Source organism: Drosophila guanche, unplaced genomic scaffold, assembly GCF_900245975.1.
Source record: "Drosophila guanche unplaced genomic scaffold, DGUA_6, whole genome shotgun sequence".
NCBI classification, from domain to species: Eukaryota; Metazoa; Arthropoda; class Insecta; order Diptera; family Drosophilidae; genus Drosophila; species Drosophila guanche.
The window spans coordinates 12,215,837-12,284,433 of record NW_022995743.1 but is presented as its reverse complement, the minus strand read 5'-3'; the positions used below and the strand labels follow the sequence as shown (position 1 = coordinate 12,284,433).

Genomic DNA, 68,597 nt, shown 5'->3' with positions numbered 1-68,597 from the left:
CCTCACCGTTAACCGGAAGCCAGGGCCAGGGCCAAGTCCATGTCCAATGTCCTGTTTTCGTTCTTGTTTCTCTGGCGGGGNGGGGGGGGGGGGGGGGGAGGGCCAGCTTTTATTTAACGTGACGCAACAGAAAAGAAACACAGAGAAAGGACTCTCACAAATGTCCTGTCAGCCAGTCAGCCAGTCAGCCAGTCTGTCACCCCACACCTTTCACCTCTCGCCACGCCCTGAATGCGTTTTGGCCGCTGGCGATTTTCCGGGCCACGATTTGTCGCATGACTGGCAGAATTTCTCTCCACTGCCATTGTCGCCAATCCACAAGAAAATGTTCCGCCTCACTAGGGGTTCAAAGTCAGTGATGTCCGATGCAATTTTCGACCAAAGAATTTACCGAATAAAGTTTTCGCTTAGAGAGAGAGAGAGAGAGTTCCGGGGAATCAATCAGTCAGCTTTGGGCAATGTCCAGCAATGTCCGCCCTTACGCATGCGGATTTCATATTAATTTCGATTTCTCTCTGCAGATATCGGGGTTGCTCCCACACATTCCGCTGATAGGGACACATTCCTGGAATTGAATGGAAGGAAAAGCAGTGAAGCAATGAAATCACATTTCACACACTGGGAATCAAAATGTTGAACAATTTCCGAGGCCGGCTAATCAGTCAAACTACCTGTGGTATTTCCTTTCAGCGGAAACATTTGGCCAGCTTTTGTTTCGTTTTTTTGTTGTTAGCCAAAGCTTATCAGCATGATGAGCAGATTGCGGACATGAAATTCCAATCTAATGAGCACTTTCTCATCGGCGATCAATGATCACGGATCGAGTGCGGATGTTCGCACTCAATGCTCCGGCTATCTGGCCATCTCAGAGTCTGAACTAAAAACTTCTAAGTCTGAGAGCAGCAGGGCCCTGATATTTAGCAGTTGGCATAACCAATTATCGCCAGCGATAACCAGTTAGAGCCCACAACGAGAACCGTGACCTACTACAAAGAAAAAAAAAACAGAAGAAGAAATACAAATACACAAGCAAAAGCAAAAGCAAAAGCAAAGGCAATCGCAATGGTGCAATTGGTCAAGAGTGCGGTCTTTTTGTGGCATTTACTGGTGCGGGTTATTATCGGGAACAATACTCGGTATACCGAGGTCCGACCTAAGCCCCACCGCCGCATGCGAAGGCAAACAGTCTGTTAAAAAAAAAAAAACATTTCCAGCCAAGGTTTACATATCGAAGCGCTGGGCTCAGATATATCGGGAGAGAGTAAGCCCACTCCACACTCGCGGTGCATGTTAGGGGTCTCCGGGCTGTCAGCCGGGCATTACCGCGAGGTCTTATGTGGAAAACCCCAACACACGAAACCAACAAATAAGATAAAAGTTTCGTTTTATTTTTGGACAATTTTCGCCCTCCGCCAGTGCGAAATGTATCTGATTATTTTAAAGTCATAATGATGCGTTTATTTCCATCACAGAAATTCATTTGCAACTAATTATGGATGGCCCATAATGCCCGTAAGTGTTATTGTTGCGATCGGTCACGTTTTTGATCGGCAGAGTCATGCGAGACTTATGCCAAATCTCGCAATGATTTATGGATACGCCCAAGGAGCAGCTACTCCCGCATGGCGCATGTCCAAAATTGGCTCGATTCCGTCATCCCTCCCCCTGCCCTGCGATAACCCTGCGACGCCGAGAAGAATCCAGGAATTTTTCCAAATGCAAAAACAAAACAAAAATAGGAACTGGCCACCGGTTTCTGTGGAGTGGGCAATAATTGTAATCAGCATGGCGCTGACATCACTTTCTACGACCTCGTCATTAAGGCGCAATTTAACCAGCATAAATACCAACGACAGACTATCACAAGCCCGATTAGATGTGGCGGCCACCTTCTCCTCTGGGGGCGGCCACACGGCCTCCTCCTGGCCTACTCGGGCAGTAAATGCTCTTACCATTATCGCAGAGCCGGAGAGAGAGAGAGAAATGTACCCCTGTTGCTGTGGTCAAACGTGCGGATTGATTGGAATTTGTGGTGCTAGGTCAAGGCCAATGTATCGTATCGTATCCATATATCCATCCAGATAAAAAGACGTTCGTCAACGTTAGTCGACACTTTTCATATACCCATAAATATTTCACCAATGAGCAATTATCGAGGTTTAGAAAGGAAATGGAACATTTTGTAATTATTTTGCACCCACGACAAGCACGAATTTATTGCAAATATCTCATCGAAAAGGAAGTAAATCATTTCCGAATTGCCCAAAGACAATCCATACATATTTTGCCAATGAGCAAATGAGCAAAAATAAAGGCGTTTCCGACAGGTAATTGATTAGGCAATGGATTTGAATGTGAATCCCAAGCAAAAGTCACCCAAAAATCGATATGCAACAACGTAGTTGGGTCTCCATTTCTTATTTCAAGGGTGGATCGATTACTGGGGGATGCACTTGATAAGTTCAAGTTTTATGTGCGACAATTAAAAAGCTTCCGCTATTGCGTATTTGTCGTGCTAATCTGGCATTCCTTTTGGCCATGACCATAGCCTATGGGTATGGCTTCCAAGAACTTGCACACTAAAAATATTATTATCGCTGCTCGGTTCGAGTGATTCGGGAACTCGCAGAACTGATCATGGATTGGATAGGTTTACCACAGCAATTGGGACGGGGCACTGCACGTGGAAGGGATCTTCCGGGAGCGATAGGAAAGCAAGAGCCAGCTCTAACCGGTTTCTATCTACGATCACGGGTATTATCGTCTTACCAATTCCATTACTATGGCTATAAAGACACTCCAGATCGGTGCACTGCTGAAGAGGCATGTTTCCGTTTCCTCCGACTATGTCGCACATCTTTATTGTCAGACATCAATCTCCATCGTTTGCAATTGTTTGGCCCAGCTACAATTATCTGCAATTAGAGCAAATCCCTCGCATAGATCATGCCTGTCAGCGGTGTCCATTCCGGTTGCTGGTCTCTAGGTTTTAGTATCTGCCGAAAAACGGAAGTATCTGGCAGCTGTTAATTGACCAAGTCTATAAAAATGCGATTCCCTTGTCTATCAATGGGCCAATAAATCACTCGAAGCAGCGCTAAATGGCGCATTGATCCTTTGATATTCAACCGACTGCCACACGACGCAGCAAGGACATCAATGAAATTAAGTTTTACCAAGAAAAATTACATACCTATTAGAGCACCATGCAAGATGCGTGTACCTGGCAGTTCCTCGCCGCAGTTGCTGAATGCCAAAAGGCCTCAATTATGCACGGCCCAAGGCACGTCACATAAATTTTCAATTGGGCGCAGTGTCGGGCCCACACCTTTGACAGCACAAATCCTACCTGGATATCGATATACCAAATCGCAGTCAGCGCCATGGCATCTTGTGTGTGTTTTATTTGCAACAGTTTCCCGCGGGGACTAACTACTGAGCCACTGATAGAGAGGGTACCGAGAGTGTTTTATCTGGCACTTTACTTTTTTACTTGTAATTGGCCACGCTGATAAGACATTAAGGCCAGGTCCTGGGTGGCATTCCAGGAGAACTCCGCATGGATTCTGTAAAGGTTTCAGTCGCTCTCCCATTAAAGCTCATTAGATGGAAGAACATCGATGGGCAGCCCAAAGCCATGTCCAGCAACCAAAGACCATGACAACAACAGAAATGCATTTGGGAAATTTGTATAATTTACATATCCAGAAGTAGCCTGAAGAATTCACTCGTTAACGAACTTTTTTTTACTACTTTCTAACTGGATCGAGGGTAAAAGCGAGCACCCGCCCAGCAGTGGGTCGTGGGTGAGTCAAGGTTTATGCTAATTTGTGTACAGCCATAATTTATGGCTGCATAATTCAGGCAGTTTATGTTGGGGAAATGGAACATTTTCAGCACAACATTGTGACATTTTCCCAGGCTGGCTCCTCCGCTCCTTATGTTTGAAAATCCATAAAAACTCACAGCAAGTGGAAATTATTTAAAAATATTCTTTACTCATTCAAATGGGCATCTCCTAGCCTGAGCCATGAAGTCATCATCCGTGGCCTCAGCGGAGCTGATATGATCATCAGATTGACATGCCCGAAGCCAGCTCCATCAAGACCTGGGACGGGTACAAAACCAGCAAACGATCGCATCGAAATAGTGACACATAAACGAGTGCCAGAGACTAGATTTGAATACGTGTTCGTTGGCCATTGTTCGAGGGCGTCAATAGAACGGGATATTGACACCTAACTTGGACACAAAATTCTCAAGATTAAAAGATCAAAAGGTGTTTAATAATTCATAAAAGCAACACGATTGGAGCTACAGTTGGCAACTGCTGTGGGCATTGAAGCTCAAAAACTATATTTAAAGTACCGCTTAAGCCTGATTAATCTTCGAGGATGTGTCAACGATCGTTCGCACTTTCTTTCCATTGATTTGTGGCACATGCTAATCCCAATTGAGATCATCTTAAAGTCAGACAAACAATACGATCAAACTGGATTTCCGTTTTGGCAAAATAAAAACCAAAGAAAAAGCCTAGAACCTACCCTGGAACCAGACAAACACACACACACACACACACACATTCTAACGGTGAACATATAACTCAAACTGAAAGCTTTTTACTTTATCTGATTAGGTGGGGAAATAAATCAAAAATGCCTCACACCTAGCCCAGCCCTGGGTCCCTCAGCACTGCCCTGCTCTGTAGAACCCACGGCAGTTCCCCCTCCAGCTCCCAGTCCGAGGGTAAGCCGTCTCGACCCAATCAAAAACGCATTAAAATCAAAAGGCCGACAAATAAACAGCAACAATTTGTCAAAGTGGCAACAACAATCAACGCCATTTAATTAGATGCCATTGATTAGGAGCCCCCAGGCCCCACTCTGCCCCACTCTGCTGCACTCTGTGGCCGGGGACTGGGAATGCGCATCTTCGAATGCATTTTTGTAATTTTTTTGTGTCTTTTTTTTTTCCTGCCGGCCACTTGAAAACTCGTCGAGCTTGACAAATTTGACAGGCTTGATTGAAAATGAAAAGTTGAACACAAAAGGCTCTTCGACAATAGAAAGGGGAAGAATTTCCATCCGACTCTCATTGAAAGCCCCAAGCTTTCGGACCAAACAAAAGATGACCTGACCGGGGGGCGAGCGGCGAGAGAGGCAGGGACAGAGTTGAAGTTCGACGTTGGACATTTGAAAGTCTGGGAGTCGCGTCTGGGAAAGCAAATGTCAAGTAGTTGGCACTTTCAAAAATATAAAAATAAAATCGAAAAACAAATATCTCTAACCGTCTCTGCTCGTCTGCGTGTTTTTCCCATCGCCCTCGTAGGTGAGAATTTATGTCGATTTTTCTTCTTTTTTTTTTTGGCTGCAGCTGCCTGGCCCGGCCATTTGTCAAATTGTTAAGTCTTTAGTCTATGAGGGATTGACAGGCGGGGTAACTGGTCAACTAGCTGCCGTTTCGATTGCCCCATGCTCGCGATATTATAGAAAATATTTCATGTCTTGGCCGCTTAGTTGTGCATTTTTTTCTGCACTTGCAGTCACATTTTTTCCCAGGTGTTGGCAAATATTTGAAATACTTGAAATGCAACAATAAAATGTGATTTTTAAGTGCTAAAATATACAAATAAAAGAGCGCAGAGTTGCTGTAAGATCTTAGAGTGCCGTCTGAAGATTCCCTTGATGTACCTTCTGGCATCTACTACTTCTAATTGGGGTCACGTTCTGATGCTCGTTTTCACTTTGCCCACGTAATGATCTCTCTCTCTCTCTGCCCATAAAATGCTTAAAGACTTTAACCCATTTTTCGAATGGGAACCGGGAACAAAAAGAAAAGTTATCTAAGAACACGATGAGCCGCAGACGAGGCTGAACAGTTGTGATTGTTTGCACAAGACATGGCTCCCAAGTAGGCTGTAGGAAGATGCCAAAAACCGGCAATGAGGAAGGTCAGTGAGTGGTTAATTACCGAACCGAACGTAGTCGGAAAAAAACACCCGCAATATGTCTTTAAACGAGAGAAGATGCAGTCGGAGCGCGGGGACCAGCTACAGTTAGCATTCCATCAAGGCAAGTGCCACAACAAGTTGCCGCCAGATCAGCCAGACAGCCAGCCAACGTTTTTTATGGCGTGTGTACAGGGGGGAGGGACAGGGAGCAGAGAGTGACTGCCCGAGAGTGGGAGTGGGCTTGGGCTTGGGCTTGGGACTTGGGGCGTGGCCAAACATTGACAAATCATCTTGACACCTCTGGACTGTCATAAAAATGGGTTACGGACATGATTTGCAATGCAATAAACTTAATTGAGTACGCGTCAGATTTTAATTTTAACCGAACGAACGAACCCCGCAAACCGGTTCGACTATCGGAATTCCCCCAAAAACCCAAGCTCCACCCCGCCCCCTAACATATATTTTATATACTACATTTAAGTATAAGTGAGAGACACAAAAATGTGTGTCTGGCCGAATCGAAATAAACTAAATAATGAGCTGCTTCCAAGGCGCGAAAGTCGTAAAACGATCTGCTATTTATTTTTGTGTTTCTTGATGCCATCATGATTCCTTATTCGATATTTGTTTTAACGATGCCATTAAAAGTGCCTCTACATTGTGCTTTGTTTTTCATACCGAAGACAGATTCGTTTGCTGGATTTAATTATTGCATTATAAAATGTCGCGCCGTTTAAATGGCGCCAAACTGTTAACGGAATGTTGTGGCTGTATTTGTGGTTGTGCTTGGCTATAAATATGATTATTAATGACCATAAATTCGCATTGATTTAATCATAATTTTTTGGCAAATGCGTCAGTGGTGGGTTCTGGGAGGTCTGCAACGCGTAGACAGCGTTCAGAGTGCCATAAATATTTGGACGTGCTTAAGGACTTGTTTCAATTCGTTTCCCTGGTTCACCATTGCAGGCGACAATTTCTTCTTCTCAGTTCTCAAGTTGTCGGCGCAGAGGGAAACTCGTTTCCTTTATGCAAATGTTTTGAATTTGCAACAATTATAGACAAGCTGCCAACTAATCTTCCGTAATGGCTGACTGTCATCAGAGTTGGCAAAATCACAGCCGTAAGCTGCACTTGAAAAATGGTTACAAAATCAACATGAATATGAGTCTTTGCGGATAGAGAAGCGACTGAGGTCTGGGGACTGGGGACTGGGGACTGGGCACTGGGGACTGCCAGCTGAATAGGTATTTCCGTCACTTAAGCTGTAGCTTAAAATGTTTCTTCATTAGAATAAGTGTCATAAAAATAAACGCATAAAAAAAACATCTTTCAGATGCCCGACCGTAAGCGGATCTAATCATTTTCCCATAAACAGCCGCACGATGCTCAACTAAAATCTGCTTAAATTTCACCTGACACGCTAATTTGGCTAATAAACATTCAACTTCAGCCAACGAAAAGCCAACCGCAAAATTCAAACGAATTTTCGAAGGCGCCAAACCATTTGACCATTTGATTTTGAGGGGGGTAGCCAAATAAAACGAATTTTGTTGTTGTATACAAGAAAGTAATAAAATTAAATAATTTGCATATAAGACCGACATTCCTATAGACCGCGTCGGGTTGTTCTTGCACTGCTCGTCGGGTGATAAATTCAACGCTACTCAAAAACCAGTGAGCTATTTGCCGTTGAAGTATTTTGACGCCAAACCGAGACATATTCTCATGCAAATTTTGTATCTCATTTGTTTGGATATTTTGTGTTGTATTTTTATTTGTATTTGTATTTGTATTTGTAGCTTCCTTCCTTCCCAGCCATCAAACCGGCTATCAAGCCCAGATAGAGGTGTAACATTCAAGTTTTAGACATAATACTGAGCTTATTAAATAGGTGGGATTTTCGATATTTTGTGGAAAAATTCACTTGAAAACAGCGAGAGGCTACGTTTAATTTTTAACCAATTTATGACTTTCCAGAAGTTTAAACCAAATAACATCTTGCCTGTGCCGTGGAGTGTTCATTAAGATGTCTGTTCTTCCAACTAGTTATCTGATCAAATCTCCATTAATTCAATGGCAGATCCCCAAAACGAGTCAAAGGTTGCTGGAGGGGCTGGCGCTCTATGTTTTTGGAGAGCATCTGCCTCATAGTCTCATAGACAGCGAGACTTACAAAAGTTGGCAAGTGCTTTGCGTATTTAAATTTATCGCTTAACAAATTTATTTTTTGTTAAACATATTTATAAATTATTACTTTGAACGTATAATAAAATTTCATTAGCGACTCGCTCCATCTGCCGCGTTGGCGTTGCTTCGTTTGCGGTTTTCGCTCGAGGCTCGCGAGGCAGACGGCGCCACTTGGCCGACCCTGTCCACCCGCCTTTGTTTTCGAGCCGAGCTGTCACAGATTTTTGTAGAAAAGTCAGGCGACAGCCAACACTGATCACTGATCACTGATCACTGGTCACTGGTAGTGGGCATACGTCGGTCGCCTCAGCATACAAAAATGTTGGTTAATTAATTTCAGACACGCCATACATCTTGGATGCTTTGCATAAATTAATATGAAATCTTTATTTATGATTTATGCGGTGTCAACATCTATCAAACATTTTCCCTCAGCCCCAAAAATGACAACAACAATCACAACGAGATCTTTTTGTGATGAAAATTGCCGAAAAGCGCCCACGCTCTGTGGCGGCTCTGTGGCGACTCTACCCGCTTCACAATTTATTGTTATCCAAGCAGATTGAGGTCATAGTCAGTCCGTCGATTTACACATTGTCACATTGTCCGAGATTCTTATCAAAATGTTACATGATTTTCGTATTATGTGTGTGTGGAATTTTTGGCGGGGGAATTCCAATTCAAAATGTGTGTGTGGGGCTGCTGCCAAAGATGTTTCCGGATTGCTAGAGCCCTCACCATAATCTCACCTATTAGTACAAACCTTGTCTGCCAGCTGTTACCAATTGGAAATGTTTGAAATAAGTACCACAGATTTGTATTGTACTATATGTGTTTCATATTTATTATTTTGAATTCGTATCGTTTCATCGTCATTCGCAAATTGCTCGTTATAATTACTATTATGGTTATTATTGATCAGCAGCCCATTGTCGTTATCATTATCGTTAACAACGTTAATATTTGCATTATAGTTATCAATATTAGGTTGTTGCTGAGGCTGCTGCTGCTGCTGCTGCTGCTGTGGCAGCTCTAGGCTACGAAAAAGCTTCTTTAGAATAATTTTTTCGTGCTCATGCTCGTCCTCGTCCTCGTCGACTATATTATTAGCATCAATATGATTGCGATTCTCCAGCACATCTGCTTCTGTTTCTGTTTCTGTTTCTGCTTCTCTTTCCCTTGCTGTTGCAGTTTCAACTGCAGCTGCCACACTGTCAATTCGATCGTTGGATTCCTTAAGATTATTGTCAATATTCTGATTGAACGCGCTCTGGCTATGGCTATGGCTATGGCTATGGCTATGGCTATTTGGACTATCGAACTTAGTGCTAGTCTCTAAAGTACTAGAATCAGTCGTGCTACTTTTAGTATTCATATTATAATGCTCGTTACTGTACAAGTAGTTGTAGTTTTTTGGCAAGGCAGGTATTGCATTATTAACATTATCGCTATTACTATTTAGCTTAAGGCTAAGTTCTACTACGTTTAGGTTACGGCTTACGTTTAGGTGTTGTGGTAGCTGCAGGGTTTGCTCTGGGCTTAGGGTTAGGTTTCTATTAACATAGGGTATGGTTGAGTATTCATTTTGTTGCTGCTCCCGCACCTCATCCAGCTGCTGCTGCTCCATCTGCCGCTGCCGCTGCTGTTGCTGTTGCTGTCGCTGCGAGGCCATCTCCATCAGCTGCATGTCCGCCCCACTTGTGGACGCCCCACCGGCACCAGCGGCTGCCGCTGTGCCCGCTGCGGCGGCGGCGGTAGCGGCAGCAGACCTTTTCCGCCTGTCCCGCTTGCGGCGACTGGCAGCCAACATGGCCACCAGATTGAGGGCGGAGGGGGCCAGCGAGGCGGCTGTGGCCGTCAGCGCCACGGAGGATGAGGAGGCGGACGAGGATGCCTTGGGCAGGTGCTCGGTATCGCGTTCCGGCGACGACCCCTCACGCTGCTCCTGCTCCCACTGCTGCTGCTGCTGCTTGTGGCGGCGTCGCTCCAGCAGCCGGCGTCTACGCCGCTCCATGAGGGTGGCGTTGTTGTGATGGTGACGCACCTCCAGGTTCTTCGGCTGCGGCTGTTGCATGGCACCCGCGGCGCCACTGTGATGCCGCTGGCGCAGTCGATGCTGCTGCTGCTGACGCTGGCGGTGCTGCCGCCGTTCCCAGTTTCGTTTGATGATTTTTTGCTCCTGCAATCTGTCATCCAAATGGTTGACTTTCTTGCTGTTGTTGCTATTGGCTTGGTTGTAGGACTTAAGGCTATTGTTGTTGCTGTTGCTGTTGCTGTTGTTATTGTGGGGTGTATTGTTGTGGTTTATTGAAGAACTATCGCTAGTAATACTTGTTGCTGCTGCTGAAGATGGTGCTGCTGCGGGGCGACGCGGCTTGCCACGCACGCGTTTCGTGCCCGACACTGACACTGGGCTCAACATTGTTGTTGTTGTTGTTGTTGTTGGGGTTGTTGGGGGAAGGGTGGTTGTTGTTGTAGTAGGGCTAGGGGTGGTGCTGGTTGTGGTGCTGCTGCTACTGCTGGTAGTACTGGGCGTGGTGCTAGTCGCTTTCTTGGCTTTGGCCAACTTGTGTTTCCGCGCACCCAACAGCGCCATGTTGCTGTGGAAATGCTCTGCCTCCGAGCGATAGAAGAGGAAACAGGCATTGCGCATACGCTTCGGCCGCTCCATGTCCCGCGGTCCAATGGGCCTAAAGTTGCGCTTGATGCCCACATGCAGCACCGGATTGTAGGCGTGTGTAAACTGATAATAGCCATGATCCATGGACTCCCTGAAGTGGCAATCGTTTGTGGCGTTTCTCTGCATGGAGAGGAAACAAATAAGCAGAGAGCAGAAGGGAAGAACTTGGGTTAGTCGGATGGCAAGAGACAGAAAGATGCTCAGAGAGAGAGGCAAAGAATAGGTCAACTAAAGATATACTTTAATGTGGCAATCGAAACTCACCTTTCCAACCAATCTGCCTTGATGGAAGCACAGATAGTAGTCGACATCCCTGGCATAGATGGTTATTTTGAAGTCCACACTCAGTGCATCGCCCACACTGTCCATTGTGAAGGATTCTGCGGAAAGAGGGCAAGCAAGCAAATCGAAAATCAAATTTAATTAATTATAATTATTGGCAAACAAAAGTGTTTTCTATTGTGTAAATAGCAGCAAGACTACAACTACAACGAGGCAACACTTGAGGCAAGTCGAACCGAACAGAACCGCCTGCAGATAACCCAATTAATTGAAAGGTTCTACGATAAAGTTATGAAAGGGGGTTTTGATAAGCAGCAGCAGCAGCAGCAGCAGCAGCTCCAAGCTCCGAGTTGGGACAATCAACTAAGTCAATTACTGCCGCATTTCAGTCGTTGAACCTGCCTTTGCCTCTTAGAATAAACGGTTTAACCCTGAAAACCTGTCAATTTTTGATAATTCTCAGTGGAGGAATTATTTCTTGGGTGTCTGGGGGAAGACCTTCGGGAGCATGGCAAAAGCAAATCGATCAAGTTGACTAAACCCCAAGTATTTCCCCACCCCCCCCAACGCCAGCGTTCTGGGTCTGATTAGATAAAATACCAAAGTGACAATTTGTTTCCTTTCCAATAGGGTTCCACGAATTTGATCGAAAAAGGTATGCCAGTGCAGGGAAACCCGTACAAAAGAATGGCCATTGTTGCATTTGTACTATAAAAAGGTAAAGGTTTCGCCTTAACATTTCATTCTCATTGATTTTTGATTATTGTTTTAAATTTATGGAACTTTGAACTGTGCTGCTAATCGAGTGAGTATTGATCTGCTAGTTCCACTTCCAATGCTCCTGACCTTATCAGTGACGCAATGGCGCCCCACTCACTGATTGTTTTGCCTGTACCCGTGTGGGCCTCTGGGCCTGTATTCTCACGGCCCTGCGGTCTGGCTTGGTCTGTATTTGCTCTTGTCGCTTTCGTTCACGCATCAACCTACTATAACCGATGAGGCTGCGGCTGCGGCTGCTCCTGAACTTCAAAAACACACAAAGACAGCGACAGAAGCTTGGAAAACCGCAGAAAAAGCAAAATAAATTCGAAATAAATTAAAAGAGAGGCAGAGCCAGAGGCAGAGGCAGATCGAAATAAACCGCAAGGGGCGCCGCTTGGGGCGGCATTGTGGCGGTTCATAACATCAATCAAATATTAAATTACCAATAATTTAATTAAGCACACCATATGCACAGACACACACACACACACACACCCACAGACTGGAACTGAGACAGAGTTCAAAACATATATTGGACATGGAATGTACATACGTAGTATAAATGCCAATTTAATTTAAATGCCAATGGTAATTGATGAACGAACCCGGGCATTGTCTTGCTTCAGTTTGGTTTTGGGGGTAGAGATCTTTGTACTTACGTGCCACTGATATATCCTCTGCGGTCACTTTGCCGTGCGCGTTGATGTGCAGCGCACGATCGTTGTCTGTCTTCAATGTTAAAACATATTCGTCTGTTTTCTTTGCGCCTGTTATGATCCCAAGAGCAAGCATTACCTGTAGGGGAAGAGACAGGGAGAGAGGAATGCGATTAATAGCCGATTCGTCTGCATTAAAGTCGCATCTGGCGACTAATCCTAGCCGCACAGCATCCCAGCAGCACACAGCCCTTTTTGCCCCATAAATTTCCATTAATACGATGAGCTTTTTATTATGGTGTCCCTCCCGAGGGACACATGTGACACTGCCGGCCCAAGGCCGGTTTATGGTCAAAGTTGAGAGCCACCAGCTGGGTGGGGGCCGCCCATTAAGCCAGGTAATTGCCTGCGGCAAGGCATGACATTGTCGGAACCTGGGAACATCTGCCAAAGTCCAGCTTGTGCATATAAATTGCAGTGTGGATTAAGCTGACATTGAATTGGGAGCTGCACTATGCGGCAGCTGTGGGCGTTGCATGTGCACTAGCCCTGCCCTTTTTTCCGATTGGAGCTGACTCCGCCCACTGGCATGCACGTGTCTGGCTCATGTCGCTCTTCTGGATGACACGTTTAGCCACCTGACCTTTGACCAACCGAATTTCACCAAGACATTTAATGATAACACGCATGCAAATCAGCAAAAACAACGTCAGTCGGCATGGATCGAGTGGGGGGGGGGGGGAATCGAGTGTTTTTATCGGAGTCATGGACTCATACATCATGCCCCGGGGCAGCGCACGGCACCAAGGAATCCGACCACCACTGGCCATTAGTTATTTTTGCGCAAAGTGCTAAATATATGCCTAGGGCTTTAGAGGATTGTGTGCTGGCACCCACGAGCTATCACAAGCCAAAACAAATTGACCCAACTACTGTGGAGGCGCGTGCCAATACCAATGGAATGGAATGCCTTCGGCCATGGCCAATCGCTTCGAGTTCCTACAGTTCCACCGACAGTGCCGTGCAGTCTTCTGGCTGTCAACGCCTCATCCGCCTCAAGTTGACAGAATGCCAGTGTGACAGATGGGAGATGGATGGGGACCGGACCGGACCGGACCCCCCTTCTGTTTGCACTGCTCGAAGCTCAAAACTCGAAACTCGAAAACTCGAAAATGTTGTTTCATTTTGTTGATGGGCGACCTTTTCCATAGTTCAATGACGCTTTATTGCTAGAGCATGACTCTGTGTGTGTGTGTGTGTGTCTTTGTAATAATCATAATAATAATTATTATTATTTTTATGGATAGGCTCAAGTGCAGAGACCCCACAGCCGAGAGCCACAGAGCCACTCCAAAGTACACACGCTCCTCTCATATCAAAACTCCGAATGGGTCTCCCCCCCACTCCACACCCATTTTCAAATTTTCGAATTTTCGATTACACACACTCAATCTCCCCGATCTTGTTATGGGCCAAAAGCAAAAGCAGAAAATGGCGCGTACACATAACAATATTTTGACATTTTGTGTGTGCTTTTTTTTCCATGATAATTATTCCAAGTGTGTCGTGTGGAGGGGGGGGGGGGGGTTTTCGATTGAGATTGAAGAATCCCAGATGGTTTTCTTTCTTCTGTTTTTGCCGAAACTGGGTAAAAGGGTCAGCGGGCAGCCAGCCGATACACTTGGAGAATCGTTTGCTGTAGTGTTGGAAATTATGTTCGCCCAGCGGTTTCCCCCACATAAATTAGTTGCCTACAGATTATATATACAAATTATACGCCATAAATCCGCTAAGCTTTAGACAATTATCACGCTCCCCGCCCCCGCCCCTGCCCCTGCCACTGCCCCCGCCCCTGCCCCTGCACCCTTCCCAGTAGTCGTAAAAATGCAAATTATTATTTTACACAAGCACCACTTGGAGAGAAAACTATTTCTGTTCTACCACCAGATACTAGATAAATCAATCAAGGCGATGCCCGAATCTAGGCCACGCCCCAGCCTCCGCACAGTGAACACTCGCAGAGTGGGCCACCGCTACTCACCATCAGTAATAAAATAGTCCTGACATTGGGCAGCGTTAACTGTAGTAACCTGCAAGTAGACAGAGCAAAAAAATGAATTTAATATGGTAAGAGGCGATATTACGATGAGTCAAAAATACAACGAAATTTGCATAAGTCTTACAGATTATTATTAATGATTATTATTGATTTAATTGATTTGTTTTCAACTGTTTTGCCTTTTTCTGTTGAATTTTTGTGTTGTTCATTCGGACTTCCGTCTCAGGCCGAGTCATAGTCGTAGTCAGGGGCTTGAACAACAATTAAGTCATTTCATCGTGAGATGATCGTGAGCTCTTTAAGCAACAAAACACATATCCAACCGCAGTGGCTCTCTGGCTCAATGTCACCCCACAAGTGACCACTTGGTGGGCGAAAAAAAAAGCTACAGAAAAATGCTAAATATATATATATGTATCTTTTTTTTTGTATCGATTCAACTGAACAACTAGTTGAAGAGTGTGTGCGAGAGCGGCGGGAAAGTCTTGGTACACAAGTATTCTGCATATTCTGTTTCACGAGCCACTAATCCCCGCCAGGTCCATGTCCAGGCCCAGGCCGAAAAGGTCATTGATTTCAGCTTAGCACTGAACTGAACTGAACTACAAAACCAAGAACAAAACAAAACGAAAACCGAACACTGAACACTGAACACTGCACAGAGAACAGAGAACTCAAGACCAAGAAGGGTAGTTTCTTGAGACGAAGGTCTCTTGCCTTGCCTTGGCTGGGCTGGGCTTGGCTTGGCTTGGCTTTGCCTCCATTCTGTAGTACCGCTGCCTTCGATGTTCTTCGTTCTACGTTGAAAAGTGAAAATATTAAGAATCAAGCTCAAGAAATCAATACGAGGAGAGGACGAGAGAGACGCAGACGGTGACGAAAACGGAGACCGAAAGTCAAAAGCAAAAGCCAAGAGGCAGCCCCTTGCAATTCATTGCAAGTCCCATGTCCCAAGTCCCATAGCCATTTGCCCTCTCAGTGGGCAGTCCCCAAAAAAAAAACGTCAAATGCCCTGGGCCATGTGGCGTGCGATTTTTATCATTTTTCAATTTCACGGCAGACAATAAGGTCCATTTGAAATGTGCACACACATGAATATAAATGAAATTGCTCAGTGCTGGCAGCTCATAGCCCGAAGCACGGAGGAGTTGCAGAATTTCAAACGTTTTATTCTCCGCATTCGCTTTCGCTTTCGCTTTGGCTTTGGCAAGCAATTAAGTCAGCTTTGTGCTCGCCTTTTCACGTGTCGAGCACTTTATGTTTCGCTTGCATACCCCGAAAGTTGCCAAAAATATGAACAGTTTTTCCATTTCGAAGTGCGGCTCGTGGGGGGAAGTGGAAAGTCCCCAGGTAAGGGGAAAGCTCTCGGGCAAAAAAGGAACTCCAGCTGAAACTGAAACCGAAACTACAGCATTGGAATTCTCTAATACAAAACACAAAAGCCCAACATGCCGCTTCTATGCGCGGATTCTCATGTATGTAATCGGATATCACTTCTATGGCAAGTCGCTGTCGCTGTAGCCTCTGTCTGTGTGCATTACTTTTGTGTGTTGTACCTTTACAATGCGACTCATAATTACCTTATTTGGTATGCAGACAGAAGCACAGCCAGTGACGCCCCAGCGATTGGGCTAGAAGTTTCAGAACGGAGCCAAAAGGATCCCTCTGCCAGCTCTTGTCTGGCTTACGCCCGTACCCGTACCCGTACTGCTGCCCTGAGAATGTGCCCTGAATAATGAATAGTTTTCTTTTGGTGCTATTGAAGAGTTTTCCTCTCCGCTACGTGCCCTGTCAAGCCCTCTGGCAGTGGCTGGGACCTCCCAAAGGTCAGGCAACCTTTCGAAAAGCTCACAAATATTCGTGGCAGAACTGTCAGTATTTGTTTGTGGCTTGTGGCTGTTGGGGCAGTGCGCGTCTACGTCACAAACCACTTTTGAAAAGTGCAATCTAATCACTTGGACATTTTCAGGCCTTAATTAGTTTGTCCGTTCGATTGTGGGGGTATTTGTGATTTGGAAATAAATAAATCAACTCCAAATCAAAATTAAACTCCAAGTGTTTCGAGCCCCAGCCCCGATCCCATCGACCGATAAATATGCTAAGTGAAGCCAACTTGTCAGCAGCGCAAAAGTCTGTTTCCTCCGATGTCTTTGGATCTGTCCAGTACATGGATGATAGCAAACTAGTTTGCCTTAGAGAACGGCCCAGGCACGTGTTGTCGCTGGACTTTAACACTTGTTGCGTCCAACAACGTATCCACCAAATGCGACTAGTACCGCGCTTTATATGTGAATGTATACAATAAATATATATTTTTGCGGTCTGCGGCATCTGTGGAATGTGTCGGTGATTAGATTAAGTCAAAAGTATTTGGACAGCGGGTGAATTGGCACAAATGATTCCACAGATAAACCACAAAGAAAGTGATAGCCGAATGGCCGAGGAACATGGCTAACATATGTACTCTGATTGCGGCCACGTGTTTGCTCATCAATCTTGCAATCGCCTCAGCATATTTACGGCCACAGCAGCTAGAGAGAATCACAGCAGAATCACAGCCCTTCTCCACGTGCACAATGGGTAGACCAAGTGTGAAATTCCCGGCTGTCAATTGTGCGTATGATGGCCGGGGTTGTGCACGTTTCCTCACTTTTATTTCGACATTCGGCATTCGGCATTCGGCAGTGCTGCACTTAATGTGCAATTTTTTGTGCCTTTTGTTTTAGGGGTTGTAGCTGGGCTGTTACCCAATACTCTTTGGCATCATCCACCTTGCGCTTTTCGCCGAAGCCAACAACCCTAAGCCTCATCCCGCTTAATGGTTCCCCGATTGGGATTGCAACTCCTCGTCCGACCGGCTGCAAACTGCAACTTTAACTGTTCGCTGTTTGCTCTGCGACTTAATGAACTTCTAGAGCGGAGGGTGGTTGCATGAATCGGTGGATTGACAGTTGCCAGTTTGGGCTCTGTCGCTGCGCACATTATATGAAAATATTTATGTAATATTCGCTGTGACAATTGCTGGAGAACCGCAACAGGCGGCAAGTGGGAGGCCGGATTCGTGCGATCTGGGGTGTGGGAAATTGTGGGAATGTGCCAGTGGGAGAGCGGAATCCCAAGTATGCATTTCAAACGTTGAGAACTGCAACAATATGTAAGACATGTAATGCTAATCCAGCTGCATATTTGAATATTTACTCTTTGCATACTTTTGGCATCCAAAGCCTCTCGGCTAGACCTCGCTCTCTCTCTCTCTCTCTCTCTCAGCCAAAACACTTGAACTTGCAGCCGCAACAGCAACGCCCCAAATATAAACAGAGCAGGGAGCAGAGCACCACCACAACAAAGATCCGAACTGGGTGGAATCGGATTCCGTGAGAGTTCAGTGTACTCCAGCGATAAGCTAATGTTGTTGCCTGTCGCTAGATATACAAAATGCGGGGGGGGGGAATCAGAACAGAAGTCGCGCCAAATGAGTTTGATGTGCACACACGGCGCAAGCACAGTGTCAAGGCTGCGATGGAGATGGCTATGGGGAATGGTGTGCTGACGTGCCACAACACAAAACTCGACTCATTAGCAGTCATTACGTACGCTCCCTCTGATGCTGCTGCATAATTCCCGAATAGGCGTGAAGTTTACACAGGCCTGGCCTGGCCCGGCCCGGCCCATGTTCGAGGGGTTGGATCTAATGCGATTTTCACTGTCGACAGCTGCTGCTGCTGCTGCTGCTGCTGCTGCTGTTGCTCTATTGGGTGATAAGCCGCTTTCGGAGCCCTTTCTGATAGCTACTTAAGTGGCAGCCAGCGGCCAGATACTTTGTTGTGCTAGGCAAGCATTCAGCAACTTTCCCAAAGTGTCAACAACGAACCCAAACCGGCCCAGACAGGCCACAGAGAGTAGTCCGAGTCGTGGAGGGAGGAGTAGTCGATGGCGAGTCCAAGGCAAACATCATGGCAAGTGCATTGATTGAATGTCTGGCTAGGGACTGTGCGAGTTACTCAAATATGACACCTTTTCTGCTGGCAAATAACAATAATTATGCACCTGAGATGCACCCCTCGATGCCAGAGGAGGAGCGGTTTCAGTTTTTCATCTGAGTTTTCCATTTCAAATTGATGAATATATATTTATCGTTAAAACTCGCTTTTACATTCCAGTGTAAGAATTTGATTACATTCTGATAAGATGCCCTGCGGCATTGCCAATAAATCAATCGAAAATCGAAATAAAAGCACAGCATTGACAATAACTCATCCATAAATCAATAGCTAAGCTTATTAACACAACAACAACAACAACAATGTTGTGAATAGACAAACTCCCAGTCCGGGGATTACTTCAAAACTTTCTAATTCCAGGCGAGAAATTCATCAAAATCTCTTATCGATCGCTGTGCATCTTCGATGATTTTCAGCGGTGCGTGCCGGGCTGTACTCCTACCAAAATCCAACGGTCAGGGCCTAGGCCTACGTCGACTGTGCAAAGTGGGTGTGTTTGTTGCTTTACACAATCGTAAAACAACAATGACAACAGCAGCAGCAACACTGCGCATTGTAGGTCAGGTGCAACGTCAATCCTCTTTGGCCCTATGCAGCTACATACAGCTGCGAGTACGGAGAAGAGTCTACGACTACACAACTGTGAGACTGAGGCGGCGACTGGTTGTAATTCATAATGCAAATATTTGCATAAATCGAACAATTTTATAACCAAACCAGCTGGTGGCACACATCTCTCGCTTCTCGTCTCGCTTAGTTTTCTCCCTCCTACAAATATTTCAATTGTTTTATAACGACCAAAAGAAAGCGTGGAAAACTTTAGTAATAGTAAAACCAATAGCAGCGCGTAGTAACTTCGTTTAGCTCTGGCCCAAAGAAAATCAAAATAAACAATAAACACTTGACGGTCGTCGGTCGTCGGTCGTCGGTCGTCGCATGGTTCTGGGCCCGTCTCGAGCGTTTTCGGCGCATTGTTATTATTATTATTTTATTTGCACACAGGCAAAGATATAATGGTATCTGTGCCTGTGTGTGTTGGCTACTACTACGCGTAGTACGCCGAGGCGTATATTTTTGAACGTGTTTCGCTGATAAGATAATTATCTGGTCGGGGAGGTTACTAGGGAGGAGGGCGCTTGCCTTTCGCTCGCCAACTTGGGTTGGAGTTCAGAGCAGGGGGTAGCTTGTGATCCGAGATCCTAGCCATTTAGTCACTGGCCATGAGCCAATCCAATTGCTGGCTCATAAATTAATAAGGTCATAAAAGCAATCTCGCAAATCGAGAATTGTATAAGCCTAATCGGAATATCCGACTCGTAGGGCTTCCTTGGCTTAGCCACCTTAGAGGTTGTCTGAAACTCGCTCCCCGGCGGCTTGTTGTTCGTTTGCAAGTCGTTGAGCCCAGCTGCTGCTGTGACTAATCGTAGGCGATATACTATATACTCTGTATGGCCGCATGATCAGCATTACATTCATTATCAAGGGCTTGGGTGGTTAAAGGGCCCGCCCGCCCCATCGAACGTGACTGTGAAAGACGCTCGCTGTGGCGTCTTATGCCTATGTGCCTCACATTACATTACTCAATTTTGTTTAAATCTCAACTCTTGGCAACGCCCCCAAGCTCAGAAATGGCAGCAGCAGCGACACATTTTGTGCAGCTTTTGCCACCCGCGCGCGTAACCTAATTATAAATTATAAAAGTTGATGTGACATTTTGTGCGGGTTTTCAGACGCCAGCAAACTTTTGTTTCGAACAAACTTTCGGTGAAAAAGTTTGACGTATTTTGAAGCGTCTCCCAGCCAGTCCCTGGGGTTTGGACACGTTTAGCTGGTAACCCGTGAAAAGTGTATTATTTTTCCTGTAAATGTGTGCATAATTATCACGGATATAAATAAATGGCAGATCTTTCAATTGGAATGTTTTTCAGCTAATAATTGTGTCGGAGTTTGTGTCGCGTTATGGCACTGCGCTTAGCTTTGCTCACTTGGCCAAGGTTGTCGCCATTAACAGCTGGAGCCCCGATTCTGTTTCTGCTTCTACTTCAGGTTCAGTTTCAGTTTCAGTTTCGATTTGTGCTTCTGGGCAGCCGATGTCAAGTGATTGCATTAATCAAAGCTGCACAAATATGTGCCGAGTCATAAATATAGCCCCGGCATAGCCGTGATGTTTATGATGTTTTGCCATTAGAACATGTGATTTGCCAAACCATACAATAAATTTCAATAAAACTCTTGAGCAAACTGTGATAGATTAATGTGTATATAACGGAGATTGTTACGACGCGAGTCTAGAGCGTATCGCAGAGGCTGGGCAGGCTCCTCCCACTTAAACTTCGATCTACTCCCGAGAGCTCTAACGGTGCCCGAGTGTGTGTGCTTCGTTTTTGGCTTATCAATCTCCCTTTACAGCCCAGACCCACTCTTCAGGTGGGTTCTATTCTCTCGAGTGTTATCTGCGTCTATTTCCGTTTAATTAATAAAAGAAAAGAACAAATTCGAACTATCAAATCAAATATTGTCTTTTTGGCTCTTATCTCCCCCCCCCCCCCCCCACCCCCTGCACTCTCGAAATTCCTCCCATTTGGGGCGTGGCAGTGTTTGACTTGGGAAATGTTGAACTTGTTTTATGGCTGTGGCGCAAGTGGCAACTGCCATGTGCTGGGAGTGTCATTTAGGGTCTCGAATTGGGTGTGAGATTAAAGGCAATTAGTCTGAATTAGCCGGTGGGCTAGCTTGTGGCATTAAAGGTTTAGCTTGGTTTACTTTTGGGAAACGGGAAACACTTTTTCCTATCGGATTTCAGATTGCTCCACGCTTTGCCAGTGTCGGAGGGTTGGCTGCGGGCAGCGGGCAGCGGGCAGCGGGCAGCGCTTGCAGTTGATTTATAACTCAGGTAAATGTCCTGAGATCCGAAACACGCCACAAGTCCCGACGACCCTCGAAAGTTTTTCGAACAAAAAAAAGGGGTTGTACACAAACACACGCACAGAGAGAGCACACACACACACACAGAGAGAGAGAGAGGGAGAGAGGGAGAGAGGGAGAGGCTGATTTATCCTGATGGCTTGCATGTGTTGGTGCCATAACAAGTTATAATATAAATGGCAATTATTCGAGAAACCGTTTGCCGTTGCCTTTGCAACGGAAACCTTCTTGGTTCATTTCATATTTCATGTTTCAAACATATGTATAATTGTGCTTTTGGAATTGTTTTTTAAGTGAAATTGCGCTGCGCTTTGCCTTATAAACGAGGGCTGAACACACACACACACTCAGAGCATGGGTGTATAGGTGTGCAAAAATAAAAGGGAGGCGAACACACAGGTCATGGATGGTATTTGCGGATTATTCGTGCGGATTTGGTTTTGCTTTTTGGGGGTCTGGCGTGGTTTTGTCTTTGCCTTCCTGCACGTGGTAATGCCACAAACAGATACAAAATTAATTTTTCATTTATAATTTCATTAAAACTACTCCTTCTAGGAATGTCAATTCTCTTTCACAATCATAAAGACTCACAAAGGCTGTGGCCTGGCCCCTAGTTATATCTATATTGGCTGGCTCTCAGGAATTTCACATTTTATGATTATAATTTCAATCATTCTGTGTGAAGTGAGTCATCAGCGCGAAGGAGTATTGAAATTGTACTTACATTGTATATTTCTGGCCGCATTGTAGCCCCCAAATTTAAGGGTATAAATTATAATCCAACATGGGTTTGTGCGTAATATCGTCGGTAGTCGTACATGGAGCTGACGAAATAGCTTGGGCTCTTGCTGCTGCTGCTGCTGCTGCTGCTGCTTTCTGCTGGCGTCGGCGAACAAGACTCCGGGCGGAAATCAAGCTTCGCATAAGACACCGACCGGCTGCATATGATTCCTCGGGCCAGAAGCGCGGCGTCAACAAAAATTTCCACACCGTATCAAAAAAAAAAAAATGCAATTTCAATGCACCTTATTTTATGTTATTTAATTTCTTGGAATTTTTACGGCTGCACTTTATGTTATGTACAATAATTTTGCCTTGATTTGCGTACTTATTATTCCGATTAACAATAAAATGTGTACACACAAACATACACATATAAATATATCAATTTATATTGCACTTGCGAGACAGCGACACGACGACTTTTGTGTGTTTATTCGAATTTCTTTTTAACTTTTGCTTTGAATTTCCTTGGCACTGGCACTTTTTCAATTGTTTCTTCAATTTTTGTTTGGCTGTGTCCGATTTTTAAAACAAAATCAGTTCATCCAATCAGCTTGTCGCACTGTTTCACCTCTGGCTAATTAATCTGGCTAATTAATCATTTAATTCTCACTTTAATTGATTTGTTTTTGATTTAATTGGGTTTTGGGCTTCGTCAAATTCAACTTCCACCACACATTTCGATCGCACGGAATTTTTTTTCATCGAGCTTCGGAAATAACAGTTTGTTTTAGCGGATATATTGTTACATATCTTTTTTTTTATTTTTGATAATATATTCTTGGGGTTGTTTTTATTTTTTGTTTGCGAAAATACAAACATTTATTTTTGTATGCTTTGTGGGATGTATCAACGGAGTTATTTTGCTTTTCTGAATTTCGAATGCGACACGACACTCTTTTCTCCGTTTCGTTTTCCGTGCCCGCCCCGAAAGATTTGAGCGGCAAATTCGTTCTTTCAAATCTTGCCCGCCTGGTGCTTGAAAATGTTGCTCGGCAGCATGTGGCTGCCGACAACAACATGTTGCTGCAGCAGCAGGCTGGCAACGTGTGTGCGATAAAATGTATACAGACTCTTGAGGCACGATACAAGTCATCGAACGAGACTAGAAGGGATCAATTATAATATTTGCCATTTCTGAGGACACAATACGTTAGTTTTTGCTTTACTATTTATTTTTCTTTATTTTGGCATTATTTTTCCAAGAGAAACCTTTGTATTTATTCTTTGTTTGCTGGCTGTAGTTCAGCTTATTTGAAAACCCGCGCGTCTATCGATACTAGTATAAATGCATACGATATATTGCCATACGGCTCGATACAATTGTTGCTAAGAATACCAGCAGCATTGGTGCAGCAACATTTTATCAACAGAGAAATTAATTTATTTCATTTAATAAGTTTAAAATTTTAATTTTTACCCTAACGTACAGCTGCAGAGATAAAAAAGCATGGCAGACTTCAAAGTACAAATATTTGGGCGGCAGATGGACATGTTCGTTCGGGCTGGGAATTATAAAGGATTCTGTTAATTTATATCAAGGTCTCAAGCTGTCAGGAGGTTTCTACAAGAACTGGGTGGACGAACGGGCTGGTGTCTGGAATTCTCTGGGGAATGTAGGTCACACCGCTAGATAATGATCTATGCGCCAGCACCTGCTCCACTTTCTAACAAAAAAACAAAAAAAACAAGTCACCCACCCACTCAGAGACACCATTAACATGGGCTAGCACCAGGTATACACCCGGGAATGCCAGACGACTGACTGTATTGGGCAAGGTCCAGTTCGCCAGGCCATTAGCAAAGTTGCCGCTGCATTTTGATATTGATCGATTAGGCCAGACCGTTGTATCAGGCACTTTTATTGATCATGCTGTAAATCAAATTGTACACATATCTACATTGTATGTACATTGTATGTGTGTTTTTGTTGCCAACGACCCAAAAAGCAAGATTCATACGAGAAGTAACGCGCCAGTTAGCCACCCATTGAGATTACATTAAGCACAAATTTTGCTGGCTTATCGGGGGCCAGCACCAGCACCAGCACCAGCACCAGCTGAAGAATCCTGGCACCAATTTGCAATCTAAGGCAAAATGAAGCTTGATCTGTCGGAGCACCTGGAACGACCTTACGCTATCGGCAGGCACAAAGCAGATGGGAATAGAAGTTCCCCGAAAACGCGAGAACCGTGCGACTATTTGTGGACTTTGGTCGTGTACCAATTTTCAATTAACTCGATGCCTAGATAACTGCACAAGTTTTGTGATAGGTTCAATTAATGGCACACAAGTGGGAGACTCTCCGGCCATGAATGGAATCCAGTAGCGTTGCCCTCTCTTATCGCAATAACTTAAACGAAAACACCAAAAATTCATCAATCAGGTATTTTGTTTACGCAAATCTGTGACGTGACGCATCCCATCGCATCGCATCGCATAGGAGGCGCCGCCAGAATGCCAAAGAATTTCACAGAAATGTCGTTCTAATGGTGACATTACTTGGCAGGTATTGGTTGGTACTATTCGTTTATGGCACAGCGCTTTGCTTTACAGGTCCATAAACATGATGAAATTGATAATACCCCATAATTTGTGCTTACACTTGATAAAAATCTGCTCTGCTACGACTCGAAAGCTGTTAAGATTGATTTCAAATTGAGTTCGAACCTGCCTGCTGCTAACAGTTCGAACCCCTCTGCTAACTGTCTGCTCCAACATGTTGCAGCTGTTCAAGCAGTGAAGTGTGGCAAGCAGTGCTGCAGAACCGTTAATACATGCGTTTTGTCTTTTTGTGGCAATGATTTAAGTTTTTTAGTTAGTTCTGCACAATTTATGCCTTGCTGAAGAGTAACTACAGGACTCCCTTTAAATATTAGTTCAATGCTTTGCAAGCTGAATGCAAGTGCGTGTGGATACCACTTTATCTCATTACATAAACACCTACGTTCTTCTTTTTCAGTTGCTGCCACAACGTAGCCTCCCATGAAGGTGAGTAACGCACACTTTTTACTCCATATTGTAGATGATCCGAGCCAAGAATTCTGAGTAGTCATAACGAGGGATTCTTATTGCGATGCAACCATCCTGGTCTGCAGTGCCTTTGGCCGGCGCAGCAGGACGTGCCGGGGAAATGGAAATCTTGCTGGCGCCATGTCGCGTCCGGGACAGAAACAGTGTCTTGTGGAAAATGGGAAAAATGGCAAAAAAAATATGTGTGAAATGTTCACGGGCCAAACAATGGCACAGAGAATACAAAATTCTAGTTGTTTACGGGTAAGGGACTGGGAGTCAGGTGTCATCCGTGCAGAGTCCTGTGTGGCACATTGACAAGTTAATTTTTGTTGTTCCTTTTCGCAGCAAAAATGCTGTGCCACTGATTTATGAGTCTGTGGGTGTCCTTCTCCTCAGAAAGTCTTGTCATATCTGATGCAAATGTGTCACAATCACGACACCAGCGAAAGAGTGTCTCTACAGCGTCTACCCCTCCAGCCCCTGACTACCCCACCGCATCGAGTGCAGTGCCGCGGCGTAGGGAAAATAAAAACCCTGAGAAATATTTTAATTAAAATTCACTGCCCCAAAAAGAGCAACGAAACGAAACTACCAAAACCGCAGTCTCAGCCCCAGACAGGATAAACCCCAAGAGCCAACAGCCGCTGCCTGATCTCAACTGATAAACGCGAAAACCAACAGCAAAAACCAGCAAAAACAACAACAGGCCGAAAGGTAAGCCAACGGCAACGGTGGGCGTTGGTAAAAAAAAAAAAAAATACAACAAAAACGAAGACAAAAACGATCGCAAGAAATAAAACACAAAGGAAGCAAATGCGAGGTATGCACAGATCTGAGATGTACGAACAGCGGATACCCATTAAAATATGCTTACAACTGCTAAAAATCAATGACTCCGCCAAGTGTAGATTCTTCGCTTCTTGGCTTAGCCAAAAACCCATCATACCCGTTCTGTCTCAGGGGTAGCAAAGCCAGAGCAAACCCTGCGCTCCTTCCAAGGAACTGTAAGCGATTGTCTGTAGCCTGGGAGAGCCTCGAATGGAGTGTTTTCAACGCCGATGGTGTTTGCTGATGGAAACTGGGGACAATGGGGACAGCAGGCTGGGCACTTCACTTGCAGTCATCAGGCTGCAAATGATCAATCGATGGACGCCCGAGCCCCTCCAATTTACCGCTTTCCATATCGCACGCATCTTTATTGCCTCGGGGTCCCAGTGTTTGCTGCAAATTCAATTAAACAAACAATGCGCAGGCGCAATGCATTTTCGGGGCTGGAAACCCCTTTGGCAGTTGCTTTAATTACCCAAAAGGGAGGGTCCGCCCGTATGCGAGTCGGGCTGGGTCAGGCCAACTGTCGGACAGCACTTGGTCGTTGAATTCGGTCAGCTAATAAGAGTTTGTTAATGAAAATGTACTAGACGAGCCCCCCGTGCCTCGTTGTCAATGAAGTTTGTTAATTTATGCGTTGTGGCTCATTGGGTTCCCATTCCCACAGAGTGAAAGTGATCGGCGAAGAGACTTTACGCGTGGCTGACTGCCTCGCCAGATCCTTCACAAAACGATCACAGACCTCAAGCGATTGATAAGCCACCCCTATGGCAGATGGGCCACGGCGATTATATATCCAAAGGGATGCTAATCATTATTCAGAGAATAATACGACTTATTTTTTGTGTAAGTCGACGAACACGTGTAAGTTTTCGCCGTGTTTGGGCATGAAATTAACATTGTCGCACAACGACTGCGCGCTCGTCCCCTCAAAGTGAAAACATTGAAAAGAAGATTTACATGCGAGTGGAATCCTCAATTTATGCGTGTCAATATCAATATCAATGTGAAGAGTATGCGCGCGGATTGGCAGTCAAACAAAGCGAGGCGAAAATAGCAATCAATGCCCAAATCTGAATCTGACAATAATGTGTAAATAAACGTTTTCGTTTTGGTTTTTGTTTTTGTTTTTGTTCGGTTGCCAAAAATAATGGCCAGGAAATTAGTGAGACAAATATTGGGACGGCGTGTGCGCTCCAAACTTGGTCAAAACGTGGACGAACTTTTCGGCCAACTCTTGAGATGTTCTTTTCTCGTTTTTTTTTTTGTGGTTTGCTGGCGCCACATCGGTGTGCAATCTGTGGCACAATATGGAATATTTATGACAATTTACGACTTCTGTGAATCAGTGCCATCAAAACGAGCTTCGCTTTCGATATTTTCGCATCAAATTAACGCGCTCTTTTGGCAAAAGGTTAAGGCCAAGTCCGAAGAGGTTAATGTGTTTCTAAATGCCCCGCTAATTGACGAGCGGTACTGCAACGCAAACAAAGGGCTCTCGGTCTCTAATAAGACCAGGGAAAACATGCACAGAGAGGTAGAGTTTCCCAGGTGCTGAAGTTTCAAATGAAATCAGCGTAAATATCATTTAATTTCTACTCTCTTCTCTCTGTATGAATAAGTTATAGTTATTTCTGAAACAAGACACATAAATGTTGCTCCGAAGGTGTTATGAGCAGACCCCACCCAACAGCCGAGATACCAGACAGCTCTCCATGTTAATTTGTGTATTTTTGGGTTCCATTAGCTTACTAGTCGCTTCATTACGTGGCCATTAAGGTGTAGTTGCCACCAGACCATGCATGCCTGTGTGTCTATCAGCTGTTGTAATTTGATGCGCAATAAATTTCGCGGTTCCCACCAGCAGCTGATAAATAGGAATAGGAAAAATGTTGGCCCATAGTCCAAAGCCAAACATTTTCATTAGGCGGCCGACGCATGACACCCACAACGGCGGAGGCAATGCTGTTTGCATGCTCATAAGAAGCGGGCTCATAATTCGTTGGGCCAACAGCAGTGTAGTCAGTCTCTGGGCCAAGAGGTCTTCAGCAGCTGCTGATCTTGGCCAGGAAAAGGCAGCTTGAAATGCCGCTGAATGAATGATTTGAGGCTTTGCCGAACAAATTTGCGGCTCTGTGCGAAGTGCCAATGGCAAAGGCAACAAAAATCCAATCTCTACAATCGTGTGATAAAAACGTACGAAAGCAAAACCAAAAAAAGATCCCGCAGCTGACAAATTTCGCGCTCCTCCATCTCCACCTACAAGTAAATAAAAAAGGAAAGATAATTATTTACTTTTGCCATTTTGGTGCCTCTGTCTGTCTGTCTGTCTGTGTCCATCGATTCTATTTCGATGCGAACTAACAGATGGAAGAGATTTGCATTCCACAAGTAATTAGTAAAGTCTGATGACTGCCATGGGAAGTTCATTTGGCGATTGTTTGCAGCTCAGCTAATTAGCGGCAATAATAAATAGACAAGAGAAGAAAAGCTTCAGCCAAATATAACAATATTTGTGTGAAATTCTCCAAACAGGATGTAAACAAAGCCCCGTGACTGGACGGTTTACGATAATGATGATCTTTCAGCACCCAAAAAACTAATCAAGGATGGCCCAGCCAGTCTGCCTGGGGTTCAGCTTATATGAATGGCATTGGCATTGGCAGTGGAAGTGGCAGTGGCAGTGGCATTGGGCATATGCCAAAGCAGACAAGACACCAGCCAACTCGCAGGGCAATCAAGTGAGAAAATTAAAATTACATGACCATGGGTTTCGGTGCCGGTGATCGCGAGGCAAACGGCTTAGCCATGCAGTGGCCCGCATTTAAAGGTTCATAACTTCCAAGTCAATTACGCGATGCATGCAGCGAGACTCCAGCGACTCCTTCTGGGATGTGAATTAGAGAAATTGCACGCTCAAGTGGAAGAGAGGACCTCAAGTCTGGCCGGGTCTGGCCGGGTCTGGCTGTCTCACTGACTGACATAACTCACGAGTGGCACACAGACACACAGATACAGGTACAGACAGACAGTGTTGCTGCCTCCGCATAAACCGCTGCTCGGCTGCAGGTGAACTAGACAAGCGGAGGCATCCTCGAGAGAGAAAGAGAGCACTTCACAAATAAAGGGACTACTGTGGGAATCGTACCGATCTTTGCCCAACAACCCAACAAAAACAGAACCGAAACAGAACAGAACAGAACAGAACAGAACAGAACATCAGCGAATTAATTTGTGACGCGCGCGCTCCACACAGCTCCTCCAATCTCCATCTACATCTGCAGGCAGTCAGTTAGTCAGTTGCCCAGTTGCCCAGTTGCATTTGTGGATCCTCCGCCTGGAGGCAATTTACTCTCGAAACTCTGTGCTGAGGTAGCCCAACTCGTGACTGCACCACGGGCACAGTGCTTCGATCCATGTTGAACTCTTTGATCTTATGCCAAAAGAAGTTTAAGTTCGAACTATTCCTTGGCTTTCGTGGCACTGTGCGGTCTTTGCCTTCGTCATCGTCGTGTGGCAAGTGGCTGCTTGACTGCTTGGCTGCTTGGCTGCTTGGCTGCTTGACTGCTGTTGCAAGCTCAGCTTGGGTCTGCACTTCGGTCTGCAGTGGAGCTTCTTCTTTTGGGGGCATCTTGGCGGCTTTGGCGCTGGTGTCAAACGTTTTGTAATCTGTCACGTCGCATCGTTTTAATATTTCTGGCCCGGCTACGGGGAAATGCACTCGGTTGCGTGTAAAAATAGGCGTAACCCTTTGGTATTTATGGCCTGGCAGTGGTAGATGGTTCCGCAGCGCAGCGTGCAGTGTGTCCAGGAGGGCGCTCCCTGGTTCCCTGGCTCCCAGCTTTGTTTGGTTTAGCAGCAGAGCCCAAGAGCAGGTTCAAGTGCTTCGCATTGCAGAGCCAACCTCCACTCTTTTTGTTATCTAAATCATTATTAGTTTGACCTTCAGCCCCGGGTTGGACGGCCGCTCGTGCAGGCTCTGTTCAGGCTCTTATCTTATTAATTATTTGCTCTTTATTGCAAAGGGCAGGGGGCCTTGTGTGTGGACTACTGTGCGTCTGTGAGAGCAATTTTAAAGAGAATTGAGATTAAGTTAAAGAATTACTGAAGGAATGAAGCTGCCAGAACCCGGAAAGACTGATGAGCGATCGTTCAACGCATTCCGTTATTTATGCGCTTTAATATATAATTATCATCTCGACTAATTACCACTTCTCTCTGTCCCCCTCTCTCTCTCTCTCGCCAGACCCCACGTGCATTGACCTACTTGGGAGTAAATTTTTTGTAAATTTCCCACAGGCTTTCAGCGCGCAATTTGCTAACCCTACTCAGGGCATGCCACTGAGGCAGATACAGTAGTTAGCCATTACAGCGACTGACAACCGTTAATCAGGCGCCACAAATCAGCAAGCGGCAAATGGGAAGACTCGGCGCTGCCCTCTGATTGGACGCTGCTATTTTTAGCTGCCACAAAATGGCGCTGCTTGGGCCCAACATGTGGGTGCAGCTCCCCATGACTTTTCCATTGTCTCTGGCGCAAAAATATTGACACAGTCTACACAGCACTTAGGGAAAGGGAAAGGGAAAGGTGAAGGGTAGATGGAAAATTTACATTTGCACAGGCGTGAGAATGATTAAGCTAAATATTAGTAGCTGCCCCGGGACTTGATTTGGCATGTGGGTGGCTGTGGCTGTGGCTGTGGCTGTGGCGAGTGTTAATTGCCCCAGACTCAATCAGGTGGAATGGAATATTTATGAGCTTCTGCGGGCAGCCGCTTAGACAAAGTCTGGCTAGTGTCTGGTGCCTAATGTCCATGCTAATGGAATCTCTGCTCGAATAAAGCGGAAACTATTCAGACGTCAGACAGCACTCTCTTCTCTTTTTCTCCCATTAAATCTTTTCAACATCTAACCCTTTTTGTGTGTCTTGCAGATGATCCTCCGCCCATCAGTACTGATTTTCCTGCTCACTCAGTGGCACTTGAGCGGCAGTGTAGATCTGGGCCACATCATAGACAAGCTAAACGATCATCTGCGCATCTCGGCAAACATTTTGTACTGCAACGAGAGAAACAAGCTGTCGAACTGGGAGTCGGAATACCTGCACAGGGCGGAGATCACACGAATGATCTACACCTCGGGGGCAGCGCTGAACTCAACTCAACTGCAGCTGCACATAGGAGACGGCAGTCAGCTCTTTATTGTGATCAGCACAGAGCCTCCGTACGATCTCTTGCAGGTGCTCGAGCTGCGCTTTCAGCACGCCGACTTTCTCATCGTCACAGACAAACCGATCGAACAGGACACGTGGCTGGCCTTCGTGCAATATGCCTTTGAGCAGGGCTATGTGCACTTCCTGCTGCACACCACCTCCGATGGTGGGGTCTACGGGAAGACACTGTTCCCCTACGTACGGATAGATCCAACCACCGTGGAGGAGTACCTGCGGTTCAGAGGCACGCTCAAGAATCTGCACGGATATCCAGTGCGAGTGGCGGCCTACAAGAATGTGCCGCGCAGCTTCATGTATGTGAATGCTTGGGGCAGGAGGATCTATGCGGGCTTCTACATGCGATTTGTGCGCGCCTTTCTGGACTCCAAGAATGCCAGCTTCGTGCCCGTGCACACGCCCAGCGATTCGCCGGGCAACTGCACCCTCGCCCTGCACAACGAAACGGTGGACATATGCGCCGATTCGCTGGCAGCCAATCCCCAGATGTTCAGCCTCACCTATGGCTTTCGCATAGCCTATGCCAATGTGATGGTGGCCCATGCCAAGCCGCTGCTCTCGTACCGCTACCTGGAGGCACCGTTCCAGAACAGTGTCTGGCTGTGCCTGGTGGCGTATGTCCTGCTGATCGTGAGTTTCCTCAGCTGCCTGCACTGGCAGCAGTACCGCCGATGGGACTTCAGCAAGTATCTCTTGGAGGTGTTCAGCTCGCTGCTCTTTGCAGGCTTCACACTGCAATCGATACGAGGGCGGGAGCGCTACATACTCTTCGGGGTGATCTTCATGACGGGCTTCGTGTACTCCACGATGTATTTGGGACTGCTGAAGAGCATGCTCATTTCGGAGTTGTATGAGCCGCAGATCAACACCTTTGAGCAGCTGGTGGAGAGCAATATCACACTGCTGGTGGATCCCTACGATCGCATACTGTTCGCCAAGTACAACATGCCGGAGGTGCTGTGGTCCGTGGTCGAGACGGTGACATTTGAGACGCTGCTGCAGCATCGGAATCGCTTTGACCAGCGCTACGCCTACGTTCTCTTCACCGATCGCATGGCCCTGTACGAGACGGCGCAGCTCTTTCTGCGGCATCCACGTCTGCGCCGCATACCCATCAACTTTGCCTTCCTGTTCACCGGCATTCCCATGCGCAAGCGTTGGTTCCTCAAGGAGCATCTGAGCACCGCCTGGTACCATGCCTTCGAGAGCGGACTTACGCGGAAACTGGCCGAGGATGCCAACAACGAGGCGATGAGCGTGGGACACTTGCACTACCTCATCACGGAGCACTTGGAGGCGAAGCCGTTGGATCTAGATTATTTCGTTATGCCCACAATTGCACTCGCACTCGGCCACAGCCTGGCCCTCATCAGTTTTGTCATCGAGTTGACGGCCTGGCGCATGTGCCGCTCCCGAGTGCAAGTCTAACTGCAGTCTGCAAATGTTGAAGACGACTTTTGCCATGGAGTGATGTTGATTGATTGATTGTTGCGATCTTCTTCTCGTTGTTGCTGTTTTTGTTGTTGTAATTGTTGTAATTGTTTTTTGCAAATATACCCAAAGTTGTGCAAATTCTGAGAGAGTTTTGTGCTTGGATTTCGTTTTATTTTGAGCATTTCGCTGGCCGTTTCTTTCGCACTCATGTGTGGGCTTGGCATCTTTATTATTCTACTCCTTGGGGTGCCCGCAAGTTGATTGACACGGCAAGCTCTTAGCTGGATCTTGGGCTACATCTAATCCGAGCTAAACTTTATTTTCAGTTTCGCTCTCCAACCCTCTGGCTTCCATTAACAAAGCATAAAAGCAATAGCCACCCCCTCGTGACCGCTTTTGACTGTCGCTTCAAATGGTAAATGGCACTCGAGATGTTTCCAAAACATTTCCCCATTGTGGCAGGAGCGCCTGCAGGCATGCAACCCGAATGATAGCACACCCACATGTGGCAGGGTGCAGGGTGGGTTCTAGCTGCTGACTTGCACAAATATTTGCCGAAAAAAAAAAACACAAGGAACCAAAGATGTCGTTTTGGGGGACTGCAGCCTGCCTGCCTGCCTGCCTGAGTGGGTGGGTGGATGAGTTTCTCAAGCCATTTGGCATTCCTTGCCACATTTTAAAGTTCGTTGACACTCGGCATTGTGGGTTGGCACATTTTTTGTGTGCCGCCGTGGCGCCATTAAGTATGCAGCAGAAATGTGGCGACAATAAAGTTTATGCTGCGGCGCCATAGCCAAAAAAAATACCCCCAAAGTGTGCATAAAAAGATTGTGCAGAATAGAATAAATTTGATGGCATGGCCTGGCTGGGAAGGGAAGGGCAGGGAAGGGAAGGAACTTTACTGGACTGCATTTTGTGTGGGCAGCTGCAGATAAACCCGAAGAAGATGATGATCATCAGCATGGTCCCTGTAGTCCATGTTGTCCTCCCACCAGCGACACACATTTCACACGACAACGCAGGAAACCCGTTTGGCTGTGGAGCGGAGCGGCGCGGAGACCTCGCCTTAATGATGGGGCGGACACCCTGGGTCATGTGCGTGCCTTGCATCCATATCGAAAAGGTTCCACAATAAACTCTCGCCCTTCATGCGCTTTAATTGCTGCGATTGCTTGTGGGTTTTCAACGCGACTCAAAATCGATTTCATCTGCAGATCCCGCCAATGCGTACCCCGATGCCAATCGGCTTTAAAGTAAACATTTGTTTTATCTGTCGGACGGGGGGCGGCTTTTAATTAAGATTGCGTTCGCCGATAAATGGCAAGTGTTTGGGTGCCGTGCAAACCGGAATTGCATTTCAATTGAGGGCTGGCTTGCACTTAGTCGAACCCATCGATGTGCCTGCCACATCTGCCATAAGTTATATCCACTATAACAGTACCTCTTTGGCCTCTAACTGTTGTTGTTGTTTTTGGTGCATAATTATTTCAATTCTCACCTGAATGTGTGACCCTTTTGTTCAGCATTTCAAGCCGTCTGCTTGCGCTTATCAGCCAGACAGAGCGACACCGTAAATCCCGCATGGGGCAGACAAAAGGCTCGCGGACAACAATTGAGAGCTCAGCGTCCAGCCAGTGATATCTGCTGCCCTCAGGTATGCCACCAGCCAAGCACTCGTACAGCCCATTGTTTGTCACTGGCTAATTGAAATGGCCGGATGATTGTGGCTGCCACGTCCCATGCCGCACAGATCCAGCACCACAGTTAAATACTATTATTTAAATCAATGCCCGCGCCTCGCCTCGCCTCGCCTCGGCTCGGCTCGCGCTCTTACCGCGCATATGAGATGGCAATTTATGTGCCGTGCCTAATTGTCCGCTGCGAACTTCAAAGTGGAGACTTAACTCGCGAGTCTGTGGCTGCAGCGTTGCCTTGGAATGCAATTATCGCGCTCCAAGTTATGCTAAGATAAATGGCCAGCGTGGAAATTGGCAACACTTTCCAGAGTCCCGATGCCCGTAAACTGAGAAAAGAAGCAAAAAAGCAACAAAAAATATGGTAGGAACCTGACAATTGGCCATTTTTGGTTGATTTTGCAATTTATGACAGTCAGAGGAGGAGACAGCCGGCATGACCAAAAGACCCATATACCGATCAGAGGAACCAGATCCGATCCAGACCCCCAAGAGAGAGAGAGAGAGGCAGCTAATGCTGCGTTTATAAATAGAAGGAAGAACTATTATTGAGGCTACAAGTGCAGAGAACGGGGAAGAGCAATCTGTTTTACTTTTTGTTCCCTTAGTTCACAGTTTAATTTCGCAACCGATGAATAGCTTTGGCCATCCCCCTAAGCATTTGATGTGGCACTTTCCCTTTAAAGTAGCCATGTCTTTGGGTCACTCGAATGCTAAAAATAAAGAAAAGAAAAGGCAAAAAGGAAAAAAGGAAGCAGACACGACAACCAAACGAAACGAAACGAAACGCTGTCCAATTAAGCGTGCAACAAACAACTTTACGCCACATGCCACACCAGGCCAGCGTTTATCGGTGCGGCCAGATCAGATCTTCGATGCGATGCGATCTCAGATGCTACGAGCAGCAGACGCTGCCTCGACTGCCATTCCATTCGATCCATTGTAATGGCCAACGATTTGTCGCTGTCCGAGCCTCGCGGTCCATTGGCCATAATGACAATCGTTGATCGTGCGCTGCCGATAAGGATTGTCGGCCGGTACCCGAGGGGCTGCAGCAGCGGCAGCCACATTTATGCTAATAAGTTGACATTTGACCACCATGGCGAAATAATGAAACGATCAGGAGCCGTCAATGTGACAGGTACTCGTTTGTGCCCCCAAGCCGTGCACCATGGAACTCGCACAGTTCTCAAGACATCAAAATGTTGTACTAATGGGGCTTAATTCAATGAACAAAACTCTCAAACTTTACACTTCACTTGCTATCATTTCTAATATTAAACGCTAAAATCAATCAAATATTTTGTTTACGAATATGCTGCAGGGATTACTCGGATTTTAAGGGTGTGTGGATGGGTTTGTTCCACTGTTTTTGTATGATCTTGACATTTGCTTTGACACAGGAGCAGCGCTGGTCACTAATTTCCAGGAATTTCACGCGCGGACTGTGCCCCGCAGCCAAATGCAAATTTTGTTGCCAGCGTTTTGTATTGTATCTTCACACGATCTGTGCCGACTGCTTGTTAACTACCATTATGGCCTGTAGCCTGCCTGCCCTCCCTCTCCCTCTCTCTCTCTATCCATGTTGCAAATGAATTTTAATTGTTCCTTACACGGTAGCTTATGTGTTGCGCTGGTTGCTGTTTTGACGCTGGTGGTCCGGTGGATTGAAAGTGTATTGAGGGATCAGTCATTAAAGTTTCTGCTGTTGGAATCGTTACCGTTTCTCGCCTGGTAATGGCTCTGGCGCCAGCTGTTACTGTGTTGGGCGCCATTCCAATGCGGCTTGTTCCATTCAGGATCATCGCCATTGCCATTGTCATTTCGGGTGCTTCGCCAGTCCGAATTCCTGTTGCGAAAATCTCCATGATATGTTCCGCTTGTGCGCTGCTCTGGCTGTTGATATTGCTGACGACCCCGCTGCTGCCGCTTCCATTCAATGTTGCTCCACCGAAAGCGTTCCGCCTGCTGTGGGCGACCTCCTCTATGGTAGCGGTAGCCAACGCTGTTACTTTGCCACCTGCTCTGTCGCACATCGTCATGGCTACTGTCATGGGCTCCTGTAATGGCAGTCAGCCAATGGATGATCTCACCTACTGCTATTGTTCTATTGCTCTACTCACGCTGGTTGTATCTTTGCTGATAGCGTCCCTCCGGCTGATGCTGATCATAATAATGCTGCTGATAATGCTGCTGTGGTCCGTCTGCCTGCTCGTTCCAGTTGTGCCGCTTGTTGTAGTGACTCGTATAGCCTGTGTCCTGGCTGGGCTCCTCGCTGGACTTGGCCAGCCGGCGCAGCGAGCTCAAGTAGTTCTCGCGCTCAATCTTGTGGCCCCGTGCCGCAGCAACGCCTGCAATTGGGAGGAAGCATTACCACTTGCTATTCTGTGACAGTATTTGCTGACTGGACGCACTCTCGATGGCCTCCATAGGTGACCTGTTCAGCATGGTTATCATGAAGTAGCAGATCAAGTATCCAGTCCGATTCACGCCATGTGTACAGTGGACTCCAATCAGTTTATCTGCAAAGAAGGATAGAGAAAGCATTCGAATGTTTTAGTAGTGCCAAGAGGCAGCCCCGCATCAACCGCATGTTGTCGCAAATTGCTACAAATTTCAAAAGTGAACACGGCCACAGGAATGCGCACTGAGCTGCTCTGTGCTCTGCTCCACACCCACGCAAAACAGTCAGGAGAAAACCGGCCTGCCAATTTGGCATAAAAGCAGAAGCGACCGACCTGAGCTAAGTCTAGAAAACAGCGCGCCCGCCCGCTCTGCCAATAATAACATTGGCAATAAATTTCACAAAAACATGTCAGCGGGAGGACACGGCCGGGAGGTAGGAGGCAGACACAAGCCACCAGGTCGCGAGCGCGGTGCACTATGCGGGTGCGGTGCCATCAGGGCGGCGATCACTGCCAGGAGTACGTCATGTTTGGCTTGCATTTAAGCCAACTTACAGACAAAATAAAGTTACGACAACGAGAATGGGTATTGGAAATGGGAATGGGAATGGGAATGGGAACGAGACCAAGCAGAAGACAGAGACAATACAGTGGAGCCAAAAGCTCACAAAAGGCAGCTGCCTGCGAGTCTTAGTTAAAGCTAAGACGTTTATTCCACTGTAAATCAGAAATCAAACTGCAGATGGCCCGTTCTTCTGCTGGCACTGGCTCTGGCCGTTGACAAGTCGCGACCACCTTGAATTTGACTTATTTCCCTCTGATTTGTTCGTTGGCAGTCTTCGCGTATTTATTTATTGTTTTATTTTGGTTGCACAGCGGCGCCAGATCGGGTTTTAATTATGCCACAGGGCTCTGGAGCCACGTTTAATGCATTCTGGTTAAGATTTCTGCATATTTGCAACGAGCAACGAGGCTGTTCGCACATACATTAGCGCCAGATCAAGGGTTGTGCGCACGCCCCCAGCTGCAACGATCGACAAGAGGAACTTCAGCTACAATACCCTAGAGGGTACGAAATGTATAACATAACAGCAGACTGGCATGCCTGGGCAGGTCTGTCCTGTCTGTCCTCGCCTTGGCATTTCTTTAGTTATGAAAATTTAAATGAAATGCGGTTTTGTGTGCCTGCCTTTTGTGTATAATTAGAAATGCCTTTTCCCTTTTGTGTGCAGAGGCATGACTGAGCTCCAGCATAAGTGATTTGTTTGCTCGGGCTCCCAGCTCCCAGCTCATAGCTCCCGACAGACTGCCTGGCTGCCTGACTGCCTCACTGCCTGACTGACTGATTGAGTGTGTGCGCGCCCACATTGGTGTGCGCTAAAAGGTTAAATAGATTTTCTCTCCTTCTGGCCAGAGCCACTTGGCTCTGCTGTGTTTGCTCTACGCTTGCTGACTGATAGGAATCTCTGGAGGCAGTGCAGCCTAGGCCTGCGCCTGGGCCTGGGGATACGTGGTAATTGCATGTGCGACGACGGCAAGTCGCTTTTGATATGATTTGTTCATATATTTTGCGGGTCTAATTGTGTCTACAGATATGCATCTGGAATTGTTGACGTGAAAGCGTTCCCACGGCCGCCGACTCTTTCGCACCCACTCACCATTGTCCACATTCACCGCGAGGAAGTCTTTCACATAGTGACAGAATCTGCAATGGCCAAAAGTTCCTGGGAGTCAGCCAAATGATTAAAACGTTCAATTTATTGTAATTACTTTTGTGCCAATGCCGTTGACGGCGTCTTCTTTCCGGGTATCATCAGCTTCTGGTGCAGCACATCGTTCTCCGTGAAGGACTGCGGGCGATAGTAGCGGTTTGTGTTGGTCAGATCGATGATCATGCCCAGATTGGGCACCGACTCCAGCACCGATTCGGGCCCCAGTCGCAGCTCCTCGTCCACACGTGTATTGAGATTCTGCAAGGGCAAATACAAGGGGGAAGAGTCATATAACATGCGAAAAATTGCTCAATTTATGCGACTGGCCTCGGGGCAAGGCAATTAATAAGCAGGAGGTCCCGCGTTCTCTGTGGCGTTATTTAATTAAGCAAAAACAATTTAATTTAATATTCATGTGGGGTCGGTAGGTAGTACTCGGCCACTCGAGTGCAGAGCAACATGTTCCAGTTGCCACTTTTATGCATAATTACGATGCACAAATTTTTGTCTGTTGTTATTTATTTTTAGAGGCTCTGGCTGGCGCTCGCTTGGTGGTCCCCTGGTCCTGGTGGGCCCTTTTCAGCATCCATCAATCGCTCGCTCCTCTCCTGCCAACCGGTTTGGCTGCAAGGGGAAAGCTAACCCACCTGATTCAGCGGCACCTTGAATGCTATGAATCGCGTACCGGGTACACGCTTTCCTATGGCACTGTAATTAAGCCATCTGCAAGCGCGCATCGCACGCCGGAAAAAAACAAACGCAAATTAGTTCGAATATAGCGAGTTAAGTGCCAATTCAAGTGTACCCACCTATCTGGTACGCCTTTGCCCATTGGATAATGTTTATTAACAATTCAGCTAAGGCTTAAACTTTGATTTTTTGTTAATTTTGTTAAAAATGAATGTGACGAAACGAAATGTACAAATTACGGCGCTGCCAGACAGTCAGAAATCAGCTGTTGTGAGAGGTGCGCTGTCAAAACGTAGCTATCCATTCCCACTCACGTAACGTTTATGCTAATTTTGTTGGTAAACCTTTTCCGTTTTAAACTTAATTCCAACAAGCAGAAGTCGTGAAAACTATCAAAACTTGTGGAAAATAGATTGATAAATATAATAAAATTATAGATTTAGCGCCGAGAATCCATACTATACAGTAATTTTAAACGGAACATTAAAATCAAAGAAAATTATTCAAGATGTACCGTACATTTACGGTATATTTTGAAAATGAAAAAGTATATTTCGGTACATTTCTGAAGTTTATCGATAATTTCGCGGTCACACAGCTGAGAAACCTTTGGACTTTGTTTAATTAACAATTAATTGTAGCAACTAAATAAAAGTGTTTCATCGGAACATCCCGCAGCTCGTTTACCCAGCACAACCTTTTACCATGTTTGCCAGCAACACGCGTAACCTAATGCGCAGCAGCTTTGTAAGACCCTGAAATGGCCGCTGGCGCAGGCGCTGCTGGATGAAAATGATTAAATAATTGAATATTTTTGCAGCTGCAGCGCTGCAAGAGCACCTTGGTGGTGGCGGAGCACAACAATGAGGCACTGAATCCCATCACACTGAACACAATTTCGGCGGCCAAGAAAATCGGCGGTGACGTGACGGTTCTTGTGGCAGGCACCAAATGCGGACCCGTATGTTGTTGCTTTTGTTGCTGCTCTCTCGATGCTTTTGCATAATCACACGAACAAACATCGAATCATTTGCAGGCCTCCGAAGCTCTGTCCAAGGTGGAGGGCGTCACCAAGATTCTGGTAGCTGAGAATGCCGCGTTTAAGGGATTCACCTCCGAGTCGCTGACGCCACTGATTGTGGCCGCCCAGGCGCAGTTCAAGTACACCCACATCCTGGCTGGAGCATCGGCATTTGGCAAGAACGTGCTGCCCCGTGTGGCAGCCAAGCTGGATGTGTCGCCCATTTCGGAGGTGATTGACATCAAGTCCGAGGACACGTTTGTGCGCACCATCTACGCGGGCAATGCGATCCTCACCCTCAAGTCGAAGGACGCCGTCAAGGTGATCACTGTGCGTGGCACCAACTTCCAGCCAGCGGCCACCAGTGGAGGCAGCGGCACCATCGAGCAGGCCGCAGCCGGCGACTATGCCAGCAGCTTGTCCGAATTCGTCAGCCAAGAGCTGACCAAATCCGACCGTCCCGAGCTGACGGGCGCCAAGGTCATCATCTCCGGTGGACGTGGCCTCAAGTCTGGCGATAACTTCAAGCTGCTCTACGATCTGGCCGATAAGTTTGGCGCTGCTGTCGGCGCCTCCCGTGCCGCCGTCGATGCCGGCTTCGTGCCCAACGATCTGCAGATTGGACAAACGGGCAAAATCGTGGCCCCAGATCTATACATTGCCGTTGGCATTTCGGGCGCCATTCAACATTTGGCCGGCATGAAGGATTCAAAGACGATTGTGGCCATCAACAAGGACCCGGAGGCGCCCATTTTCCAGGTGGCCGACATCGGCATCGTGGCGGATCTGTTCAAGGCCGTGCCCGAGCTAACCGGCAAGTTGTAAGCGGAGCCACGTGGAGCCGTGCTGTGGCATAATAATATCAGATCAGATTCTATGATCAAGAATTGAGAAGTTTGTTGCATTTATTGAATTTTAATGTTAGTCCGCAGAAGCTACCTTTCCGTCTTCCCTCTCTCGCCATTTGTATAATAATAATAAACCGTCTATATACCATGTATCTTTGTGTCCACAATTGTATCAAGTGGATTATAATCGAATTTTGGTGTTATCAGCTCTGATGGATTTTGCAACAGTCTGGCAGATATTCTGAGTATTGGCTAGATATTTCCTGAAGCCTAATGAATCTCTGCTGTTCTGTTTATATTTAAAATGGCTGTAGAGAGAGGAAAGATAGGAAGATCGCGCGATTATCACACAAATTCTCAAGCTACAAACTTAACAGAGCCAAAAAGCACTGCTTAACAGTAACAGAGCTGCACAGTTAACAGAACGGTGAAGCAGTGCTGCACACTCTTGGCGCGCAAATTCAAACGGCAGTAGCACTTCGTAAATCAGTTCGTAAATCGTTGATATATTTTGGGTATTATTGTGCTCACTATGAAACGCAAGAACATAAAAAGCAGAATGAGGCCAAAAACCACGCCTATCACCAGCGTCGTCCACTCGAGCGGATTCAAACTGTTGGTTGTGGGCAGCACGTGGGTATTAATGCCGCTCTGCAAAGGCAAACACATTAAACTTGAAGCTGCAATGAATGTTTGTGAAGCAAGAAGCCCTACCCAGCCACCGTTCTCATTGATCCAGGGCACCAGCTCATCCTCAATCACCTCCGAGACGCTCTCCATCAGCTTGGGCAGATACTCGGGATGCCCCTGGCGCACACAGTCCACGGACAGGCCGCCGGCAATGGCAAACAGCGAAATGACCTTGCTCCAGGTGATGTCCGCACGGAACAATTCGCGACCCACCGCCCCGAGCAGCAGGCTGACAGCATCGGGTGTGTGGAACTCGCCGCCGGGATTGCGACAAATCTGTCGAGCGACGCCGTTGTAGGCACGCGGATGCATGCGCTCCAGTTCATCGCCAAGCTGCAAGGAGAATGTGTAGCAGTGGCATAGAGGCTGGCGGGGATTACGCACCACTTGAACCGCTGGAAAGACATCGCGCACAATGCCCATGGAGGTGGAGCCGAGAATGCTGCGTATGCGCTGCAGGCCCAACTTTTTGTTGAACAAACCCGAGCGTCTCAGCCTTCGCTTGATGTAGTGTCCGCACAAACAGCGACCCTGGAGAGCACACAAGGATTAGAGGCTCTAAAAATCAACTCAAATCTCAACTCTTGCACCCACCTGTGTGATGATGTCCTGTGCGGGTATTTGTGCCGCCTTCCAGCCAATGGTGTAGGACAATTTGCGTGTGACAACATCGCTGACATTGCTGAGGCGCCTCCTGGTCGTCTCGCGCTGTCCCACCTCCAGCAGCGAGGCGGAATGGAGCGTGGCCGGAAAGCTGAACTTGCGCCGATTCTGTGCCTGCAGCAGTCGTTCGCTTTGGGTGCTGGCCATGGGGAAACCGTGGCTGAAATTATCGTGGCTGCCGGGCATTGTTTTAGACAGAAATGTGAGCAGAGAGATCAGATCCTAGAGGGAAAAGGCAACGCAATCGTAAATCAAATTCGAGCAGCAAAACTAACTGACAGAGGCTCTGGTCTGTGTCTTATTTTGGTCTGCCTTAATGATAGCTACCCCACGATGTGTTGTCGCTCTTGTAAATTCAATTAATTGCATTCCATTTGGCAAATATCTCCGTGGCTACCCCTGGGGGAGATGCAGCGATCGATCGATCGATCGATCGTATCGCAGCAAAAACTTGATTCATAATTGTCAGAGCACAAGTAAAGGGACAGCATTGAAAGCACCTTGCCACACGTTAAAGCTGCTCGAAAATTACAGCCAGTTCGTGGCCTTTTCATGCGATTATGACGCTCATTGATGGCCAGAGCCAGACTCCATTTCGGGCACATATCGGACAGATTGTCGGCTCGTTAAGTTTGATTGGCTCCGCAATATGGCCAAAATGTTGCTATGCGGCAACCTGTGTCGGCTATGATGTTTGTTGCCTGCCAGCTGACGCTTTTTTCCGCTGTATCTGCTGCTGCCGTTGTTGTCATTAGTTCAACGCAAGCGAGATGTCAAATGGCCAAATGATTTGTGGCACAACGGATGACCAGAGGATGCGTTGTCTCTATCGTCTGGGGAGTACTTGACAATTAGCTGTACATAACCTCACCCAATACCCCCCGCCCCCAATCAATCGTGACCAAGGAAAGTCAGCCCGAAAAAAGAAACATCAAACATCAAAGTCGTGCCTTGGCCGGCTGGAAAGTGACGAATGCTTTGGTTTCCATACGCAATTCGGGTCAAATTCTTGCTTATAAAGTCACTTTCCCCCGGTGCCCGTTCAGTCAGTGTTCAATCAGAATGTCAACCAGCGGGAAGCAGCCAATTGTGAGCCTGCTCCTCGTGTTGCTCCTGCGTGGCAGCCGGGCGGATGTGTCGCACCTTTTCGCTTCATCGCCCACGGATTTGGGATCGCCATTCCAGCTCGGGCTGAATCCCTCTGCCTTTTATGGCTCTCCCGTCACGCCAGCACCCACGGAGTTCAGTCTGCCGGAGATCATTGAGAATCGAAGTGTCAAGGCCAAGGCACAACAGAACTTCATTCCCCTGAGCCAGCACTACCAGCACTACCTGCCGCCTGCCATTGAGCAGCGACCCAGCTATGAGAGCCCCAAGCCCGGCGAGGAGTCCTACCCCGCCTACTACTATCCCCCACCGCCTGCCAGTCCTGTGACAACCTCCCCGCAGCCCATTGTCGTGCAGGATCCGGGTGAGGACACTGAGACCATACACTCGCCCGGCTACGATTATCATGCACCCTCCACACCCGCTCCGGTTTATCTGCCGCCCAGCGAGAGCGTCGGGGAGCTGCGCCTGCGCCTCAAGGACATGCGCTGCCTGCCGTCGGGCTTCTTTCGGGCGGTGCTGAAGCTGGACAGCTTCCTGGGGGCCGCACCCACGGTGGATCACGACAGCGACGATGTGCAGGACAAGCGCTGCGAACTGAAGCTGGCGCGCAGCTTCCTGCTGCTGGACATTGACGGCGCGGACTTTGAGCGCTGCGGCGTGCGCTCCTGCGGCCAGGATCTGTGCCTGCGTCTGCGATTCCCCGCCATCAGGGGACTGCGCACCGGCGGCGACTCCATTCTGACGCTGCGCTGCAAGTCCCAGGAGCGAGTGGCCGTCAAGACGCATGCCCTCAAAATGGGCGTGGCCAATGATGTGTGGGTAGATCGAAGGCTCTGCCCTGGCCGTTGATTGATGCTAATCGGCTGCTTCTCCTTCCTCCCTTTGCAGCCAGTCCCGCAGCGTGGGCAACTATGCGCATGGCGGCAGTCAGAATGCCTTTCGCACCCACGTGGAGCTGCTGCGACGTGGCAGCAATGGCTACACGCGCCACCTGGAGACCAACGGAGCGGTGCAGCTGGGCGAGGAGCTGCTGCTGCGTGCCCATGTCCTGGCAGGCGATGGTGAGTGGAAGATGCAGGAAAAAGGAACCTGGCATGATAAGTTCTCTGTCTCTCAGGCTGGAACTACACCAAGCTGAGTGATGTGCAGCTGCAGCGGATCGCTGCTGGCGGGGAAGTCCTCAACACGGTCCAGTTGATCAGCTCGCGGGGCTGCCTGAACCCTGCCATGCAGGCCATCTGCAGTCATTCGCCCATCGTGGAGCCGCCGCTGGGTCAGCGTTTCCACTTCAAGGCGGTAATGTTTCCGGGCATGCGCAGTGGCGATGTCCTCGTCATATCCATGCGCCTCAGCGGCTGTCTGGAGCGCGAGGATTGCCAAATGACGGCACAGGATTGTCTGCCTTCGGTGGCACAGCGTCGTAGACGCAATGCCGACACGACAGCGGCGGCAGGCAATGGCACAGAGGTTTCAGAACTAAACCAACTGTCCTTCCGTGTGATTATGCCTGGCGTGGTGGAGGAGCAAGTGCCAGCCGTGAGGCAGCTCCTAGGCGTCTCCAAATCGCTGGCACTCTGGGGCAGTGTGGCATTTGTGGTGCTTCTCTTGGCCGTCGCCCTGGTGGCATTGTACAAGTTTGGCAGATAGAAGATGTGCAGGGGGGAAATCCTGCTCTAAGTCTCACACCTTTGGGTGGATTTTTGCCGTATTTCCAACTGCCAGCTCGGCGTTGTTTTGACCATTTTGAGCATTAAACAGCAAACAGAAATTAGCACTTAATAAAATCTTATTTATGTTCATGTCGCTTGTAATTGGACAGCCGCGTGGAATACAAATAAAACAAACTAAAGCCGTAGACTGTTACTATTTCTGGGAGCCAAGCAACTGCCGAGTGTCTGACTGACTGACTGATTTCCAAACTGCGCGCGCAATTCGCAAATTGTGATCTCTGGGCGCAGATTATGGCCAGAGACCAGGCCAGGCCAGACCGGACCCGACTTATCGCTTAGCGCTTACAGCTCGAAACGAACACTCAAATTGTATCACGTTTTCACGCTTCGAGTGCAGTTCATGAAACCCGCACACTCTGCTGGTTTGATTTTGGCCTGGCATTGTGTTTTTTGGCTTTGTTATTTGGTGCAATTTGTAGTCATTTTCGTATGTTAATCCATCGCGAGGCAGCCAGACAGTTTACGCTTAATGGGCAGGAAAATCGCAGCCAATTAGCAGCGTTTGTCCGATTGTCATCGGCAAATGCTATGTGGGGGGGCGCCAAACCGCTCCACTAATTATTCTCCGGGGTGTAGCACAATCTGGGCAGGGAAACACTCTAGAAGTTTGTCAAACAAATGGATGAATCCTAGGGCTGGTCTCTGCTTCCTTCTTGGCCTGCCCAAAGCACAAAATATTCCCACAGATCAACAAGGTGCTCAGGTTTCGCTGTCTTCTCTGGCTTGGCTTGGCTTGGCTTGGCTTGGGGCTAATTAATAATCCCGACACGTTCCTGGCCGAGTAAGCAACATCGCTGAGATGCAGCCAGCCAGCAGGCAGCAGGCAGGCTACTTTGTCTTTGTCGCTTAAATGGCAGGCAAAATGTTTGGCGCCCATAAATTAATGTCGTCCCCAACTGGCGCTTAAGTTCGTGTTTTGTGTTTAGAGTCTCCAAACTGCACTCCGCTCCACTCCAACCTCGACTGCAGCTCTGTCTTGGCTCTTGGGTAAGCCGACAATTTGCACTTTTCATTCACCAGCCCACCAAATCGGCCAAATGTTGAGGCTGTTTTCATGTCGAGTCTCTGGACTGGTCTCTGCTCTGTGGTCTGCTTAAATTATCGACTACTTAGTGCCCAATTTAGCAATGGCTAATAAATATTTATGAGCGCACTTCATTTTAGTCGATTTACAATGGACAAGAGCTATGCCAGGCAGGCAGGCAGGCAGGCGACTATGTCGGTTCTATGAATGGACCGAGCAAACAACCCACCAAAAGGCTGACAATTAAGCACAAAGCCCATGCTTAGCTGATCATTAAGCAGCCAGAGAGATCGATTGAGAAGCTGTAAAGCTGGAAGCGGCAGTTCCTCCTGCTTCAAGCTCTTTTGGCTGCTCAAATTGGAATCTCTGCGCTTATCCTGTTCTAACTAGCTTCTGCTCCATGCTCCAATCTCCTGTCCTCCCATTGGCTGTGCAGTCACAAAAAAACGCAAAACTCATTAGCAAGTTTTATTAACCAAAAGTGTCAAGTGACTGCCGACGACTGACGATTGGCCCGAACGCTGCCTAAAGTTTAAGTTTTTGTTGTTTGTTAGTTACACATTTCATTGATTGATATTTTGTTGCTGTTGTTGCTCATTTTATTGGTTGTTCGACTTGTTTTTTGTCTCATTTGCTCGCTGCGGCGCTGCTGCTCTCTGCAGAGGCAACTCTGAGCATTTTGAGCCTGTTAACATTTGTGTTATTGTGTACAACAGTTTGACAGCAGTTACGCAGGCGCAGCGGGTGTGCACACACACCACCCCCTCTCCCCTCTCCCCCAGCCCCATTTTGCTCCAATTCGGCGTGCCAGCAATTTGACTTTCGCTTGCTGATTGGTTAATCAAATCGGAGACGACGAAGAGAGCGAGAGGAGTGCATATCCACAAAGTGTCACATAACATTATAATATATCTTAAATGAAGCCAATTAAATTCTGTGGTCAGCAAAAGAGAGAAAACAAAACAAAAAATATATTAAAATGAAAATGGGTAAATTAGTGGCTACAGCAGCGCTTCTGTTTGGAGCTGCTGGCGTTGGCAATTTGTAATTTACACCGCGACAGGCATGACAAATACTCAGATACAGATACATGGACACAGCTACAGATACAGCTACAGCTACAGACAGGTGGCAAACATTGTTCAGATCATTAGTTGTTGGCTTTGCACTTTTGCACAGTTAACCGATCTGCGTCATTCAAATCGAACGTGAAGAGGGCCCTGCGGGCGGTGCAACTACAAATAGACAGCGGGGTGCAGGCGGGGGGTGTGTGTTGCCAGTTAATTGCAATGTTCCAGCCTGTTTGCGCACAATTGAGCCACATTAATCACATGGCCTACAACCCTAACTAAACACTCAAAGTTCTTGACTTTGGCATTGGGTTTAGCAAAGCAAACAGTTAATCAGTTTTTATGAACTATTTCGCAACAATTTCTGAGTCTTAGCTGCCTTTCTTGGACTCCTTTGACGCTGACTTATTCCCCCACAACTAAAAACTGAAATCACTTATGGCAAAAGTCGATTGCCGCGCCTATTGCCAGCTCTTTCCAGCTGTGTTGTGGGTGGAGGCTGCGGCTTACGTTGATTATCCCCCCCCCACACACACACACACACAACAAGAAACAACAAACAAAATTTAATTTGACTGAAAAGCCGCGCTGCCATGACCCTCGCTGAGCTCTTTTGTGGAAGTGCGTTCAACCGGCGTTCAAGCAGGCAACAATTAGGCTAATAAATAAATGAGTGAACCACACAGTGCCACACCTCCACCCAGTGCTCCTCCTCCTATTTCTGCGGCTTACTTATCGCTGAAAGTGGATCGCATTGATACGGATATTTGTTTATCTCTGATTGTCGGATGGATGCGCAATTGGAGCTGATAATGGGTTTCTGCTTGCTGCTTTGCGTTGGGCAAGATTATTATTGTTTTTTTTTTAAAGGGAAAACACTGTTCCATTCCGACACAGGTTGGGACACACACCGACACAGAGACAGAGATTCTCCGCGCTGAATTGCATGGAAATTACTTGATTATTTATGCGTTACGCGTTTTCGACCGCGGGGCGGTAAACGGGGTGTGATATGTGTGAAATATTCACGGTCACAGCAGAGTTTTGGCCGAAGGCTACAGCTACAGCAGCGGCAACAATAATCGTCACTGATCACCGGAAGCCGAAAGCATAGACCCCAAAAAAAAACGTCAGAAGCGTATATAATATGAACCACTAACCGATTTCACTACTTCCGAAATGAAACGGCACGAAGAAAGACGTTTTGACACAAGTTCAGCGGTTGCCAGCGGTGGCCGAGCACGTCGAAGGTTGAAAATGAAGTGAGCCAGTCCCAAACCAAAACAAAACAAACTGCCCGCCAACGTGCGGCCCATTGCGCACTTACCAGCACTGCGGCCAGTGTCGATAATTGACAATCGATAGTTGCAGAGCAACAAGTATGTTAAGTAGACCTTTTTAGTTTAAAGCTTATTGCGTAAGCAAATCAACAGAAGCAGGGTCGGAAAACAAGCCAATCTTGTGGGGAATTTAATGATAATTCGAGTAAAATTACATTTTGAAAGCTGAGAGTCCTAACTTGCTGGTAATTTTAAACAGAAGAGCAAAGTCGAGAAAAATGATTTAAGATTTACGGTATGATTGCGGTATATCTTGAAAATGAAAGAGTACATTTCGGTATATTTCCGTGGGTGTGTTGGTATAGTTGATCGATAATTCCGCGGTCCCACTGGTGGCACCCCCCACTCAGAAAATATTAAATAAAAATCAAATTAATGTCGTTAACAATTATGAAATGCCGCAAATCGGCGACTGGACTGGTGCCTATACAGCCGACATTGGTTTATCGCACGAAAAACCTGGACACAATGCAGATTATGAAGGTAACAACAAATTGAAAACAAACAAACTTTTTTTGTTGACACGCAACGCTGCCAGACTGCGCTGTGGTATGGGTGGTATAAAATGTATAAATTGGTAGTATAATACCGTATGCATTAACAGCTGATGTGGAAACGTGTGAAGAAGCAAAGAGCACAACAGAAATGTAAAATTAATTTCGAAACTCGGTGAATATTCAATGCAGAAACAATTCGTGAAGCTGGAAGCGGGTAATGGCATGGTCAGCGCCAACTCCGCTGGAATCATACTCAACAAAATACCAGCGCTGATCAAGCCCGCAATGAAGAGGGCGACAACACCATCAGCCTTGGGAGCAAGTAAGTGATAGCCTCAGACGTGGGACTAACTATTAATCGCAACGTACAAATCGACAGCTCCGCTGAAGAATCCCAAGTATGTGATTTCGACTGGTCAGCCTGCGACAGCCATCAAAAGGGAGTGTGGATCGAGCCAATCCCTGGGCATCGCCATCAGCTCGCTGCCGCCCAACACGATCATCAAGAGGGCCGCAGCGACACCAAGTGCAACAGCTAACCCAGCCACCAGCAGGAGCACGCTGTCGAGTCTGCTGCACAACCCGTCTACGCCTGCTGTGACACCCGCTTCCCGCATCTCGTCCGCCGTGCATCAGGCAGTGTTCGTCAAGCGCGAAGTGCCACAACAGCGGAGTATGCGCTCCATAACCATGCGCCAGATGGAGAACGCCTCGATGCAGTACCTGGGACTGGCCAGCGAGCATCTGTCGATACTGAAGCGCCACATATGCCGCAGTGCAGCCGTCACGCACCTGGACTGCTGCATAACGCTGCGGAAACTGCGGCAGAACGAGTCCTTTGCCCAGCTGGCCGAATGCTTTGAGCTGAGCGAATCCGATGCAGAGGAAACGTTCAAGCGGAGCATCATAAAGCTGGCACGCTGCCTGAGGCCACTAATCTGCTGGCCGGACGCCAATCACTTCCTCGACAGGCTGAAGCACACGCCGCTGGACTACCGGTCCGATCTCATGCATCTGCGGTCCATGATCGAGTGCGTGGAGACGGACGTGAGTGAGGCGTTGGACTTCAGTTGCCCCACCTACAAGTTCATACTCTGCATCAACACGAACGGTGCTGAAATTCCATCCAAAATGGTTCCCAATAACTCATTTGAGCTTCTGCTGTACCCTCAGGCATCATCAGCTACGTCTCGAGCGCATATCCTGGCCAGTACGATGACCTGCAGCTGTTCGAGGCCAGCAACTTCAGGAATATCGTACCCGACTACCTCACGCTGTGTGCGGATCCCGGCAAGGCAGTGCCCCGCTGCCGGCAGTCAGCCTCCGATTCCATTTACGATGCCATCGAGGATGATGACTCCGCATCACTGGACGAGCTGAAGCCACCAGTCAGCAAATACGATGCTCAGCGCCTGACCGGACAGTTGGCCAGCCAGGAATCCCTGTCCGTTGTGGACGGAGCACTGATCTCGAAGCGTGCCACGTCCGTGCAGCTGCCAACGCTGCGTCTGCAGGAGCCGTCCTGCCGTGACCAAATGCGCGACACAATCGACACGCTGCGAGAGTTCAAAATGCTGCACCACAGCTCCATACAACAAAAGTCAATGCTCGGCTACCTCAACGAGATGCTAGTTGTGGCCGCTGCGCTCTGCAATCTAAAGCGAAAGGAGCTCTCCTCGTAGGTTTAATAGGTTTATAGGAGTCATTTGTTGGCCTGTTTTAAGGCCATCTAGTGGGGGAATTAAACTTGTATTAAAATCTACTCGTACTGCTCGAGTAACTCCAAGTTGTAGAGTTTCAAAGAACTTGTTTAAACAGCTGAAACATTTCCTAAACAGTTGCCCCCGTTTGTATTGGTTTTTATTTATAATTTTGCTTTATTTACTGTGGAAAAATATGCGCAAAACTAAATACATATTCAACGGGAAAGTTGTTCAATGGAAGAACTACAAAAGCGACAACCAAACTCCAATTTGAGAGTTGTCTTCGCAAAGATTTCTATATATATTAGTTTACATAATTCTTTCGTTTGCTTCTCTGTGCGCCTTCCTATTCGCGTCCTTTGCTTAATGGATAATAATTAAAAAACTTGCTTAGTTCATAAGTGACTCGTACTAAATAGTTAAACATTATTTATGCTCAGCTCTGCCGACGTACTACATGGATTTCGGGTTAACCTTTGCTATCGGTTTGTGTTTTTGCTTCGTGTAAATTTATAACAAGTACGGGTGCCTTTTTGTGGGACGGTTTGGGTGTCCGCTCAGAGCTTCTGGATGATCTCGAACTTCTTCTTGAGGTCGACGCTCTCGTTCTTGGGATCGTACTTCTTCTTGGAGGCAAGCTTGGCCCGCATCTCGGCCACCGTCAGTGGCAGGTTCAGGCTGCCCGCCCGGTTTCCTGACGCTGACATAGGAGCTGCTGTTGTTGTGGTTGCTGTGGGTGTGGCCGCGACTGCAGCTGCGGCTGTGGGCGAGGACGTGCCATTTGTGTTGCCATTGGAGCTGCTGTACACATTGCCATTGCTGTTCATGGTGGCCACCGTGGCGGAAGGTGGCGGCGGCGGCGTGCTCGTCAATGTGTTGTTGTTAATCGGCGACGGCGAGGACGGTTTGCTGCCATTATGCTGGGGCGAAGCGACAACAACAGCAGCCACCGGCGGCGGTATGCCTCGGTCCACCACATCCAGATCGCTGGCATTCATGGTGCTGCCGCTCTGGATGCTGCTCGCATTCGAGGATCGCTTCATGCTCACCATGCTGATGCTGCTAATGTTGGCGCTGGCGCCGGGCATCTCCTGTTTGGTGCCCTCATACCCATTGCCATTCTCATTCCCATTCACACTGGGAGTGCCATTGCCATTGCCATTCGTTGGTTCACTGCAATTGGAAAGGGCTGCTGGCGAAGGCGGCGACGGCGACGGCGACATCTCTATGGGCTTGCCATCCACATCGATCAGCAGGAGGCGCACCTCATTGGCAATCGCCTTGATGCGTGCCACCACCTGCTTGTGTGTCTCGCTGCCAATGGACACGCCGTTCACCTCCAGTATGCGATCGCCCTCCTTGAGGCCAGCCGACTCTGCCGGCGACTTGGCGTCCACCTTGCCTATAAACTGTCCCGGCTTCACCTTCTCCGAGTGCAAATTGAAGCCATAGCCATCGAAATCGGGTCGCTTCACTATGTGACAGGTCTTGGTCACGCCCGGCGGCAATGTGGGCGGTGTCGGTGTCTTCGGTGATGTTTGTGGCGACATTATGGCTGTGGGGGCGAAAGAGAGAAAGAGTTTAAAATGTGTTCGCTGGCTCTTGTTACTTGCGCCTCACTGTCGGAGCGATAGCGAAATGAGTTCTCTGGCGGAATGTTTTGCTTTCTTCAAAGGTTGCCTACCCCCCATAAACGGATGCTAACTGGGGGTAGATATGTTCGCACAACCAACTAAATGTAATTACTATTTACAGGGTAACTTCTAGACCCCATTTGGTGTGTAGAAGTTGCTCATTTGCTGATAAACTGCAAGATTTCGTAATGAGCTTTTTGTCGTTGCTCGGCTCTGGGAATTCAACTCAAATATGAAACAGAACAGTTCTGCACTCTGCCTAAACGGTGGGGTACGGAGCATGGAGACATATCTTTATGGCAATCAGCGATGATAACACACAAATATTTCATTCATTCATTCAGCAGAGTAGCCTTATCGCCGTGGTAACATTGACAATATGCTGACCCACATGGGGGCAGAGGACAAAGCCTGAGGACCCTGGCCAAAGCAGTCTGCTCGATACCTCACTCGGATCGTATGTACGTGTTTATGTATGGTTTATGGCATTGGAATAGTTTTTTGGGGGCCTCCTACTCCGCCTCCTCCTCCACTGCATATCTGGGGGACAAGTGCCTGCCATAATTGTGGCTGCTTACCAAATAACTTTATGGCCCGTGCTCAAGTTGGAAAATTCCAACTGCATGCGCTCACTACTTAGCCGCTTATCGGAAGCGTGATTTTGCCACGAAAATTTGCACACAAAAATAAGTACATTTGTCAAGACGATGCTTGACATTTATTTGCCTTACAGGAAAGGGCCGGAGTGTATGCAAATTCCCCCACACAGATATCACAGTCGGTTTTCTGTTCCCACAATTGAAATATCCGCTCGCTCGCACTATTAATTACCCCGTCATTTTGAAAGCCACTCAACGGATACGATATCGATGCGACCCTGAACTTATGAAATTGAAAAAAATCAGGCATTGCAAATTACAAAGTCATTTTTGTTCCGCCTTTGCCTTAACATTTGTTTGCTTTTTATTTATGTTTTTGTGTGTGTTTTTTGTTTCTGTCAAAAGTTGAATCATCGCTTTTGGCGAGCAGACCCGTAAGATTAGCCTCTTGATGAGTACGCGACTTCATTTACTGGGTAGGGATGGAGAGGGGTAGCAAGATGAGGCTCGTGTTTGGGGATATGACCTTGACTTTCCCGCCACTCCAACTCGAACAGCTTCCATTGTAAGCGATTTATAATTCCAATGCAAAGGTAAACAATGGAGCGAACACAAAAATTCAATTCAGAATCCAACAATGAGAGCGTTTACCTGTAGACTCTCTCAATGGATGGGTAATGTCAGTGGGAAATAATAATAATAAAATATACAATAATAATAATTGTTTATACAGATTCGCAGTCGCATGTCTGAAAAGTTTGTTTTTGTTTTTGTTTTTTTTTGTTGCCGTTGATTCGATTTCTATTTGGTAGCGAAGCGGGAAGTGGCTTTTGGCGCAACAAAAAACGTCACAGAAAATCAACAAAACTTATCGTTAAATTGATGGATGGAAACTGAATGGACTAAGCCAGTATATAGTACTGTTCGTGAATAAATAGAGAAATAATATGAAAACTAATTAAAGGATTACCCAACTTTTAATTATATAATTTTAACGTTTCATTGCGAATTTAATGGCAAATTTGAGCACGTAAATTTATTCACTTAAATGGGGAATCAAATGCAGGAATTCAATCTGTTTGACATTTAAAATGATATTAAGGCAAATTTGTATTAAGGAATTTCTTTCTTTAAGAAAAAATATCAAATACAAATAAATAAATAAAAAATGTATTCTTTAAAATTGGTTTACTCTTTTGTAACTTTTTGTTGCCCATTACAATTGTGGCCCTTCTGCTCGAATTGTAAGTATTTTTAGTTACATTTATAATTCGGTTTTTTTGTTCGCTTCGTTCCGTCCAGCGATTTCCCGTTGTACCTCCTCGCTGATCTGTCGTTTTGCCGTTTCTATCCGTTTCTCCGAGCATCCGCGTATCAGAGAGCTCTCCGAGAATGGAGCAAACTTTAATTGAAATTGGCAATCAAGCATGAAGTACGCACACACACAACCATAGATAAATATTTGTATGGTGACTACACCTGCTTCCCCCTTTAACTTTTGGCTGGAGAGACAGAGAGAGGAGAGACATTGTGTGGCAGCAGCAGCAGCAGCAGCAGCAGCAGCTTGTTTGTTGACTTAAGCGGTTTCTCATCATTAAAGCAAATTAGCCATTAGGCACTTCCAGGTAGATGATTTCGATTGTTGATTGTGTCCCTTACCTCCCACAGCCACTGTTACACCCCCAACTCTTCTGCGTTAAAGCAAAAATCCCAGGTAAATCCCTATATAAATATCTCACGTGACGGGAACTTTACTCCATGCGGCATATTTCCAAGTAAATTCTCATTAAATTTCATTTAATTTGGAAATTTCGCACCGTATTTAATTATAGTTTCCGTGCAAATATGCAAAGTCTTGTGATAAGCCGGGGAAATGATAAAGGAAACAGCGAAATTAATGAGATAAAGATTCATTTTCTAGCAGCTTCTTGCTGGGCCTTAGCTCCAGGCAAACATTCTGAATAAAGTGAGAAATGATTAAGCGAATGAGTCAGATGTGGGAGGAGGCATGGAAGTTATATGGCTATAAAAGATATGGGAACTTCATGGGAACTGATTTGTAATAAGATATTCTTGAGTCGTGATGAGGGCCATCAAAAGTAAATGGAAAATAATTAAAGATAGCCCTGCCAAGTGGTGTGATTAGAAATCAATAGTGGAGAGTCTTTGGGGCTACTTCCCGTTTACTCCGATGTCCGTTCGCTTATGGAAAGTTTGAACACACAAGCAGCGTTTTGAAGCGCTAAACAGGGGCCTACAATTATGAAAGTAATTCTTTTGCTGTGATTTTAACATTTAAATTATGATCCGATCCATCTTGATGATGATCACATCATGGCAGCAGCAATTAAGATGAAGCTTTGGAGAGAGGATTCCCCTCCCGTTGCCTAAGTGTGCAATTAGCTGTCATAAATAGCGAGAGACAATGCCCAGCAAGGCGCGCAACAACTCGATTCATTTATAAGTATTATGTAAGCCCTTCACATTTCACGAAACGATGCATCACGAGCCACATTTAAAGCCAGCCAAAATATACAATAATAATAATTCACAGTCGCAAAAACAAAACTGGCAACAGCAAAAGAATTTTCAAAGGTTATTTATTTGTTTAAGGAAATATTGGAAAAGTCTACGTAATAAATTAAACGCAAAAGCTGACGACAGCTCAGTGTTCAACTGAGATTTTTATACCAACAGAGAGTCCGAAGAGCTATCTGGATAGATCCAATCATCGAGGATTGTGCGAGTGCAGAGTCAAGAGGGTACTCGTAGGCGTAAAGTAGTCGTTGTATATATTGGCATTGACATTATCTTAACGACATAAGACACATTTTAATTTCTGTGTTTGACTTTATCAAATATTATATTTTCCTGCCCGCCAAATAGATTCTCCTATCGCTTATCTTATCTTTTTTTGATTTTAATTAAGAATTGCTGGGCACCTTCAGCGCTGACATTCCACCGAATTCATGGGTGTAATTATGCAAGTAATACAGTTTCTTTTTGTTTGCTGGTATATGACGCCAAAATGATTAGAGCCAAGAAGTTTTTTTTTGGGGTTCATTTAGCAAGTTTAGCGACAGACGCAGCGACGCACTGAGAGACGGATGTGGTGACAGTTTCAAGCCCTGTTTCTGTTCATGAATCACTTGGTCCAGAGAGAAAACTCATTAGCAGCAGCCTTCCCAACGCCCTCCCTCCCAGATCTCGGGGCAGATGCGTTGCGTGTGCGCCTCATGAGTGACTGTCAGTTGTTGTGGCCCCCCGCTGGCTCGCTTGGGAATATTGTTAACAAATGTCTTCTCTCTCTTTTTTTTACAGCTGGGAAAACTCTCTGCGAAACTGGTTATGGATTTATTTATTCTTTGCATTGTCACAGCGAACACGGAACGTGGGTAAAGCTGCCAAGGGAACTCGTTCGAACAGAACCCAATCTTAAGTAAATGCATTCGAGTGTAAGTACCAACTAATTGTTCATGTTTAACTATCTTTTTTCTTGGTCTATAGTCTCTTACTTAAAACCCTTTCCCAGGGTAATTTTAAAGTCGAATAACACTTTGCTTGGTTATCATTTTTCTATTATTCAATGACAATGGCAAAAACCGCTGTAAATGTGAATGTAAAACCGACGTTGACCCCCTCCAGCCACTGGGCTCAAGCTGAGAGCAACACCTGCATGAAGAAGACACTTGAATGCTTGGCCATAAGCATTTATTAAGCCCCAGCCCCAGCGACCAATGTCAAACGGGCCAAGTAAATATTTGTGTTGGTTTCTCGTGTATTAAATGCATAAAATATCACTTTACATTGGGAATAGTTTGCACAATTTTATGACAATAACCCCCCAATGAGCTTAACCAAACAAGGAAATGTTTTACTGCACGATGGGTGAGAAATTTGATGGTAAATACACAAGTATAGCTAGAGGCCTCTAAACCATAACTCTGTCTGTGTATATACAAAAAAGTGAATCTTGTAATTACCCTTCTCGTTTCATTTCATTAATGAGAAGAAAAAAGGAGAAACCCAACGCCCCAGAGGGGCAAAACAGACAGATCATTTTTCCTGAGTTTCAGGTTTTCAGTTCTTCTCGCATAACGGATACACGCGTAATGAATATCTTTTTTGGTTGTACTTCTGGGCGGCAATCAATCAGAAACTTTAATAAGCAAATACTTGTAAAATTATGCCCAAAAAGGAGAAGAGGCATGCACATTTTTGTAAGACAAATTTCTTGTTGTAAGCCATGTTAGGCAACTTGTTTTGCTGTTCTTTTTTGCTCATACAAAGTTCTAGTCAAACACACACAGAAAAGCCCTCAACACACACACACACACCCTGAAGCAGCCACTGACGACAGATACAGATACATTTTGAGACACCAACAGCACAAAAAAAATAATGAAAATAATAATAAAAGGAAGGTATGTGTATAAAGATCGCCCAAGAGAGAGAGAGAGAGTGAGTGAGAGAGTCAAAGAGTTTGCAGAGCCAGAGAGAGAGCCACTTAGAGCTCTCTCTCTCTCTCTCTCTCTGCGTGGATGCTGTGGAGGAGCTCTGCCTCAAATATTTTTCGTGCGTTCCAGCCGGCGAATACACATCCCAAAGAAGTGAAGATAAAGATACACTTTCACATGGGGTCTACTAAATGGAATTTATTTTCTGTGCACTACCGAATTTTCTGGTTACAACAATTTTTTCAAAATTATTCTGCTTTCCAAATGATCTTTAATTTCAATACTTATATGTTTTCCACTTTCAACTTTAGTTTTTGAGAGTATTTAAAATTCGGTTTTTGGGCTTAATAATTCCGCTTGCTTTCTTGTTTCGTCTGGGATTTTGCTTCATTCTTTTTTTTTTGTAACTCTTTTTTTGTTGTTTTTTTTGTATTTTAGTTGGCTGAGCTTGAGAAAATAAAAATTGATTCTAGAACCTGTTTTTTTTTTGGCTCGGCTCTGCCCCGCGCCTGCCTTGCGTTTCGTCTCTTCTGCTTGTGGCTCTTTGTGCTGGCCTTTTGAAATATCTTTGGCTTTTGTACTCGTTTTTGTGGCAGCAGCAGCAGCAGCAGCAGCCCCTTCGCAGCAGCCGCTCTTTTTAGGCGTTTCTTGAGGTTGCTGCTGGGATCTTGTTTGGGTCGGGTCCCTCCGTCCAACCAATCAACAGCAAAAAAAAAAAGAAGGAACAGAAAAATCCTATATATTTTTGTGTGAAAGATCTCTGGAGAAGACTCTGCGCACTTTTTGGGGGCTTTCGTTTTCATTTATCACGGCGGGAGCTTTAAATGGAATGGGCTAGACATTTAATAACGTAGATATTTTTGTATAATTTATACCATTTTATTCTTCTATTTTTTCGAAAGTTTATCCCAAACAAAACGAAGCGAAAAAGTAAGTTTTTGTATAAATTATCGTATTGGGTTTGCGATGAGTCGTTTCGTTGCATTTTGTTGTCGAGTGTCTACTGCGTCAATGGTTTTCTCAGACCTTGAGAATATTATAAATTAACAATTGGAAAAAAATTATGATGATTGCCAGCTTAAATAGAAATAATAAAACACAAACAATGCGCCGAACCAAGTGTGCAAATTGTTAGCCAAACACAACAAGCACAAAAACAAACTTTGAAAAATACAAAAAAAATATATCTACAATGTAGAAATATGTGTAGAACATGGTGTACAGTGTACACTGTACATCCATTGTGCATACGCTGATCAACGTTGCAATTTGTGGAGATTTTCACATGCCACTGGCTGTCAATGGATGGTGGGAAAGTAAACCTCATGAATCACGAGACGTCCGCCCGTAAGTCTACCCAAATATGATAAATAGATACAGGCGGGAATTTGCAAATTCTTTGGAAAAGATCCGTCGAAAGAGCGCGAGATTAACATTTTTGGCATGAATTTTCAAGGCTACGATGATCACTCTTTGGGCTGTTTAAGCAGAATTTTTAGATGGAATTACGATCGGTAATTCTTCGAAGAAAGTTCCAGGCCACGATCATTTTTGCCATTCTGTCTGCACTCAAATCATTTATTCCATATTATCCACAAGAACAGGTTGATTGAGGGGTAACGTGCCAAAAAGAATCGATCTGTAACTGTGTTAAATGCAAAACTTGATCGTTAAATACCAAAGCAGGAGTCATTAATCGAATTAGCATAGCATCGGGCACGGAACCAGAGATCGCTCAGGGCCAGAGAAGATCATATCTAGTTGGGAATCAAGCTGCGTCAAAGAAAAACCCCAGCCGCACAAGAAAAACCGTGGAAAACCAGAAAAACACGCGACAGAAATGCACAACCAGAGATCAGGTGAAGTAAACCGGTGAATTAATAGCAGCACCCCACCCCTTCCCCACGGAAAACGACTCGAACTAAAATAAAGACAAAATCTAAAACCAAAACCAAAACCAAAGACCAACAAAATAAAAACCATCAAAGAAGAAACCTGCTTTTGTGACGGGGACACATTGCTGGAATACCTGAGTTGACACAGCCGCCGACAGAGGAGGGGAGCGGACGGAGGAGAAGGTGGACGAGAAGTAGAAAAACCCGCAAAGTTGAAAGCGAATTATGAATAGCAAAGCAAAAGCAAAAGCAAAGCCAAAGCAAGAGACAACAGCAGCAACAACAAAAAAATGGCATGCATGTCGTCGCATTTGAAAACGGCCTTATGCAATGTGCCAGAGCGGGAGGGGTGGCGAGTGTGCGAATGCCGCCCGAGATGCAGAGAGACAGAGAGGGCAATAAATCAAAACAATTATTATGTAAGGCTTGTGGCAGTGGCGGCGGCGAGTGCAGCGCAGCACGAAAACAGTTAACGCAGGGCCACACTTTTTCGAGCTGTGCCAGAAATAGAAATGAATTTTAATTTGAATTTCGTTTGTTTATTTATGGCGTTTAAAAGCCAGTGCATAGAGATTCGCTTTTTACCTCTCTCTTTTTCTATGGCCTCTTCGCTGCCACTCTCTCTCTCTCTCTCTCTCTCTCTCTATATGTGACTCTGTCTCCGCTTCTTTTTTGGTTTGCGTGTGCGAATTGTTTATTAAATTTTAGTTATTACAAATGCAATTTTCATTGCTTTCAATTTGGCCAGCGCTCAAACTAAACGGGTTTTTATTAACAGCATTAAGTCGTTAACAACTATTTTGTGGATGGGTTGCATTTAAACTGTCGGTTATACGGCAGCACGTATAAATAGAATTTTTGAACCCATCGGCAAACCTATTGGAATGGCAGTCAGGTCAAGAAGTTCAAATTCAATGACTCTACAACTGTCTCAAGATCGTGGTGGTCAATGCTGCTACAACTGTATCAAGGCTGGCCCACACACGAGTCGAGTGCAAATTTCATCACAACTTACCGTTTCTTTGCTTTTTTGTTGTTCAGGCAAATAGATTCCCTTTCAATGTGTGCTTGTTTTTGCTGCTCTTCTTTATCGTCTTCTTCTACTGCTCGGCTTGTAGTTGTTGCTGCCTGCTGCTGCTTTTGCTTTTTGTATGCAAACGCAGTCACACAGCCACGACACACGCGTTGTTGTAGCCGTTTAAGCCTTGCTTATCTTTTAATGAAGGAGCTGCTGGCAGCGTCGCGAACCGAGAGAAACACACGAAACACGAAACACAGGTGGCAGTAAAACTAACTGTTGATGTTCCACGACCACAGAGAGAGGCAAAGTGAGTGCCGCACAAGAGAGAGAGGAGTGGCTGTAGTTGTTGTTATCGCTATAGCGCGCTCGGGTAGATCCGTGGGGAACGTGTTAACGCTTTCGCGGGCTTTTTAACTTTAACTTGCTTTTTGGTAACTTGTTTAGCATTGAGTGTTTACCAGCCACTCAAGTTGGAGTTCGATGTCGAGTTGTGTTGGGTTTGATCGTGATTGTTGTTTCGTATGGGAAAAATCACTCAAAATTCGAAACGCTCATACCAAAGAGAGCCCATCGCGTTCGAACTCAACAAACGAACACTCGAACCAAACGCGACAGCGCAGTGTGCAGCATACTTTTAGATAGTTTTTAGATCAGATATAAAATCAGAGAAATAGTCAGTTATATACAATATTTGTAGACCAAATTTTGGTTTTAGCTTTATTCCATGTTCAACGGCTTATGATTTCGCTTTCATTCTTGCCGTGGGCGCTTAATTCTACTCCCCAACTGTGTTTACTCCCATTGTCTGCACCGCCACCCCCAGGCAGCTTCTTATCAGCGGTAGCCACTGTGGTTTCCAACTGAATGCATTACCTGTATGGAAATCAATTTGAGCACAGGATGTGCCTCTCTCCCACCGACCATATGCTGAAAATCCTTTTTTCCCCAAACATATTCAATCGGATTTCGTAAAACAATAAGGGGAAGCCTCTTCTTACATGACTGAGCCGGCAGTACAGCCCAGCACAAGCCTTGAAAAAGTAATCAAATGCTGCAAAAGTAAACATAACATGCCGAAATAACGAAATACATCAGATTGCAACTAGAAATGTCCTCCCGTCTCGTTGCCCGTCACTGCATGCTGTGGTCAACTGTACTTTTGTCATAGGTTTCGGTTTGACAGCTGACAACTGTCATTTTCGGGTGGGTGTTGGGTGTTGGTGGTATCCACCTGCCATTTGCTCGTCTGCTCATGGAATTTATTTAATTTCCGCATGGCCATTGAAGTAAATTGACTTCCAGCCCGCATCCTTACACATGTGTAGATGTTGGGACTGGGACGTGGACGGCAAACAAAAGGCAAATGCACGGTGGGAATGCCAATGCAAATTTGGGACATATCTTTCAGATAAACATCGAAGCGAAATAGTCAAAGTTGCGTTCTGTTGGTGCTCTTTTCGGTGGCCTCTTTGGCGACATTGCGCCGCTCTGCTTCGTTGCTCTTATCGTTTTAATTAGTTTTTGAAAAAGTTGTGCCAACAGAACTCGATAGCCCCTGCCCCAGACACATGTGGCAGACAGGAATGGTGGCAAGAGCGCCGAGGCAATTATGAGATTGCTAATAAGTTGCCACTTAGGAGTCCGATTGCATTTAAGGAGCGACTCCTTTTACATTTAATTAAGGCCATACTGAAGGGCGCCACCTGCTCTGTTTTCTGTTTATCTTTCGTGGACCCCCCTTGGGTGGTGCGGGGGTTCTCGCCTTAGCATGAATATTTATAGGAAATGGCGCGGAATTAAATGCAGCTACCCAAGAAACGTCGCCGGATTAGGCAGAATACCTCTCTGGCAGCCAACAAATTTATATGCAAAGCAAAAACAACAACAACAAAAACAGAAAGCAGAACCAAAATAAGAAATAAGAAGAGAAAATGCAATTCTGGAGGCGGTGGCTGGGGCTGTCGCAAGATTTGGCAAAAGTTTCGTGCACCTGCAATAAAAAAGTTTCTTTTAATCCTCCAGGGGATTTGGTAATAAATGATTTAAATTGCATTCCATTCCCAAATGAAGGAGAACGAAACGAACACCCTAGATTTTGAAGAGAAGAATATGGAAAGTGCTCCAAAAACGTATGGGGCATCCCTTGAATTTACAAGCGGCAACGCCCTTTCGGCTCTTTTTCAAATCTCAAGTGGAACGGAACAAAAACTCGATCGGGGGAAGGAAACTCAAATGAACTTGTGCTCAAACCGTGCAAAAATCGTTCAATCTTTTGAAGTAAAGTGTCGGGCGCACAGCAACGCGCAGCCGGCGAGCGGAACCTATTCGAAACCGCTGGCCAATCCCATGGCTGTCTGCCTGCCTCTCGCTCTGTTCTTTGCCGTGCGCTCACACCCGCCAGCTGGCCATCCCTTTCTCACGAGCGTGACGTGCATTTTACATTTCGCTTGAAACGATCATGCGGGCTCGTGTGTGGTGTGTGCTGCGGAACCCCCACTGAGTGGGGGAGGGGAGAGAGCTGCTTCACACTGCTGCGGCCCTGGTGTACACATGGATCACTTTATCGATTTTACGAAGAAGCGAAAATATGCGATCGATTGTGATCTCGAAATCGGTATATTTTTCGAGGCGAATACAACACACGAAAACATCACCACCAAGCATCAAGAAAACACAACAAAAATGTAAAATAAACACAAAAAAATGTACTTGGAGATGCCGGGGATTGAACCCGGGGCCTCTCACATGCAAAGCGAGCGCTCTACCACTGAGCTACATCCCCCGATGGACATCGCGGCGCTAAATGCCAACAGAAGACGCAAAGAGAAGGCAGACTTCAGGTGTGGAAAATGCAAAGTAAATAAACAAATATTGAAAAGCAACATATTATTTCGTTAATTCTAGTTATTTCCAAGCAGAAGCTACATAGCTAATGTATAATTATTCTAATTAATTTGAATTTTTAGCATCTTCTTGTGATGATGTTAAGTACTTTCCAACTTTTATTAGCCCACCTGAATATATATTTGAGAGCATTACAATCTCAGGTGCAGCCGTGGAAAACGCGCATTGGACAGCCATGTCCACAACGGGGATGTAGCTCAGTGGTAGAGCGCTCGCTTTGCATGTGAGAGGCCCCGGGTTCAATCCCCGGCATCTCCAAGTCAATTTTTTGTCTTTATTTCATTTTTTTGAACTTGAAATATATTTTTAGAGCACATCGTAGCTCTAAACACATCGCAAAGACGGAGTTGTTTGCTCCGTGTGGCTGGCTGCCTGTGTGTGGCTGCTCTTCAAGAGTCGGGCCAGGGCCAAAGCGACTTGATTTATGCGCATCGAGGCGGCAATAATGAATTATTTATGCCGATTTACGGCTGCCAGGCAGGTCTGCATGTCAATTGGCAAAAACACACTATTGCTGCCAGACCAGGAAGGCGTAGCGGGTAAGAGGGAGAGTGGGTGTGGGAGTGGGAGGGGCATATCCAAAACTTGAACGATTCTCTTGGCCTGTGTTTGACTTCTGGCCGGCATTTAAGCCAAAGCCACAATGCAGTCAAGTGGTTAAAATGTGTATACCGTAAGGCTCTAGCACTCCCCCACCCCATCATCCATTCAAGCAGGCTGCCATGGGCGTTGGGGCATGTCTAGGCGCTGGCTTGGGGGCGGCAAAGGAAATTGCCTTGTTCTCACTTTTGCAACATTTGCTCAGTGGAAATTAAAATTAAATTTTGCATGAGCCGCAAAGTTGACTTGAGCTGTCCTTCCTGTATGCCTGCTGGGCCATTCCTGACATGGATATGCAGCCAGGCTTCTGGACAGGCAATTGATTTTGTTGCGGTTGCCTGAATGTGCCACACACACACACACACACGCATATGCCTTTGATTTGCGCTCCCCATTGGTGTCCCGCCTCTTTTTCGTGAGGCTCCCCACCCACCATCATCAATTAGCAAGAAACAAAAGTCGAAATCCAAAATTTCTAAATCAGAAATGCGGAATCCCAATGCTCAGAGCCAGACAGACAGAGAGACAGACACTGAGGCTCTCGCATAAATAAGATTTGCCATGTCTCGTGTTGCATTGAAATTAATTACCATAACGACGTCTGTTCGTGTCAGTGTGTGGAATTTATTTGCTGGCAATAAATATTTTATAACACGAAGCCATCGGGCTCTTCGATCTACTTGAAGGCAGGCAGACTGCATGCAGCATTTAAATAAAATGAAACCCAAATCGAAATTGTCGCACAGAATTTATGTAATTGGATAAACACCGCAAGGACTCAGGACTCAGTGCCTGCCAGCACCCACAAAAGACCAAGAGACGGAGATGGGGAGAGAGACTGATTGTTTTTAGGGAGTGTGTCCTGTGCTGTCTGGACAGGGCCACGCTTCGGTCTGGCTCTAAATAATTGAGGCAACAAACTAAACAAATGACATGGCCTCAATTGTGTGACGGTCGTGTCAGGCCCGCTCGGGGGGCTTGGCTTGGCTGCAGTTATGGCACGGTCTGGTGGCCAAGTTATTGATTTCATTTAGCTGCAGGCAGTTTCACATTTCCAGTTGACAATGTAATCATCCTCAAAGCGAGACCTAAAGATTCCAACAATCGACTGAGACACAGAAATAAAGATATTAAATTGGCATGCAGATTACAGAAACATTTCCAAGTGAAAAATGGATTACAAATACGAGCTATAAATGGATTTACTTGCAGTTGGGATATAATTGAACCCCTTTTGTGGCTTATCCAAGGATAATACGCTAATGCGCTCAATTATTAAATATAGTTTAGCCGAGGCTTTCCTTTGTGGCTTAGCATAATCGCCCTGACCCACACATCGAAGAGCTCTAATTACCCTACCACAAATGCAAGTGAAGATAAGAAAAGGACATTCAGAGGCTTAGACGCACACACACGAACGACACTTTAGCAGGACGACAAAGTCCTAGGCCAAGCTAAGACCCAAAACTTAATGACATTAAATGGACATTTGAAATTCTCTTTCTGCCAGCAACATCATCATCATTGATACTTAGGGGACGACAGTTGGGGCCAGGGGAGGTTTTTGCGAAAGTGAAAAACCATATTTCCGCTCTCCCTTTCTCGTCCTGCAAGGGAGGACATCCCAAGGTTGTGTGTGTGTGTGTGTGTGTGTGTGCGTGTCCCTGCATGTGTGGTAAATTAATAATGCATTCGATATCGTAGCCACTTTGCATTCAAAATTCAATTGTGCATGTGCGTGCAAATTGAATTCCCCAAAGCCTCCCAGCCACCAACCACCAACCCCCCCACCCACTCTCCACTTGTCACCCCCCAAAGAGCAACAAAGTAAATTATATTGCTGCAAAATTTAAATGCGAAACTATTTATGGATCGCCAGCCGGCCAGACGCAGGACCTACTTTTTGGGCGTTTGTTGCTGGGGCACATGACAATTGCAAGTGTCAAAAAAGGAAGCGCAGATGACTAAGCCTCGAAATGGCACCCCCCACAAACACACACACACACACACATGCATACCCCCCCCCTCCCCCCCAAGTTGGAGACTGCAAACCCGGAACAGCGTCAACACAATCACGTTTCAATTAACACACACAGCCAGCCGACCCTCCAGAATGGACACTGGACCTGTTCCTGCTCCTGCTCCTGCTCCTGCTCTGTGCCTGGGCCTGAACCCATGCCTCTGTGTCCTGTGTCCTGGCCATATTCATATGTAAAACACGCACGCAACGGCTGCTCATTGGGCAGGGCTTAATGGGCTAAGGAGGCCCGGCACATGCCGTTGCCGTTACAGCATCGTGGGGGGGGGGGGGGGGGGGGGGGGGGTGCACAGCCAGCCCAGCCGCATGGACATCATAATTCTGGCCGCAAATCCCAAACACCGCCAGCACACAAAAGGGGTGGTGGCAGGGGCCCGTTGCACACAGGCCTGGGTGGCAGAGTGCGGTTGCACATTCACATTCACATTGCAGCACTCACCCAGCTCTATGGAGCGCATGAACTAATTACGTTAATATGCGACAACGTTTTCATAGGCGAAAAATGTTGCATGAACCCCCCCTGCCCACATGAAGCAAATGCAATTGGATAAGCGACATTGGATTGCGGACGCAAGCGGCAGGGCAAGTCACTTGCAAGAAAAACCAATGAGTTGAGAAATTCAATGCAAATCTACACTTTTTGCAAGCGTTTAAGGACTGCCCTTTGTGCCCTACTGTACCTTAGATATGCTCGATTGGTTTTGGTTCGTTCTTGTGCCGAAAATGCTAGCATTGGTATTCCCCAAGAGCTCGAACAGGGCCATTACTGGGGCCAGGGCATCAAGTACATCAACTGTCAGTATGCTGTGCTGTCCTGTGCTGTGGCCCCTTTGGTGGAGTGAGAGTGCAACTGTTTGGCTATTAAGAATGCCAACACAGGCATACATACACGGGCACAGAGAGAGAGAGCGATGAGCAGACGTGCACTCCAAATGCGTACGTGTTGAACGTCGGTTATCATAGCAGGTGTAGTACAGAGTAAGCCCATCAGCCCACTCCTAGTTACCAGCTAGCTGCTGCCCGTTCCCCGCTGCCCATCCGATGCGTTTGCATTCATAAATAAGACATCCAACGTGGAAAATCTGCCCCAAACAGCCGCACACTTCATCCCGTCCATTCAGCTTAACAAGAGGCCAGCACACACACAGAGACACAAAGGAATGTCCATTCGATCATTCCCTCAAACTCCCAGAGCCCATCCTCTGTTCCAGGTGATGTCCTGGGGCCTGACGCCCTCCGCCCTCCGCCCGGTGCGTGTGCACATGCAAAGTCCTGCCGTTGACAGCGGACTGCCTGTCATTCATTCATTAATGCATTTTCCTGATTTTCACTCATTTAACTCTATAGATTTTTCATTTTGCCTATTACGTCAGCAGGGGTCCTGCTCCCTGCTCCCTGCTCCCCCCTCCAGTGCGATGGGTCAGCTTTGATGGGTAAACCCCTCAGGCTATTCGCCATGTCCTGGCTGGGAGCCATGCTTCATTTACTTTGTTGTCGGTGGCCATTAGTTTAGACGCACTTTGGCCTCGTCCTGCTCCAAATCGGTCAGCAACAGAAACAGGAACAGCTCGAGGACCCGAGCACCAGGTGAAGGTTCACCCCCCTCACTCACTTTCCTCTCTCACTCTTGGGGAATGTTTCATTGCCGTTGGCTGACTTTGGTTTCCCATTGTATAGGGTTAAGTGGTACATCTGTATGCGGGTGGCTGGGGGCATTTTGTGCGCCTGTCTGTGTGTGCGTAATGATGCTTCAGTTGGGGTTCGCTTGTAGCCTTTCTATCGTTGGATCAACTTTTAAATGCACCAATATAAATCAACTGTAGATCAACAAACGATACAAAATGTTACCCTATAGTTGTTGCAATTTGTTTGCTCTTGGATCAGGTTTCGTTACTGTTATCGATCAGCTATCGATAACTGAGCGATAATTTATATATGTAAAATTGAAATAAAAGTAATCTAAGCATTTAATTCTCTAAATACCCCGCGCAACCGCCAAGTGTCATCACTTATAGGTTCTCCGGGCTGCGCACTTTAATCGTTTAACGATAACAAATCGATACAATTAGCACGTTGGCCAGAAATTATACGTCTTAATATGCATCCTATCCACCTACATATCTGTAACTTCAAAATCAATCAAATGGAGTGCAACCCCGGCACTCCTTTGCTCCACTTGCGCATTTGTCCACTTCTGACACCATGATTTTAGCTCCCTGGCAACTGCACCTCAAGTGGCGTTCTGCTACTTCTTCTCTCTGCACAGCTGCGCTTTATCTACGAGTCGATTTTCCAAGCGCTTAAGCAACAACAACAACCCAAAGGACACGCTGCGGATAAACAAAAGTCGGAGTCCAAGTCCGAGTCAGTGGGTGTGGGTGTGTGCGAGAGTTGACGCTCGAGGGCAACGACAAGGACCGTAGACGTAGACGCTGCCAGCGTCAAAAGTCAAAA

At 46.4% G+C, this 68,597-nt stretch overlaps 7 protein-coding genes and 2 non-coding genes across 16 annotated transcripts; 5 read left to right on the top strand and 4 right to left on the bottom strand.

The window, feature by feature from the left end:
* Positions 1-8,921: 8,921 nt before the first annotated feature.
* LOC117592605 (GATA zinc finger domain-containing protein 10-like) lies at positions 8,922-39,568 on the bottom strand. Its single transcript, XM_034286488.1, has 9 exons — positions 39,419-39,568; positions 39,257-39,332; positions 38,668-38,867; positions 38,556-38,602; positions 36,907-37,014; positions 36,616-36,843; positions 36,202-36,552; positions 13,641-13,644; positions 8,922-10,404 (listed from the first exon to the last, which is right to left on the bottom strand). The coding sequence occupies exons 1-9, from the start codon at positions 39,439-39,441 to the stop codon at positions 8,922-8,924; spliced, it is 2,520 nt and encodes an 839-aa protein (XP_034142379.1). The 5' UTR covers positions 39,442-39,568.
* Positions 19,109-32,824, top strand: LOC117592163. The gene is made up of 2 exons (XM_034285735.1): positions 19,109-19,225; positions 31,068-32,824. Exons 1-2 carry the CDS (start codon positions 19,109-19,111, stop codon positions 32,790-32,792), a joined length of 1,842 nt encoding a protein of 613 aa, XP_034141626.1. The 3' UTR covers positions 32,793-32,824.
* Positions 39,569-39,892: 324 nt separating the features above from the next.
* On the top strand, positions 39,893-41,211 carry LOC117580978 (electron transfer flavoprotein subunit alpha, mitochondrial). Its single transcript, XM_034267776.1, has 3 exons — positions 39,893-40,046; positions 40,120-40,260; positions 40,336-41,211. The coding sequence occupies exons 1-3, from the start codon at positions 40,005-40,007 to the stop codon at positions 41,143-41,145; spliced, it is 993 nt and encodes a 330-aa protein (XP_034123667.1). The 5' UTR covers positions 39,893-40,004; the 3' UTR covers positions 41,146-41,211.
* A 435-nt stretch (positions 41,212-41,646) lies between these two features.
* On the bottom strand, positions 41,647-50,523 carry LOC117581009 (bcl-2-related ovarian killer protein). 5 transcript variants are annotated; one of them, XM_034267830.1, is made up of 5 exons: positions 50,513-50,523; positions 42,453-43,235; positions 42,243-42,389; positions 41,883-42,191; positions 41,647-41,819 (listed from the first exon to the last, which is right to left on the bottom strand). In XM_034267830.1, the coding sequence occupies exons 2-5, from the start codon at positions 42,705-42,707 to the stop codon at positions 41,655-41,657; spliced, it is 876 nt and encodes a 291-aa protein (XP_034123721.1). In that variant the 5' UTR covers positions 42,708-43,235; positions 50,513-50,523; the 3' UTR covers positions 41,647-41,654. The 5 variants fall into 5 exon arrangements, with proteins under 5 accessions (XP_034123721.1, XP_034123712.1, XP_034123731.1 ...); XM_034267821.1 differs by lacking the exon at positions 50,513-50,523 and adding an exon at positions 48,616-48,701 and having other exon boundaries at positions 42,453-42,743; XM_034267840.1 differs by lacking the exon at positions 50,513-50,523 and adding an exon at positions 48,616-48,701 and having other exon boundaries at positions 42,453-42,696.
* LOC117581043 lies at positions 43,353-45,479 on the top strand. The gene is made up of 3 exons (XM_034267880.1): positions 43,353-44,446; positions 44,520-44,692; positions 44,749-45,479. Exons 1-3 carry the CDS (start codon positions 43,584-43,586, stop codon positions 45,276-45,278), a joined length of 1,566 nt encoding a protein of 521 aa, XP_034123771.1. The 5' UTR covers positions 43,353-43,583; the 3' UTR covers positions 45,279-45,479.
* On the top strand, positions 49,119-51,127 carry LOC117580961. The gene is made up of 4 exons (XM_034267751.1): positions 49,119-49,278; positions 49,482-49,614; positions 49,672-50,403; positions 50,466-51,127. The coding sequence occupies exons 1-4, from the start codon at positions 49,171-49,173 to the stop codon at positions 50,972-50,974; spliced, it is 1,482 nt and encodes a 493-aa protein (XP_034123642.1). The 5' UTR covers positions 49,119-49,170; the 3' UTR covers positions 50,975-51,127.
* Positions 51,128-51,489: 362 nt separating this feature from the next.
* On the bottom strand, positions 51,490-61,085 carry LOC117580988 (Na(+)/H(+) exchange regulatory cofactor NHE-RF1). 4 transcript variants are annotated; one of them, XM_034267797.1, is made up of 3 exons: positions 60,609-61,018; positions 53,989-54,010; positions 51,490-52,551 (listed from the first exon to the last, which is right to left on the bottom strand). In XM_034267797.1, exon 3 carries the CDS (start codon positions 52,543-52,545, stop codon positions 51,553-51,555), a length of 993 nt encoding a protein of 330 aa, XP_034123688.1. In that variant the 5' UTR covers positions 52,546-52,551; positions 53,989-54,010; positions 60,609-61,018; the 3' UTR covers positions 51,490-51,552. The 4 variants fall into 4 exon arrangements, 3 of the variants coding, with proteins under 3 accessions (XP_034123688.1, XP_034123679.1, XP_034123696.1); XR_004573618.1 differs by lacking the exons at positions 51,490-52,551; positions 53,989-54,010 and adding exons at positions 56,108-56,120; positions 57,985-57,990 and having other exon boundaries at positions 60,596-61,085; XM_034267788.1 differs by lacking the exon at positions 53,989-54,010 and having other exon boundaries at positions 51,490-52,550; positions 60,596-61,017.
* Positions 61,086-63,311: 2,226 nt separating this feature from the next.
* On the bottom strand, positions 63,312-63,383 carry Trnaa-ugc. The gene has a single exon. It is a non-coding gene; the product is annotated as a tRNA-Ala (tRNA).
* A 308-nt stretch (positions 63,384-63,691) lies between these two features.
* On the top strand, positions 63,692-63,763 carry Trnaa-ugc. Its single transcript has one exon. It is a non-coding gene; the product is annotated as a tRNA-Ala (tRNA).
* The last annotated feature ends 4,834 nt before the right edge of the window (positions 63,764-68,597 follow it).

Excerpts from the sequence above, each read along its gene's own strand:
- LOC117592163 (XM_034285735.1), top strand. The coding sequence starts at position 19,109 with ATGACAACAGCAGCAGCAACACTGCGCATTGTAGGTCAGGTGCAACGT. Across the intron at positions 19,226-31,067 it reads GAGTCTACGACTACACAACT|ATGATCCTCCGCCCATCAGT; the intron begins GTGAGACTGAGG and ends TGTGTCTTGCAG.
- LOC117592605 (XM_034286488.1), bottom strand. The coding sequence starts at position 39,441 with ATGGGCAAAGGCGTACCAGATAG. Across the intron at positions 38,868-39,256 it reads TCAAGGTGCCGCTGAATCAG|AATCTCAATACACGTGTGGA; the intron begins GTGGGTTAGCTT and ends TTGCCCTTGCAG. Across the intron at positions 36,844-36,906 it reads ACCTATGGAGGCCATCGAGA|GCGTTGCTGCGGCACGGGGC; the intron begins GTGCGTCCAGTC and ends TCCCAATTGCAG.
- LOC117580978 (XM_034267776.1), top strand. The coding sequence starts at position 40,005 with ATGTTTGCCAGCAACACGCGTAACCTAATGCGCAGCAGCTTT. Across the intron at positions 40,047-40,119 it reads ACCTAATGCGCAGCAGCTTT|CTGCAGCGCTGCAAGAGCAC; the intron begins GTAAGACCCTGA and ends ATATTTTTGCAG. Across the intron at positions 40,261-40,335 it reads CAGGCACCAAATGCGGACCC|GCCTCCGAAGCTCTGTCCAA; the intron begins GTATGTTGTTGC and ends AATCATTTGCAG.
- LOC117581009 (XM_034267830.1), bottom strand. The coding sequence starts at position 42,707 with ATGCCCGGCAGCCACGATAATTTCAGCCACGGTTTCCCCATGGCCAGC. Across the intron at positions 42,192-42,242 it reads TCTTTCCAGCGGTTCAAGTG|CTTGGCGATGAACTGGAGCG; the intron begins GTGCGTAATCCC and ends TTCTCCTTGCAG. Across the intron at positions 41,820-41,882 it reads TCAATGAGAACGGTGGCTGG|AGCGGCATTAATACCCACGT; the intron begins GTAGGGCTTCTT and ends TTGCCTTTGCAG.
- LOC117581043 (XM_034267880.1), top strand. The coding sequence starts at position 43,584 with ATGTCAACCAGCGGGAAGCAGCCAATTGTGAGCCTGCTCCTCGTGTTG. Across the intron at positions 44,447-44,519 it reads ATGGGCGTGGCCAATGATGT|CCAGTCCCGCAGCGTGGGCA; the intron begins GTGGGTAGATCG and ends CTCCCTTTGCAG. Across the intron at positions 44,693-44,748 it reads CCATGTCCTGGCAGGCGATG|GCTGGAACTACACCAAGCTG; the intron begins GTGAGTGGAAGA and ends TCTGTCTCTCAG.
- LOC117580961 (XM_034267751.1), top strand. The coding sequence starts at position 49,171 with ATGTCGTTAACAATTATGAAATGCCGCAAATCGGCGACTGGACTGGTG. Across the intron at positions 49,615-49,671 it reads ACCATCAGCCTTGGGAGCAA|CTCCGCTGAAGAATCCCAAG; the intron begins GTAAGTGATAGC and ends ACAAATCGACAG. Across the intron at positions 50,404-50,465 it reads ACTCTGCATCAACACGAACG|GCATCATCAGCTACGTCTCG; the intron begins GTGCTGAAATTC and ends CTGTACCCTCAG.
- LOC117580988 (XM_034267797.1), bottom strand. The coding sequence starts at position 52,545 with ATGTCGCCACAAACATCACCGAAGACACCGACACCGCCCACATTGCCG.